This window comes from Crassostrea angulata, chromosome 1, assembly GCF_025612915.1.
Source record: "Crassostrea angulata isolate pt1a10 chromosome 1, ASM2561291v2, whole genome shotgun sequence".
In the NCBI taxonomy this organism is placed as follows: Eukaryota; Metazoa; Mollusca; class Bivalvia; order Ostreida; family Ostreidae; genus Magallana; species Magallana angulata.
This window is the reverse complement of record NC_069111.1, coordinates 30,294,293-30,360,304: the sequence shown is the minus strand read 5'-3', so window position 1 is coordinate 30,360,304 and position 66,012 is coordinate 30,294,293. Positions and strand designations below refer to the sequence as shown.

Sequence of the window (66,012 nt, the reverse complement as noted above, 5' to 3'; positions counted from 1 at the left end):
TAATCGGATTTCTTTGGTTTAGAGTAGTTCAAATAGTCAAATATCCAATTTTTTATCGTATACAAAGTACTTTCCTACATATCCCTGAATATTTTAAAGCTGCTTGGTCCGATTTTTTTGTAATTACAGTATCAAAATTTTTTCCATACAAATCATTTATCTTAGAAAGTTATGGGCTTTCTCCTATTTACACCAGCAGAATCAGTCTCCTTTCAAAGTTAGAAATATTCAAAGTAAATAAAAATCATTTCTCTTTGGGCAAACGAAAAAACAAACCAAAATGCATCACGGGAATGTTTACAAAAGGAAACCGCTTGGTTTCGTCCCCCGAATGATTGGGGTTATTCAACCCGCATGCTATGCATCGATTGTAAAGATAGCAGACTTTGGAAATATTAACGAACAAAACGTACACTTGTTTATTTGTAATTTGTCTGATCATTTCGACCTTTATTTAAAGCGATGTCAAAGTCGTAATACAACCATATCTGTCTCGTCGTCAGGGGTGAAATTTAACATGAGGCGAAATAACGCGGTACCTTTTAATGTCGTTTGTTTTGTTAGCAAACTTTGTACGTATTTTTCTTCATTGAAATTTGGCATGATTGACGGGTAAAACTACTGCAATGTCTATTATTTTACATATACTAAGCATAGCCATCGTTTAAAAGCGTGCATAAAATTTGATATAAAATCGGACGAAGCAGCTTTAATGATGTCGTGTAAGATAATTAAGACTCTTAGAACATCGTGATTGTGTAATTTGCCCTTCTTTGGTTATATTTAAACTAAATATTGTGTGATATTGAAAATGTCCGATGTTTGCAAAAGGCTATATTTGAGGCAAAATCGTATATTAAGTACGCTATACCTCTTTTAGTTACTATTGAGTCAGCTTCATGTAACATTTCAGTCACCATTAATTCATCACTATGTAACATTTCAATCACTTTGAGTCACCACTATGTAAAATTTTAGTCACCTTTGAGTCACCGCTATGTAACATTTCAGTCACCCTTTAAGTCACACGATGTATTCAATTCAGCAACCTTTGATTCACCGCTATGTAACATTTCAGTCACATTAAAGTAACCTTTCAACACCACTATGTGCCATTTTAGTCATCAATATTTATAAAAACTCTATCATTTTTTAATAAGATAATATAATTGGTATAACTAAAGTTTATAATTTGAAAGTGAAGAGTATTTAAAATATTGAAACATTAAAGGTAAAACCAAATATTGTAAACTAATAGGTAAGGTGAACGATATTGATATATTGAATAATGTGTGAAATGGAGTGTTGGAAAGCATTTTGTTACCGAAATATCGCCGTAAACACGAAAAAAAGGATATTTATGCGACAATAAAGCTGGTATACATTTATATGTATTTGTATTTTCTTAATATTAGGTAACTGGGGTAGGGCCAACGCTTGTTGTAAAAATATTCATGCATTGACAACTCATGTATTGAACTTTCATTGAGATCTCTTTATACATGTATATTGATTTATTATCATTTGATATATATATTTGAAAAGTCTATTAAATTGCACCGGAGTCATCAGATCTGAACAAAAAACTTTTTTCTTCTCTATTTTCCAAATGGTATCAAATTTCAATTTTTAATACAAAACTTCCTTGCAAAGTTGTAATTCACTATCTCGCTGACAATAGTGACAATGCCTGCAAAGAAAAAACTTACTTGTAAAGTGAAGAATATAAATAATATATGTATTGTGTTTTCTTAATATCTTATATCCTAAAATATACAAATCGATTTTGTCCAATACTTTCATCAATGGCTAATTTAATATATAATAATACAATTGTTGAATATTATATTAATATAAGTAATAAGGAATCATTCTTTAATCATTTGATCAATTATATGTTCGGTCGATCGGGGTAGATCTAATCTCCCATAAAGCCTTTCAGGCTTTATTGGTTATGATCACCCACGACCATATTTGATTACCTCATAATACTCAAAGAAAGATTTCTCATTCCGTAATAAAACAAAACAAATTATTATTGTTTTCCTTATACATGTGCATGTATATTTATTTTTGATCGTTCGTAAAGTCTGTTAGATAGCAAAATAGTCATCATATCTGAAACAAAACTTAAAAAAAAATGGTAATAAATTTTATAATAGCAATGATGTGATTTAACCAATAATGTTGATAGTGAACATGATTATAGAAGGGAAAATCTATAAAAACATTATATTTTTTATCTTAATTTTGATCACTTATAGAGATATTTTCCAAATTACTAACTCGCAACTCTGGAACTTTTTTGTTGACAATAAATGAGTGACTTTACCGACAGAAGGATTTTCAAAACAATATTTATTCAATACATTTTAGATATTTCTTCGTAAAAGAATAAATCACAATAAAATGAAACACATCCTTAATCTGCGATAGACAACATGATTAACAAATCCGCTCGTTTCTTTGAATGATACAAAAATCGTCCATATCCAGCTGATGGGAAGATACACAATATTCAATTAATAACTGTACTGCAGTACATAAACATTTGATATTGGTTTTGTCAAATACAGTTGTATTTCAATCATTTAATTTCTTATGCATTGTACAGTTGGGAGAAGTTTCAAAGTAATTATGCATCTATGTATATAGGAATACGGGATATGATGCTGTTATCAAAGAAATGCAACTTTTGTTATTTTCCTTATTAACAAATTTATTATCCCCCCCCCCTTCTGCAACTAATTAATTCCCCTTCGTGCGTATAAATCATGCGCACGCATTTCAGTCGCCCTTTTCAATAAATCCAGAAGTAGTAGGTTTGTGCATTATATGTTTAGAGAACTTTACATGCAAAACATTATTTAGTTTTTCAAATCCCAAACTCACCCTCCCCTTTTTGTTATTTAATTATGACTGTATGCAATTATTCATTGAAATACAACACTGCTAGTTTTGATTCTTTATTGCAGACTATCCACCATTAAACATATCACCTGGTACGGCTGACAACCTGGATGTGAAAAAGTGAAATACACATACATTAATGAATCAGAGGGGGGAAGTACAATAAATATGCTGACATTGTATATGAGTTGAACTGTGACCCTGAATCTTGCACCTCAAAAGGTCACATACTGTCATATGTTCAACTTACAGGTGACCGTTTTGTTGTTGTTTGACACTTTGGCCTTGACCGCTGCACATCCCAGGGTCAATGTCACATTTGCTTATATTGTATAATGATTTGAATTTTGAACAAATATTATTAATATTTGACTTCTAAATCTAAATATATAAATATATGTATATATCAGCTGTGTCCATTATCGCTAATACATCTGAGATAAATAAGAGCTTCTTGTGTGAACATATCAGTTAACTTTTGTTTCACCTCCAGTGAAACAAATCTACATTAAATTGTTCTTTACCATTACATATTTATTTATCCAAATCCTAAGTGTTAATGAACCTTTATATGAGACAAACAGACAACAACAATAAGAAGACATCTCTGTTATACATATACATGTAAATTAACACTCCTTAATATATATTGCTTATAATACAATTGTCAGTATTCTTTATTTTTGATCCGATTTTAACAGTCTATATGTTTTGGACCAATGCTGTCTCAATTCAAAATTTACCATCATAGACGTTACACTCTTCCTAACATCAAATACGTTAATTTCTTACAGAAACCTAAATGGAAACTCTTTAACTAGCTAGGTGTTGTCCCCATAGACCAATCCACACTTTACAAAAGTTATGTACCTTGGAAACCCACATATCAAAGGAATAAAATCATATTCAAAGAGGTTTCATTACAGGACGCCTAAATATTTGGTTGCATAAAGAAGAGGAAAGATGTTTTTTTCCTTGGCTTTTCGGTTGACCCCGGCGGGAAACAATTGTTGTAAAGTGTGGATTGGACTATACTTCATATCTAAAATTCATAAATGCTTGAATAAAAGGAACATATTTATATGATTTGGAAATTGATGAAAGCCAGTTCGGTTATGGAAATTTCTAGTGAGGCCATTTCCAGCGATTTGAGCTAATCAACATTTATTGCAAAAATTCAAACTTGCCCCCCCCCCCCAAAAAAAAAACCAAAAAAAAACAAAAACAAAAAATATACATTAATACCAGTAGATAAAATATGAGAAAGTAAAAGGAAGAGAAAACCAAAAAGGAACATGCTTATTCATTTTATACACAATCTTAATTAAACATTTAGAAACATTATGATTTTAGTTAACTTTGATCCCCATACTTGATGAATTTGAAGAAAGAGGAACAACTCTTTTTTCTTTTAAATGATCAGTCGCCAAAGCACATCGGGCTTAGTAAGGATTAATGTCATAGTGATAGAATAAATCACACCTGTCCTGCTCACAGATTGCTTTACACAAGGATTTACATCTCGTATTGCCTTTATTGAAATAAATTTAATATGAAATTTAATTTAAAAAAAAAACCCACCACACTCTTATTTTTTTGTTATAACATGATTCTTGAATAAATTATATTATGATACACACAAAAGATAACTATAAAAACAAAATCTTTTCCCAGGAAAATATGTCGCAATTTTGTTTGCTTGAAATTGACAAATTCATTGACGATATAGCAGAGGTTCACATGTATCTTATGGCTTTATAATGTATTTTTGAAATCGTACTATACCAAGACACGAATATACCTAAATGAACTTTTTAATATGGCCGTTTGTAGATTATTTTAACCTCCTTGAACGGAAGCTATTTGTATAAAGATATAGGAAAATATTCAACTGTTAAAACTTATATTTTTCGGGTTTTCTTTACTACATAAATTTTTTAATTATAAACCTCATATATAAGAATTCGAGGTAGAACTTTGTGTCAATTGTTGACCAACAAGCTGCGAGTAACCATTCAATATGCCCCGGCTTGCCTCTTCCTCTGACATTATGGTGCAAGCAAAAGTACATGCATTTGTACACTAATGTAGGCGTTTACATCGGGTACTGTTTTTATGAATTTAAAAAAACTAAGATACTTGTTGTTCTTGTCTTACTATTTTAAGCATTTGCTAAACCGAATCTAAACTGGTCAGCAAAACATTTTTAAAGAACTTTCTTTGAATTGTGTATTTGGGAATGTTCTACAATTACTGAACTAAACTTGGTGGTATAGTGCACGCTTCATATTGAGAACAGAAAAGTGGATTGCCAACAAATGAGTTAATTTTGTTTCTATTACAGTATCTGAATTGCGTAAAGACCTTTTGTTGCTCTAGCTTTCAGTTGTTATTGGTCCAAATATATCTGTATGCCATCGTTTCCTCTTCCAACACCGTACATTATTGGTAGATCATCATGATGGTAATTTTCCTATCGGAAAATCCTTTTTTTTTTTTTTTTAGAACTTCTGAGATGGAATAACACACCTGGAAAAAGTCACTCAAATTAACAGTAAATTATTTGATTATGAACGACTAGACTTTGACCCGTGCGTCCACGGGTTGGCATATAACATATGATATCGACATTTACGAAATAGATTCATCGGCACGCCGTATCGTTGCTATTTACATTACCAAGCGTTAAGCCTACAATAATGCTACACTCTGCTCAGTTAGAAAAATCTCGGGACGGTCCTTCACCACAGTTAAAACGCCTCCGATATGTACACCCGTAATGTAGCAAAAAATTGCAGAATCGCTCCAGAACGATTTTGGAGAAATTTGTAAATAACAGTCAAATAATTCATAAAAACTATTTTGAGGCTGTGGATATCTTTCATTTAAGAATTTAATTCATACTAATGAAGAATTCAACACTTTTCACCAACTTTTTTCCTCGCTTTGAATTTACACACCATGTTGACATTCGGTACTCTCGGGATTTTTCATATTAAATACACTGAGTTAGAGTTATCTCCCGTATTTCCTTTGCTGAATATATGACTAACTTTCAATGAAAATTTACATGTACGCGTATTTGTAATATCGTTTCTGAGTTTATTCATACAAATGTCATATTAAGGAAACATAAACTAAAGAGCCTCCCGTGATTCAGATGATTTCCGGATTTTTTAAAGGAATTTTCTTTGATTATTAATTAGCGAAGCTTAATTGAGAAAAAATAAAAACAAATTGGTAATCTTCAAATACAAATGTTGTTAAAATTATATATTACATACTTAGTAATAAATACAGGTTTTTTGCACATGTGATACAGATGACATCACAAAATCCGTATCGGCCTCCGGGGCTGATACAGGTTATCAGCCCTCCAGGGCTGATACGGATCCGTATCACACCCCTTGCGGAACTCCTCTGCCTTTTTTCGCTTCAGCATTTTTGCATGTTTACAGACGAAAAATAAAACATTTTCAGTTTCAGTCGACATTTTTAAGTGCAATTGAAAGCTTCAAATGCTAGCAAATGTTTTAAAGCAGTCAACTTTTAAAACCTGATGAAATTCCGTTCTGTAGCTTCATGTTTGTTAAAACAAGAAGAACTCATATTTTTATTAAATACATGTACATGTCCAGACTTTTTTCAATTGATATGAATAATCAATTTGTTCAAGTTGATGGGTTTTCTTTTTAAATTTATTACTAAGTATGTAATATAAATAATAATAGATACCCTTTTCCACATCACAGCTTGTATCAGCCCTCGACCAATATCAACCCTCGGGCCTTCGGCCCTCGGGCTGATATTGGAGTCTCGGGCTGATACAAGCTGTGATATGGAAAAGGGTATGTATTATTCTCTATATAAAACAAAAGACAGTACTCATCCGATTTCTCAGTATTAAAGCTAAAAAATCGAGTCTATTATTTTAATATAGTAGTATAGATACAATGATAAATTAACAGTACATATTTCAAATAAGCGAAAAATTTGAAGCTTGGGGATAAAATTGATTATCTAAATAATTCATTCCCGTGAGTTACAGCAAAAGCATCTTCGGAATACGAACTCGGAATGTCCGCATCACAAGCCCGACACTTTATCCACTCCGCTATGGAGTAAGTTACAAGTTGCCGTTAGTTCTTTCTTACCAAGGCTCATGCCACGCTTTTGTTTACATTGGTTCAATTTACCGGTAAAAGTTCTTTTTCATGCTGATTTTTCAATTCATTTGATTTAGGTCTAAACTTGGAATTTTCTTTTCATCATTCGAATTTTAATGCGATATTTCTTACATGTATATGGTGTAACTCCTAAACGATAAGTATTTAAATGACAGATGTTGCATCTCATTAAAAGGATTCTGCTTGTCATTATTATATTATTATTTTCAATTGTGTTCGATTTATTTATCAATTTCCTGAATTGGGATAAAATTCAAAGTCAATGAAAACGCAACCATATATGTAGCATGCGGTAAAGATGCAATGTCTCAACTCCTTTTGAAAAACAAATAAAAATCAGTTAGACTTAATATCCACACGTATTGGCAAAACTATTTTGCTTTTAATGTCTAACATGATCAGACAGTAGTATGCCAACCGAATGAATGTCGGGTCACTTTATTTCATTCATGACATAGTACATGCCAATCCAATGAATGTCGGGTTACTTTATTTTGCCCTTGAACTTTGACCTCAGACATGATCCCAGATCTAGAGAAGTAAATGATTAACGTAATGACACAAATTTGATACACCCTATCAAAAAAAAGTTAAAATCATTTTATTTATTATTCTAAATATATCTAAATATAAGGCGTAAAAGTAAAAGATGGCAAAGTGTGAATGATAAAAATTGGACAGAATGTTTATGCAGTGAACTGTTTCTCGATTACAGCAATAGAGTATCTGATTCAAAAATGTTAAACTCTCATGCAAGACATTAAAAGTTTTTTTTTTAATAGAGAATAACTATTTGCTACCATGAAACACAAAATAATATAAAAATTATTAAATCAGTGATTACAATTTTAATTAGAGCAAAAACCTTATATAATTGTTCGTCTGTTTACAAGAAAATACAAAATAAACGATTAAGTCGTGGAAACAGACACCATCATTTTTAAATATCAAATTGCTAACAATACTAAATAATTATCTTTATGATAAGTCAACTGCACACAGGTACATGCATCAAGTTATCCTGGCTGAGTAAACTTTGTCCAATTAGTTCCATCTGGACGACCTGGGATAGTGTTGGTGGTGTGGAAACTGTGTTGCTCTAGCTCCCGTCTCGTTGATTTGATTAGCTGTGACCCGAGGAAGACTAAACGGTCCCGTCATCCCTGTTGTATCTGAACGTTTTGCCATGCCTTTTACAGACGTGTGAATCAAGGAGTCGCCGCTATTCCCACTGTGAAGAAATGAATACTTTGAGTTACTTTATTCAAGTGAATTTAGCTTATTTAAATATACATCCTTGGTATAAAATCATATGTAAGAAATATTGTTAAATAACGAAAAAAAAAAACCCCAATTTGGATAGTTATAAGAAATTTAAACAATGGACACAGGAAACAATTGGAATAGTTGGAAACTAAATTAATTGATATTTACGGTATCAAATGAAAACAATGCCAATATATAAATTGATAAAATCTAAATTATACAATTCATTTGAAATTGTTTACTATATCAACAGGATATCCAGTTATGCCCACATCCAATTTGTACAATTATGAAAATAAGATAAGGTGTCCTTGCCTTTTAATTAATCTAAACCGTCGCCCCCCCCCCCCCCCCCCAAAAAAAATAAAACTAACTCAAAGAATTTTATGTGTTTGTTTAGGAGGCTGGATGGTCAAGAAATTAACGATCAGATTTGCCTAAAATTTTAAACTATGAATAGCTATAATTGCGTAATATAGAAAATATCTATATTTTTCCTATTAACATTGGCTATTTTCCTTTACATTTGTATTTCTATATGGATCTCTTCTTTGAAAGAAGGTAGAAACAGTCTAAAAATGGCCATGACATCGAGCCCTCTTAATATATCTAATGTCATTACAATTATGAACTGTTGGGCTATACTTCTTAAAATAAAAGAAGTTCATTTGACAAGAAAATAGCGACTAGAACTACCTATGATTTGTTAGGCTGTAAACTATTACCTAGTAATAAAAGTCTATAAATTTCAGGTTTAAACTTTGAGTATTTTTCTACATCCTTATTCAAAGTTCTTCTTTTAAAGGAGATCATTTTAGTCTCTAAATAGCCACGACCATCTAGCCCTCTTAATATTGTTACCTTGTGTCGGATTCGTTGTCGTAGTCTCGAGGAGGCTCACTCATACACGTATTTCCCCTTCTTTTCATATAAACATAAACTATTACAGCTATTACGATGGTAGCTGCGACTGAAATGCCTACCCCTAGTCCGAACGTTAACTTGTAGCTGTCTGCATAAGAAAGTGTAGAAATATATCAATAATAGAATAATAAAGGTTTAACTAGAGGTACTATGAGTAAGCGCTAAGAAAAAAATCATTATCTAGTAGTTTGCTATTGTAGAGAATGATGGATGCTATCTATTTAACCGTCCATTTTCTATCAATAACAACTGCTCTATTTTTTTAAATTGCTTATAAGTATACAAACCAATTTCTATTCTTTAAATTCCATTTTATTAAAACTTAACTGTTAATACATGAAGATGTTTATATCCTTATGATAACAAACATGACTGGAATCAAACGATAATCAATATATAAATCAGCCGTTTTTGCTGTATCGAGTCCAATTTTTTACCAATTTTTTTTCCAAACAATTTTTTTTCGAAAAAAAAGATAAAATACATCGGAGTGGGCCATTTTCAGTGGGGTGAGCGGGGATAAGAATGTTACAATTCATTTAGTTTCGCCTTACATAAGTTAGTTTTGTGTCAAATTTTATCTTTTAATCATTTCCATTCATGCAAGACATGTCACATACAAGAATTAAGCATTTTTAAAACAATGACCTTGAATTTGCCCTAATGACCTTGGGTCAAGATCATGAAACACTTTCCGGTCATAAGCAATTTTTGTGTGAAGTAAGAACTTCCAATGTCTCTCCATAAGAAAGATTTGGACTGGACACGAATTTTGCACAGACAGACAGATGGACGGAAAAACAGACGGACGGACAAGGTGATTCCTATATAACCCCCTCCCCCCAACTTCGTTTGCGGGGATATAATAAAGAGTATGTAATGTTTGTTTGGGTTATTGACATAAGTTTCATTTAAAACATATTTTGTTTTAAAATATGTATTCCTTACCAGATTGAGGTCGCGGGCTGCAAAACAAAACGTATTGGAATGAGTCATACATGTATGATACATGAATATGATAAAAACAAAATTATATTAATGACTGAACATTCAAAACAGTCTAGTTTCAATGCTTTTTCTAAATACTGAACCAATTATAATATTTGTTATTTCCAGTTTTTGAGAACAGCAATCAAAGTAAGTCGTAGGTAAATATATTGTCAATAAAAACAAACAATACTCTATTCTCATAGCTATTGGGTAAAGATAACACGCATTAGGAAAATGTCAGCGAATCTGTTGATGGAATAAATTCGATAGCAAACACGAAAGGGACAGTATAGTCCGAATAAACTGTGTATAATTTCTTAAGATATTTTTAAATTCCAATAAGACATTCTAAATTTCCATTAGAAATTAAATCAAATGTAGGATAAAAGTATTTCTGACATAAAAACGAAATTATTGCAACATACATATACTATAAAATGATAACCCGTAATTTGCAAATTTCAACTTGAAATATTGCAACATACATATACTATAATTTAATATGATAACCCGTAATTTGCAAATTTCAACTTGAAATACGTTCAGGAGTACCTGCAGGCTAGCTGACCGTCCGTTTCTGAACACTGGTGATCTTTTGGACATGGATTAACAGCTTCGTATATGGTACATACACTTGCAGAGCTAACGTTTACTGTAAAAAAAATAAATAACAATACAATAGGAATTAAATTCATCCATTAAAATACATTCTAAAAAGCTCTACAGACATTTTTACAGTGTTTGTTTCCCAAATGCTTTACTTGTGTTTGAAAATAAGAACGTTTTATGGTTAACGTGTTTTACCAAACTGTTCTGTCACAGGATCTTTCAATTCCAAGGATGTTATTTGTTGCTCTTTATTTTCATATATAATTTTGACTGATCCACCATTTAGTCGTTGCATAGTACTTGTGATGTCAGATTTTTGCTGGTCCAAATGAGTATTCCGTGTCACCAATTCATGTTCAACAATAAGACTTCCAACTCTATTGTAAGAACAAATCGACATGTTGTTACCATTTTATCTTAAACGACATCAAAATCGACCTGAACGAATGATATAAAATATTACCTTAAGTACAGAATTACTACCCGCTGGAAGTCAGTTATTGTTGCTTGGTAGAATGATGTTAGCTAGAATAATATAATCAATTACATAAGTGCAAGTTTTGATCATTTGCTTTATTCACAATGTCAAAAATCCAATTAACCCCCCCAACCTCCCGAAAAACAAAAACAAAAAACCAAAACAACTCACCGATGATTTCATATTTTGAGAAATTTGAATATATTGTTCATCAAGAGTTTGTTGATTCATTGCCATCGCAAATCTTATCTTTACTGTGTATTTTGCCTCTTCGTTGCCTGCAAAAATATTAAGCTTTGAATTATTTTTCTGAATCTTTTATAACAAGTACGTATATGATAATGTTTACTCTTATCTTTGACCGATAATGGAAATAATACTTACTAACATTACTCGGAGTCATTGGTATCGCTAAAAGTAAATATTCATTTATTAGAGAGGTCCAATTTTAAAATTTGAAATGTCAATATTACCGTAGAATTTTCATCATTGAAACTTACCTGTACAATAAGTCCCGTTCCCGGTAAAACCAGATTTACAGGAACAAGTATAATGTCCCTCAGTGTCCTTGCACTGTGCGTTTGGATGGCAGTTATGTTTGGTAGTGTTACATTCATTAATATCTGCAGCAAATTACAAAAGTGTTTATCATATCTACTACAATTATTAACATATTTTAAAAGTATACACTAAGTGTTATCTTTTTGATCTATAATTATAATAACAATTACTTTGACATTCTAGATTTGCAGACATTTGGTAGCCATCCTCGCAAAGGCATTGGTAGCTGCCTTGCACTTCGTTACAACGAGAATTCGGTCCGCATATTTGAGGAGTGTTGGTGCATTCTGGGATATCCTCGTCACATGTATTTCCTGTCCACCCGTCTTTACACATACAGGTTCCGTTCTCCCTGTTGCAAGTCCTAGTATTGCTGGTGTTGCAAAGGCACTGGTTTTTACAGTTAACGCCGTATGTCATATTTTGACATTCTGAGTATAACAAATGAAATCGGGTTTTGATATTGATGTGACATTCTTATATTAACTTTATACAAATATATCAAAAGGTTATGATATATACATTATTGGTGTAAAAGAATAAGAAAATTTCATGGTATCTGAGTAGGCATGATTGAAATCTAGAATTGTTCACCTTGGCAATGGAAACCGTTTCCAGAGAACCCAATGTCACATTCACACGAGTAGTTCCCAACCGAATTATAACACGTGGCGTTCACGTGACATTCATTGGAACCGTCTTGGCACTCATTTACATCTAAACAAAACTTATTAGTTTTAGAAAGTGCTTGGGAAAAAGTAAAACTAGATAATTTAATTGTACTAAAAACATTTATTAATTGACCAAAAAAAATATAAAATGTAATGCTTTATTACCTGTACAATTTCTACCACTTCCGAAAAATCCAGGGTAACACTCGCAGTAAAAATGACCATAAGTATTAGTACATGAGGCATTTGCATGGCAGTCGTGAGTGTTTTCAGTACATTCGTCGTTTTCTGCAATATAAATGCAATGTGTGCAATGAAATATCCAGTCTCTTAACTTGTTGACAAACGTTTCTGCGGTATTTGTTTGAAGACTTGCAATTCATTGAAATTTGAAAATACAAAGACATACCTAAACACGTTTGACCGTTGCCATAAAATCCAGGATTACAACTGCATTGATAACTACCTATTGTGTTTGTACACGTGGCTTGCGTATCGCACGGTTGTACAGGACGAGTACACTCGTTCACGTCTATAATGGGAGGAAAATGAAATAAAATTCAACTATTTAACAAGATTTATTGATAAAGTCGATTAATTTAAATGAAACAGTCGTTAATAATTGTATAGCCATTACCAGTGCAAAACGTCCCATTTCCTTGGAACCCGTCTTTGCAAGAACATACAAAGCTTCCGATAGTGTTCGTGCAAACTGCATTCTGATCACAATTTGCTTTCTGAGTTAAGCACTCGTCAACATCTGTACTCAAGATTTGTAAATATACGATAAAAATTTCAAATTTTTTTTGTATAATTGCAAATTGTTTGAATTGTGCGTTAACGTCCTAGTTAAAAATATTTCAATGAAATTAAAACGTAACCAGTGTTTTTTAAGACTATTTCCATTGTATTGCGAGTCTAGTTGGGCTTGTCATTTGATTTAGTAGACATGTGGTTGTCTGTCCCAGCAGAAATGTCCCTTAATTTTTAATTATTTCACAACCTTTATTTTTTTTTATAAAAAGAAAAACAGCATTAATATTTTACAACATTTTATAACATCCAGCATAGAAACACTCTTTACAATTCCTACCTATGTTTCTTTGTTAAAGTATATATATAAATATATATATATATATATATATATATATATATATATATATATATATATATATATATATATATATAAGCTTTTCCTGGATTTACAAACCTGTACAGCTTTTCCCGTCCCCGGTATATCCTGGGTTACATTCACAGATATAGCTGCCCATTGTGTTGTTACACATGGCTTTTGCATGACACACATTGGAGGAGGAACACTCATCTATGTCTGCAATAAACACTCTTTAAATTCTATGTTTGGCTTAAAATGAACTATAAAAATGTGATAATACATGTATGTTATAAAAATGAAATATAAAAAAAAATACCTGCACATGCATGGCCGTACCCTGATTATGTTTGTTTGTAAAATGATAAATATATATGAGCCTTTCGCTTATATATCGTGAAATTACAAACCTGTACAGCTTTTCCCGTCCCCGGTATATCCTGGGTTACATTCACAGATATAGCTGCCCACTGTGTTGTTACACATGGCATTTGGATGACACACATTGGAAGAAGAACACTCATCTATGTCTGAAATAGACATCGCAAAATTAACATAATTATGTAGCACATTTTTGCCTTTTGGGGAAAATGACCATAAAATATATAAAACAGTATACCTGAGCATGAATGGCCGTCACCCGTATACCCCAGACTACAAGAACATCTGTAACTCCCAACTGTATTCAAACATACAGCATTCCGATCGCACGTGTTTCTTCCAAGCGCACATTCATCAATGTCTGTATTATTCAAGAAAAAAAAACAATCTTTACAAGATGGGCAATACATGTAACGCTGATTTCAAGCGTAGTAGTAATGTTTAATTAATCACGATTACAAAATGAAAGTGTAGAAAGAGTGCCTCAAATATGTACAAATTCTTGAATAAACATATGTGAACAAAACAAAGATTGGTGTATTTTCTTTATGAAATTATTTGTATAAGCTATCATAAGAAATGAAAACACGAACTTGTGCAGTTTTTCCCGTCTCCAGTATACCCTGGGTTACATTTACAGATATAGCTGCCCACTGTGTTGTTACACATGGCATTTGGATGACACACATAAGAAGAGGAACACTCATCTATGTCTGAAAAAAAACCATTCCTTGATAATCATAAGTGCCCAATACATATACTTGCCTATTGGAAAAATGACGCTAAAGAAAATAATTATTAAAATATGGACTACCTGAACATGAATGGCCGTCCCCTGTATACCCCTGATTACAAGAACAGCTGTAGCTTCCGACTGTATCCACACATACAGCATTTTGGTGGCAAGTGTGTTTAGCCAATGCGCATTCATCAATATCTTTATTTTATGAAAAGAAAAAAACATGTCATAAAAATTTACTTTTGCATGTACTACCTCCATAAGATTTGATCACAAACGAAAAACTTACAATGCTAATATTTAAACATGATTCTTTAAACAATGTTTTGACAATTGGATGTTTTATTGAAAAGACAATACGAAATCATTTTTTACACCTACTAGAACAATTTCTGGATGAAGATTTTTCAAATCCTTGATTACAGAGACAGCTGAAGGATCCGATTTCCTCGACACATACAGAATTGTCACCACATATTTCTGGAGTCATTGTACACTCTTTTACATCCACGGAGCAATTGTGTCCTGTCCATCCTGTTTTACACAGACAGGAACCGTTCTTTTTGTTGCATGCAACCGTGTTTTGAACGTGACAATCGCATTGTGACTGGCAATTTAGTCCATATGTGTTTCCACGGCATTCTGTAAAACATTCAAGTGAAATGAACACAGATTGGTAACTCATCATACAAAATTCCACTCAATGCAAAAGCAAGTAAAGATGTTTTACAAGTGTGCTGTCATCAATTCAAAATCAAACTTTAAGCACGAAAATTGGATGCGGAATTTTTTATTAAGAAGTATACTGATGCTGGAGCGATTTTATAGTTCGATCAGAGTGTAAAAAAGAAAGGGTAAGGATTCTTACCAACACATTCTCCATTAGCCATCGTAGTACCGGCGTCGCATTCACAAGAGTAGGAGCCTGGTGAATTCACACACCTAGAGGATGTAGGGCATGTCGACGTTTGAGCACATTCATCCACGTCTACGTCACAATTGTTACCATACCATCCAGTTTTACAGAGACACGTGCCATTGACTTGATTGCACGAGACCGATTTTTCCTGGTCGCATGTACATTGCTGGTCACAGTTATTTCCATATGTCCAGATAGAACAGTCTGGTTAAAGAAGTTAATAAAAAAAAAACAAAATATTGAATGCATATCAGAGATAATGCTGGGAACTTTAATCAGCAAAGACGGAAAAATATAGAAAATGGTACAAGTTTTAAATAAAAGACAATACCTCTACATGTTCTCTGGTCTTCGTCTACAAATTTGCCAATCTCACAAGAGCAAGTATAACCTTCACCTGGGCCTTTTTCAGTACATGTATCACTACACGGGTTCGGAGAACAATCATCTTTGTCTACAAACGATTATAATCTTGGTTAAATGATTACCCGTGTTCTACCAATTATTTAATTTCTAATATTTAATAAATGAGCAAAAAAGATACAAAGTAATTGATGAAAAATAGTTACCTATACAGGTCTTGTTATCTTTAGACTCTAATTCATATCCTGTTCTACAGAAGCAGTACTCTGATCCGTCGCTAAGGACTCCACAGTTTTGAGAGCAGGTTGCTGTTGCGTTCAGACATTCCGTTTTTGCTAGAAAAGTGTTTAAAATCCAAAAGCCTTAGCATGTTATAGAATACCGATATTACCTAACAAGCCATATAACATTCAAATCTTCAAATATTTGCATGATGAAAATGTTTTTCTTCCGCTTAACACCTTAAAAAACCTCACCTAAGCAGTCCCTCCGAGTCGTAGTGTTCAACAGATACCCCAAGTGACAGCTACATTTGTAGCCGCCTATTGTGTTTGTACACAATTGATCGCACGGTTTCACTGGCAGGCTGCACTCATCAATGTCAATGCATCGACTGTTGTCCACAAGGGCAAATCCAGAATTACACCCACAATGGTAGCTTCCAATAGTATTATTACATAGTTGGGTGCAAGGAAGATTGGCACACTCGTCGATATCTACACAGAATGTGAAAGGATAGAAGATATATGATTGTTGTTGACTTAATAATTTGTAACACACGAAACATGCTTTTAAAAATTAAAGATTTATTATAGTAGTTAAGCCCTAAAAAGAAATAAATTGAAAAAGTTTACAAATTTACGACAGACAAAATGTGATTAGAAAAGCTCACTTAAGCTTTCAGCTCAGGTGAGCTAAAAAGTACAGACTGAAATAATTGTTTTACCTGTGCAAAACCCAGAGTTTTCTTGATATCCAGATCTGCATACACATTCATATGATCCAGGGATGTTTCGACATTCTTGATTACTTCCATTACATGGATTCTGTCTGGTACATTCGTTGATGTCAGCATCACACTTGATGCCAGCCCACCCACCCTTACATTGACATCCTAATTCAGGGTCACAGTGGGAGGCGCCAACTCCGCACTCACACGGGGTCGCGCAGTTCCACCCGTAAGAGAAACCGTCACATACTTGAAAAATATTTAATAATCTCCATTAACGTAGAAAAAGAGGTGATAGTATCATGCAAGTCAATTATCATTAAAAGACGTTTATCGGTGATATAATACAGTTCATTAAAAGATGTTTATCTTTTTTTCAATTATAACTTACCAGTGCAAGTTCTTTCGTCATTTTCTAAATACATTCCCCTTGGACAAGAACAGTTAAATGATCCTTGAGTGTTTATACACGTGTCTTTTAATGAACATTTATTTAATTCACTGTTACCACATTCGTTCACATCTACAAGATAGAAAAAACATTAATAATTATCATTAAATGATTAAAGATCGTTTTTAATCAAATATCATACTATGTCGATAACGGATTTATACCTATACAGGAAGACATATCCAACTCGTTAAGAATAAACCCTTCTGGACAGAAACAATGGCCGACCGTTTGGTTGTTTGGATCTTGCTTACAACCATAGCTACAGTTTAATCCAGGGAAAAGGAGACACACGTCCTGAACTAAAGAGTATAAATACATCATATTTATAACCTATATATTAAGAGAAATCTAGAAAGAATAATCTCAATATGTGAAAGTATCACAGAAGGTAGCTTGGCATACCCTTTGAACATGTTTTTCTATCGTCATCGAGGGAGAATCCAAAATAACAGTCACAGTCGTAGCTTCCATTGACATTTATACAAATCTGCGAGCATCCGTCAACATTAGATTCGCATTCATCAAAATCTGAAAAATAATATCCGTTTTTTGAAAAGAGAAGGACTATATTGTCTATGCAACCTTTTTGTCTCGTTTAATAGTACTCATACAGACCTTCACATTCATAGACATTTCTCTGAATATATCCAGTCCTGCACTGACAACTGAATCCGCCGTCCCTATTTTTGCATTCAGAAGTCAAAGAAGAACAGTTGTGCAATCCGGCATTTTCACACTCGTTTATGTCTACAAAAGGGTGAATATAATGGTTATCCTAAAAAAAAAAGATTACAGTGCACATATATTTCTTTACTGTCTTGTTGGTACATACAATTTCAATGACGTACTTACCTCTGCAGTCATCTTGCACTTTTTGATAACCTTGTCGACATTCACATTGAAAACTTCCTTGAGTGTTATGACATATTTTGTCTGTGCCACAGATGCTTCGATTAGCGCTACATTCGTCGATATCCTGATTGCAATTGGTCCCTGTCCAACCTGGCATGCAGACACAGCCCCTTATGGGGTCACACCTGTCCATCCCGGCCCCGCATTGACACATTCTACTACACCCCTCTCCGTAATATGGAGCAACACATTCTACAAATACAATGCACAGAAATTCACTATCTTAAATACCTAGCACTTGAAGCATTTCAATAAGTCTTTAGATTAAGATATTTTCAGTTAACAAACAAAAATTACGAGAACAAGTGGTTCGGTCCGCGTTAAGTTGGTATCCCGGGAAACACGAACATGCATAGGAGCCCTCCGTGTCGGTACATTGTTGTGAGCAAATTCTCCGTTCACACTCGTTAATGTCTGAAAATATATACTCGGTATATAAAAACTTAAAATAACGTATGTGATGATTTATTTATAACTCCGGATTTGCTGATACCCACCTTGGCAATTTTCATTGTTGGCTGCGAGTTCAAATCCAGCCGGACATATGCACTGGTAGACACCGGAAGAATTGTCGCAGGCATATTGACAGACAAGTCCAGCTCGCTTACAGAGGTCCGATTCTGGAATAAATTACCCCAAATTTTACACCATTCTACATAAATAATTATATAGAGTAAAATGTATTCAAGAAAAGATAATCTGAAAATGTTATAACTGTCATTTTTATCCAATCCCAAAATACCTGTCTGAATGCAAGAGCTGTTGTCAACCTGTAACTGAAAGCCGGAAACACAGGAACAAACGAAAGAACCATCCGAGTTGTCACAGTTCTGTTCGCACCCTGACGTTCCCTCGGAACATTCGTTAATATCTGTAAATTGGAAATCATCAAAAGTATCCAACATTTTCTATCGAAACCAATCAAAACACATTTAAATATTTCATACCATAAAACAATCTTTTCTTTACCTTGACAAACTCCCCCGGTTTCTCTGTAGCCATGGAAACAGTGACAGACGTAACTTCCCTCCGTATTTTCGCACGTTTGTTGACATACGGTGACAGTGGTGTCATTACATTCATTGACGTCTAATGAAGAACAAATTCGTTTCATAAGAGCAAAAATATATTCATAGCAATATTCCTCTCTATTAAGTTTACTTGTGTCACTTCGGAAGTGCATTGCCGTGCATATTGGAAAAAGGCCAATTTCTGTTCATTTCTAGATATATCAGCCCTTCGTTTCAATATCAAATAACTCAGGGAGATAAATTTAGGCGTCGAATATCAGTTGACAAAAAATCATAAATGTCAAAGACTTTGTCATGAAATTTTAAAAGTAATAATTATTGGAGAAAATACTTTATATGAAAAAATATGATTAGATACCTTGGCATTTGTTATCAATGTCTGCATAACCAGTTGGGCAATCCGAGCAATTGTAACCTCTGCCTAATCGAAGTTCTTCAGTGGCAGTTAAATCTATACAAGTACGTCCATGAACACAAGGACTCTCGGCGCATGCGTCTTCATCGAGTTCACAATCGTCTCCTATGTGAACGAAATAGCAATGTGTAAATATTTTTATATTAAAAACATTTAAAATAATATTTAAAGTTGCATGTCAGAAGGAAATACTACATCATTTATTAGCTTCATTCCAAGAAGCTAAATTCTTAGTGTCTTTAAAAAGTATTTTTTTTTATGTGTTAACCTGTGTATCCTTGATCACAGATACATCTGGCTAACCGGAACGTGCTGTTTGAGGCATCACGTGTTCTGTTATAATTGCACACTCCGTGATGACTACACGAACTACACATAATCATGATAATGTCCATGGCTGGAGCAGAAACCCCATCACTATCCACCACTGTCACACTGAAAAAGAAAAACATGTTAATTCAGTATTGCAAGTGGATGAAGAAGGACGCGTCTTTAAGTGGTTTATTAAAAAGCCAATAACAAAAACCCAGTCATTTTTCCAAGGTAGATAATTAACTGCAACAATAACCTTTAGAATGAAAAGAAATATTCAGATATAATTTTTATTAAATCTGAAGAATTGTTCAAAGTATGAAAAATTTTGAACTAATGTTTTTGTCAGTAAAAAAAAAGACTAAAAGTAATTTCTACACACAAGTGACGAAGCAAGGTACCTGATGCTTGTTGCAATGGTATCGACTGGGGTCCACAATGCAACCCCCGTCTCGTTGTTAAATGTAAACCCAACATTCGGTTGCTCTAGAATTCGGTACGTGAATCCTTTGTCATCGGAAGCGTTAAACCGGATTCTGGCCGTCTTATTGACCTCAACATGTATTACCTCGTCGCCGTCAATAAATGGAGGCTCATTTTCTACGATAAAAAAACAACCCCATAAGAATTCATACAATGATGCTTGTTTTACAAAAAAAAATTAAAATTATGAGATGAGGTTTACAATGACATATATATATATAATACCGATGTTAACGAGATCTTCTCTGTTGGAGGTATCGGTATTTCCTGAAGAGAGAGCAAGTTGTTTATCTCCTGTTGCTAGGTAGTCGAATATACAGGCCTGTGACGCAGAGTCCCCACCACAAGCCGCACGCGAGGCGTTCCTCTGTTCCTCTGGGTACTCATCCACAAAGAAAGGAACAAAGTCTGGATGGGAATGGTCTCTGTGGGAGAGCCCAGACACATAGTGGAAGATTGATGTTTCCTCGTTTACAGCCCCTGTGATAAAACATGTATTCAAGAATGAAAACATTCTGAATTTTTATCAGTCAGAACATGAACGAGGTAAATGCAGATTGGCATATTGACAAATTTTGCAGAAATTGAGGATTGGAAAAGAGACGAAAGTCATTACACATTTGTCCAAAGTTGTTGTAAATCTTCCTTTCAGAAATAACATCCTTTGCTTGCAGAATTGTTCCATTTGGAAGAACAAAATCGTTATTTGAATCACCATCGAAATTTCCCATTAATCCGGTCACTGTGCCATTATATTTAGAATCAACCACAGCCTCAATGGTAAGAAAACGCACTCCCAACGTTACCTTAAGCGTGATAGCTGTTAAAAAACCAATATAAAGCTCCCAATGTAAAAACTTTTATAGGCATGTAATTTATAAAATTAAGTCTTTGCTAAATGTAAAAATTTCAGTTATGAAAACGTTTGATAAATCATTTACATGTTCTCAAAAAGGTAGCAATATATGTCTGATTATCCCTTGTGATTGACAGATTTCTGTTTGAGAATCTGTAGGAATTGTCGGCCTCAAAATGATTGGTTAAATCCTGGTCATTTCCTCTTATATACATTCCTAGATAAGAGAAGGAAGTTTTAATGGAATATATTTCTTTAATAGTTAAACTAATTCATGATTTTTGCTCTTCAAAAATTAATTTTAATTGTATACTTACTGTCTTTGTGACGCGAAAGTTCTACTTGAACAAAGGCCCCCGTGTCATCTCTTGCAGCAAATGCACTAAATATAGTAGCATTTATCGTGGTCCCATTTGCTCTTTCTGCTAAGTCAGTTCTTGCTTGTAACTCGAACTGTTTATCAGTTGTATTGATTCTCAAAAGGACATATTCGTCATATCCATTAAATGTGTATTGATGTCCATCCAGAGTGTTAATATGAGGATCACCAAAGAGCCATGCTGAATCATTTATGGAACTTATTTTAAAAATTTCCCTCTTAAAAGGGCATACAAAGTTTCTAACATGAAAATTACATGTAATTGCAATATAAAGATTAAAAAAAAAACTAATATTATTTAAGTTTCAATGGCTAATTTTGGACTTTATTCAATCAAATAAAAGTATTCTATATCCTTTTGCAAATTCCCTAAAGTTTACTCAGTTTGAAAAATAACATTTGTCTTTACTCACATATCCAAAACCTGGAAACTCTATAACACCAAGTCCTTGGGCGGACTTCGTAATACCAATCACAATGTCCAGTGCTACAGCATTGATCCTTAGGCTGGAGATCCTCGTTGTAATACAGGGATGTGTCGAAAAACGGGCTGTACTCTAACAGAGTGCCGGCTGCTGGTCTTGTCCAGGTGCGTGTAGTGGACCCGAACCTCCAGCTCGACCACCAGGACCAGCCAAACCACCCAAACCACGTGTTTCTTATTGAATAGCAGCATTCCTTTTTAACAAAATACATAGTATATGATATGTTTTATTTTCATTTTTACGTTGTTTTAAAGATGTTGCCAACTATAATAATTTCTGCGAATATTGCTCTCAATTTCTTTTTAGATAATTTTTATGCGTATATTAAAACCTTTTAGGTTGGTTAACATCCTAAAACACATAGAGCTAACTAACTCGGGGTCAGCAATCTAGTTTCTAAATTGCATGTTCTTGAAGTCAAATTTTTATACACAGAAGAAGAGGGACGTAGAATAAAAACAAAAAAAACCCCGTTAATGCGGTTGTAACTTACTGCACTCCCTATGAACGACACCATAGATGCATAACAGATCACGCCATTAGTATAATCAGTCCGTGAATATTGAAATCCCCCGTCGAACTGCAGCCAGTCAAGCTGGCAGGGGCATATATTTGACCACCATTGTCTTCGATTGCGTAGTACTACATCCATTTGTTGGACTTTATTCCTTATATACCAATTAAAGCAGGACAATTCGTTTCCAACATATCTTATCTCTGTAGTGAGTTTGTAAATCCAAAATCCCGGACTTCCTACAATCGTTACAAGAGTTTAATATTTAATTTTTTATGGTGATTTGTGTTAATCAAAGCATATTTTGATAAGTTAAAAGAAAAAAAGAATAAAAGAAAAATCACTAAAAGCAGTGTACAGTGCTGCTATCGTGAAAGTTGACAAAACTATCCTATCCTATCCTATATCCTGTATCCTGCATCCTATCCTGCAAATCAGCTCTATCCTATCCTATCCTATCCTATCCTATCCCATACCTTCAAAATATAGGAATGCAAGTTAAATGAAACGAAATTTAAGAATTAAATGATTTTATCAATTAATGTAGTTCTCAAAATGAATAATTAAATCTTAAAACCGAATATTCTTCGAGCAGGATAACTTACTTACCTGTGCTACGGTAAAATTAAATCGTACGCGGGATGGACACAATCACGTAAACAAACAGGTAAGCGATTCGATTTTTTGATTTTATTATATTTATGCACAAAAAACAGATAAATAATTTCGATGCACTTATTGAGGAACTGTTGAGTCACATATTTTTATCAAATTATTTTCTTATCACATATAACTGAGCGTAATTATCATTATTCGAGCGATCTGGAAATGAATAATTCCTTTGAGAAGTTTATATCGTTTATAGTTAAAACACTCTGAATTATTTTTAATGTATAAATTCTTGACGAGAGCCAAGTTAAATACAACCGCCATGGCCCATGTCACGTGACCTCTTTTTGACAATTTTGTGAAGTTCTAGGCTAGAATGCGACTTTCTCTGACCGGAATTTCCACCCCCAACAATCAGCAACACTCAGTAAGTGTGATTCTTGAGGTATTTTGTGATTTTTCGTAATTTGTAAATATACCTGTATACCTGTATACTTCTGTGAATACCTGCTCAAGTACCGTCACGGTGAGTGACCACTCTTCAGTTATCAACTTGACAAGGTACCGTTAGCTTTTGTACGTGTATATAGATACTCTGTAAATAACTGTACATAATGGCCACTGGTATGCTAAAACCAGTCTATTTGAGAAACTCTGATATTGTTCAAGGTTCAAACCCTGTTACAGACTATGAACTTCTTGAATCCGTCTTAATCTGTACTAGTGAAATCAAGTGTATTCAAAGAGACCGAGGTCTCTGGAGAATTTATGTGAACACTACCCAAAGTAGGGATAAACTACTAACCGAAGGTTTTGACTTTCGAAATACACATATCAATGTCTTTGAAACAAATCCTTTCTCTGCGGGAACAAACTCGCCCTTAGAGGAAGTTCTGCGAATCACAATCAAGGGAGTACCATTGTCCTTAGACGATGGTGAAATTATCAAAATGCTGGATAGCTACAAAGTTAGCCTTACAAGTCCAATTAAATATGAAAATATTAGACATCCCACTACTCATAAAATGACAAGTATCCTAAATGGGAACCGTTTTGTGTATGCCAAACCTCTACAAAATGGCCAATCACTCCCACGATCAGCTTTTTGTGCAGGCATTAAATGTCTCATTTACCATAAAGGCCAGCCATCTAAAAAACGAGTACCCAAATGTACAAACTGTTGGGGAGAACACTGGCGTACCCAATGCAGCGACAAAAAGCGTTGTCGCATTTGCCTTAAAACAGATCATGAACCAGGATCAGAGAAGTGTGAGGCTTTTGTCGAAAACCAGAAGAACGTCATATCCTTTGCCGGTGCCGATAACCCATTATCGAATTTCTTTCCGTGTACCATACATGTTTTTGGAATCCATCATCGCTCCGCAGAACACGCTTTTCAATATGTTAAAGCCATTCGCTGCGGAGATCTCTCAAAGGCTACAGCTATACAGGCAGCAGAAACGGCTCTAGACGCAAAAATGATTAGTAAAACAATCCAGATTAATGATGAATTCATTGATAAACAGGAAAAACTAATGGAAGAAATTGTGAATGCAAAGTATGATCAGGTTGAAGCTTTCCGGGAAATTCTGGACAAACAAGAACAATCAACACTCTTTGCTGAGAGTGTTTTTGACGATTTCTGGGGAACAGGTCTAAACAAAACCGGAACAGAACATACCGATCACAGAAAATGGCCTGGACAGAATGTGCTGGGACAGATCTTTCGTAAGATCGTCAGTACGCGAAGGCCGGCGCCACCACGGAGATCTGAGTCTGTTCCTAGGAATCTACAGGCAGCCTCACAGCGTCATATCTCAGACATGTTGAGTTCGATTCGGAAATCCGACAAAAGAGCTGATAAGCAAGCGTCTACTATGCAAGACCACTCTCGGTCTCCGCGTAAATCTATGCGGACCAACAGGCGCAAAAATGCGGGCTACAAAAACACCGATGTCAACTCTCTCGGAGAAAAACCACTGGGTACGGACTATGATAGTGGTTAGTGCGCGCTCTTAAACACTGTAGTCTGATGATCGACCCGGACATGATTTTAAGGACTGCGTATTGTAGACTGTATATTGTTAAACATGCTTCAATCTGTACTGTTTTTTCATTTAGAACGATAGCTTATTTCATACATGTAAAATTTTTAAATGGATAAGTTTGAAATTTTAACAGTTAATGCCCGAGGCCTGAACTCGGACGAAAAAAGAACTAAATTATATGCATGGTTACATGATATTCAAACAGATATAATTTTTGTGCAAGAAACCCACTATATAGAAAAAGATGTATTAAAATATGATGCTAGATGGTTAGGAAAATCGTATCATTGTTTTAGCGATTCAAAATTTAGTAGGGGTGTATCAATTCTTTTTAAAAAAGAATTAGATGTAGAATTAATAGAAAAACATGGGTCTATAGATGGTAGACGACTGTTTTTGAAAGTAAAAATTAACGGCATTGAACTAACTCTTGTAAATGTATATGCACCAAACTCTGCTAAATATAGAAATGATTTTTTTATTAAGTTAAACAGTTTTTTACACAAAAGATGCGTAGTTGATCTTGATAATATAATAATGTGTGGTGATTTTAACTGTAAAACTAATAATCCACAAGATCAAAGTTCAAATAAACTAAATAAAATTGTTTCTTCACTAGAAATGTATGATATTTGGCATACAGAATATCCCGATTTGGATGGTTATACTTGGTGTAACGCAGATAATGTTCCTAGTAGCAGAATTGACTATATATTTGTGAGCAGAAATTTTATTTATGATTTTGAAAAAATTACATTACGGAAAATTCCCGGAACAATTAATGGGAAGAGAATGTCTGATCATAGACTTCTGAAAACTTCTTTTAAAACAAATATTAACAAAAGGGGAAACGGTTATTGGAAGCTTAACAATTCATACTTATCTGACGAAAATTATCAAAAAGGTATTCAAACTTTGATTAACGAAATAAAATATGAAGAAAACACCAATCCTATGGTAAAGTGGGAATCTTTCAAAGCAAGAGCTCGTGAATTTTCTATTAACTTTGCAAAAAACTCAAAAGAAAGTATTAAACAAAGAATATTATCATTGGAAAAGGAAATAGACGACATTGAAAAATTGGAATTTCATCATATTGATATGACTAAAAAACGCAATCTTGAGGCTGAATTGGATAAAATTTACGATATAAAATGTAAAGGAGCATTTGTAAGGTCAAGGTCTAAATGGATGTTAGAGGGAGAAAAATCTTCAAAATATTTTTTTAACTTAGAAAAAAGTAGACAAAAACAAAGTATAATTAAAGAACTAAAAACTGACAACGATACATTTAATAAAACAAATGACATTATGGGCGTAATGTGCGATTTCTATGAAAAATTATACTCCTCGAACAAAGTTTCCGACAATTGCATTGATGAATATTTATCATCTGTAGAAATTGATAATAAACTTAGCGAGCATGATGCTAATTTTTGCGAGCAATTCCCGTCTTGTGAAGAATGTACTGAGGCTGTCATGAGTTTAAAACTTAACAAATCTCCAGGTTTAGATGGTCTAACTAATGAATTTTATCAATGCTTTTGGAAAGATTTAAAGCAACTATTTCAAGATACACTAAAATGCATTTTTGAAAATGATCAAATGAGTTATTCACAGAGACTGGCAGTTATTTCCCTTATTTTTAAAAAAGGCGATCAAACCAACATTAAAAATTACAGACCAATTAGTTTGACTAATACAGATTATAAAATTATAGCTTTTGTATTTGCAAGAAGACTTCAAAAAGTGATTGATAACTTAATAAACGAAAATCAATCGGCGTACATTAAAGGGAGGTATATTGGAGAAAACGCAAGAATAATTTTAGATTTATTCGATTATTGCGAGGAAACAAATAATGAGGGAATTTTTCTTTTCCTAGATTTTGAAAAGGCTTTTGATTCGATAGAATGGAACTTCTTATTAAAAACACTAGAGAAATACAAATTCAAAAATAATTTTATAAAGTGGATGAAGATTCTGTACAATAGTCCGATGTTTCGAATAAAAAATAATGGATGGATTTCTAAAACATGCTATATGTCCAGAGGAATACGACAAGGATGTCCAATTTCGGCAATATTATATTTATTTGTAGCCGATATTCTAGCTTTAAAAGTGAAAAACAATGATCAAATTCTAGGAATAAAACCAAGTAATTATAGTAAAGAGTTTAAACATATACAACATGCAGATGATCTGACTTTGTTTTTAAGAAATAGGGAATCCCTAAAAGAGGCCATAAAGACTATAAAAGAATTTTCTAAACATGCAGGGTCTAAACTAAACATTGACAAAACAGAATGTATATTGACAGGTCGTTTAAAAAGTTGTAAAAATGATATTTTTGGAATAAAAATAAACACGTCATCCATTAAATGTTTAGGTATATATATTGGACATAATAAAGATGAGTGCTATAAGAAAAATTGGATAGACAAATGTGAAAACATGAAAAAGCTATATGAATCTTGGAAAAGGAGAAAACTCACAATTTTTGGTAAAACTGAAATTGTCAACACACTAGGTATAAGTAAATTTATATACGTAGCATCAATCTTACCATTACCAAATGAAGATGTAATTAAAAAATTGTATAGCCATATTTTTAATTTCATATGGAATAATAAAGATAGAATTAAACGAAAAACAATAATTGGAAAAATAGAAGAAGGAGGGACAGGTATTGTTGATGTACTTATAAAATTCCAAGCATTAAAAGCAGCTTGGATTCCAAGATTTTTGAGAAATAAAGGTAGAAGTATTCTGGGTGAACACCTGGATCATCTATTAAAAAGTAACAATATAGATTTTGAATATATGTTGAAATTAAACTGTGTTAAGTTGGCTAACTTTGAAATGTTTAAAAACCTACCTTTGTTTTATAAAGAAATTTTTATGTATTTTAATCAATGTAAAAAAATTACAGAAATATCAAGTATGAATATAAACGATGTTTTACAAGAGCCTATATGGAATAATAGGCATTTTGTATTTGATGGAAAACCTTTGTTTTTTAAGAATTGGATTAAAAGTAACATTCTGTATGTTAAAGACCTATTCACTGACAATGGGTTTAAATCATTGTATGAAATTGGTGATGAAGTTTGCAGTAAAGCAAATCTACTTTGTGAATATAAGATTATAAGTTCTGCCTTTAAGAATATTAGAAATATTGACGGAGTTCAAGCAAAATTTATTAATATAAAAAACAAGAGAATGTTTTTGTTTTTTAAACAGTATTGTACAATTGAAAACAAGAAATGTAATTTTTTCTATGATATATTATTATACAGAAAATTTGAACCTCCAAAGTATAATCGTATTTACAAAGAAATGTATAATATACTCCCTGAAAATTGGAGATCTATATATCTTCAAAAAATCAAATTCGCTTTAGATAGAAATATTGCTGAATTCAATTATAATTTGTTACATAACATGTTGTGCTGTAAGAAAATCATGTTTAAGTGGAAAAAAGACACATGTAACAAATGCACTTTATGCTCTGAAATTGAAGATATTCAACATCTTGTATTCACGTGCGAGAATGTACGAAGCATTTGGAACATATTATCTTTTGTAATCAATGTGAGAATTCAATGGAAAGATGTTATTTTTGGCTTTTATTTTGAATGTAACAAAAAGACACGCTTATTAAATAACCTCATTTCTTTTGTTGCTTTAAAAATCTACAAATACAAGATGTTTTGCAGACTAGAAAGTCTCGATGAAACAGAATATAATCTAAGAAATCATGTTAAAAAGTGTACTATTTTTTGGATAAATGTATTGAAATTTAGTCAATGTGACTTAAGAATTGATGTGATTGAAAATGTAACACAATTGTTATAAGATTGTGAGACACATGGTTTTTTTGTGTGTGTTTTTTTTTTCAATTTATTTTGTATGATTTAGATATATATATATAACTACATGTACGAAATTGAATAAAATGACTTAAAAAAAAAAAAAAAATAATGTATAAATTCTTAAGCATTTATAGCTAGCTAACATTTATTAATTCGATATGTTCAGGATAATATCGGACAGAAATATGCGTCCCTGTTATTGGGCATCGAAGAAATTATATGAAACGTGAAGCAATGTATGTTTCTTGTATACATGTTTATCTTTTAAAATGCCGAATTGGTCGTTTATAAATTCAAGCTTTTATTACTTTGCAGACTTTAAATGAAGTAAATACAGAAATCTATTTCTGACGTTGTCAGATGTTGCATCGAATTCTCGCAGTAACCCCGTACTTGCGTACGAATTGACAAGATGTAGCGCCGACATCTTAGCGTGCATCAATGTTATGCACCGCATTCTTGATATAATAATTATTCTTAAATGGTTTAACTTGTAAAACGTATTAAATTGACATTGAAAATACATTGTTAAGCCAATTTTCGTTTCGCAAAATAACTCTGAAATTTATACTCGAATCTGATTGGCTACAGGATGCAGGATAGGATAGGATAGGATAGAACTTAACTTTTATATTTCTATCATGTATCGTGCATCCTGCATCCTATCCTATCATATCCTTGTCAACTTTCAGGATAGCAGCACTGTATATGTTGTATATTATCATGTTGATATTTTTACGCTTAACGATAAAATTCAGAATAAATGATGATGAGATTGTTTATTTTTTATCAAGGGCGATCATCATCAATATATCGTATATAAAATGGCAATGATTATATTGATAATGAAAGTTTAAAAAATGTTTAGCAATTTAAATTCTGAGTATTAAAGCTAATGTATAACATAGTTTTATACATTTTATAGCATAGTTGAGTCTTTTGTTGACCTACCCCTGTTTCCGGGTATCTGACTGAGAGTGAATGCTCCACTTTGACATGAATATGGGTTACTGGTATAAAAACTCCTGAATCTGTACCCAATTGAAATATCCAAGCCAGCGATGGTATTCAAGTTCACGTCGATGTAGTAAAAGATTGTGAACGTGTTGAATCCATCCGTTATCAAAATAGCTTGCACTGTCACAGTCTTCAAAATTGTGTACACGTAAAAATAATTTTAGCTTGTTTTAAAATACAACTACATGTATACATTTATAATTTTTGACGTTTACAAATAAAAAAATACCTGTCTTCTATCTGAGTAAAGAGCCATGTCTTTCCAGGTAACTTTAAGCATCCACGTGGCTTCAAAGAAGGGAAAGTCATCTCCATAGTATGATCTAATGATTCTGTTTCCTTTTTCTAATGTTGTACTGTCGCCCCATGTTCCCCTAGTAATATATGTGTCAAAGTCAAAAAGCAATTCTGTTTATAAGAGTAGAGATTAATACATATGGAGTTTTCAAATTAAAAAAAACAAAACAAATACAACTGTACCTGGTGTACGTATTGTAGTATATTCTGTTCCCAGAGGTTAGGTCCGTCCAGAAGGGACAGATTATTTTCCTTTCGGACACCGCGGAGGACGACATGTCAGAGATCGATAGGCTGTTGTACCTTTCTACAAGACTGATTATACCGTTGCTGCCAACCTACAGAAAAAGCCTTATTCACAATCAACAAATCTTACCGAATGAAAAACCCCCTTAAAACCATCTAAAAAAAAATTAAACACATCCTCCCCCGAAAAACCCCACAAAACATACATCAACCAAAAAAAAAAACCTCAGCAAAACAAAAAAAGGAAAAAAAAAGAAAAATATAAACAAGCAAAGCTCTAAACACAATCAATAAAATTCCAATGTGCTTACATTATCAATTTTTATATACGATTATTTAATTTTAACATCAAATTTCCATGCTCTTGGCATTTTTAAAATCTTAATATATAAAACAAAATATAGACAAAAACTCACATAAACGGTGTCAACAGTTCCTTCCGTCCCGTCTCCTATGTAAAACTGCGTGGGTGGATAAAGTGCTTGACTTGTTACGTCATCGCCAGAGAACGAATAATCGCTCGCTTCTGATCCATAGTTAAATGTATCTACCAAAGTTATTTGTAAATGAAGCATCGAGTTCATTCATGGCATGTTCTAGATTGTAAATATCAATGATGATTTTAAAAAACAAAATCTTTGAATAAATGAAATAAGTTTACCGCGAATAATATATGGCGTTGTTGGAACTGTTGTGGTTGTAGTTGGAGCAGGTGTTGATAAGGTTGTACTGATTGCTACTCAATTATTAACAAAGTTTGTTTTAATATATTTAGGAAAAAATGTATGATAATTTGATAGCTTAAATATTTCACTGAAATATAGTGATATTGCACAAATGTTATAAACCATTCACTTTTACTACACAATTTCCTGTCAAATCCAATACATGAATAACAATCCATTTTTTTAAATATTTCCTGTCAAATGAAATATATTGTTTGTTGAAGTAACAACTTTTATCTGGATGGATCCATACCTAGTTGTTATAAAACCTTTTTTTTTTTAGAATTATCAAACTTTTTTTTTAGAAAATTTTAAGGCTTAAGGACAAAGTTTGCAAACCATTGGACGGTAAGCAGTTGATGGATATATCCTCATGATGACCACAATTGTGTGATCCCCAGCCATTATGTCTACAGTCTTCAATTCTTGATTCAGATCCATCACAGTAAACATTGTCCATCCATATCTGACCTGTCCCTCCTCCATTTCTTGCACAACAATATGCTTCAGACGTGTTCCTAAACAGTTGTCCATAACAATTGATTCATCAATCAATTTCAAACTATAAACATCTTTCATTTCTAGAGCGAAACGTACTTGAATTAATATTGATCATAGTGAGTTTAAACGCTCATTGAATTTGAAAATATTTTGATGACCAAACAACAATATGGATAAAATCAATTTTGGACGACTTCAAATACGTTCATTTTTTTTAGCAAGCAATGTTGAAATGACCAAACATACAAAACTTTCACCTCGAAACCACGATCTCAAAAGATACAAAAGATCCCTTACCAAGGTAGCCCTAAGGTTCGACAAACAACTGAAGCGATTCTACCATTAAAACCATCATCACACACTGTTCCCCATTCTCCGTTGTGGAACACTTCTAGTCGACCTTCATATTCAGTCGCTCCTCCCACAAGCCGCACTGTAGAATCTTAAATAGAGTATCAACTTTTAATTAGTGCTTGCTTTATTTTTCAGAATGTCACTCCAGCTACCTATGTGGTTTTAACTAAACCCTCTTTTTACGACTGATTTGAAGCAAAGCAGGACTATTACGAGGTACATACAATGTATGGGTAAATGTATCATTATATTGTGATAAATTTTATAAATAAAATTTTCTTACTAATGGGCGGTAAGCATTTGATTGATAAATCTTCGGAATGGCCACAATTGTGCAACCCCCATCCGTTATGGTTACACTCTTCAATTCTTGCTTCAGATCCAACACATCGAACATTGTCCATCCAGATACGACCTGATCCTTGTCCATTTCTTGCACAACAATAGGCTTCAGATGCATTCCTATATAAATTTTTTTGAAAACCGTTTCTGAATTATTTCTTTATTCCATAACGATTCTGAGATACATGTAAATGAACCAATGGTTACATTAATCGTTTATGATATGTTTTGAATCATTATTTAATTTAGTATATCAAAAACAACTGCTAGTAGTTATAGAATATCCCCTAAAAGCAATATATAATCCAAAAAAGGAAATCTTTGAGACATTTACTGTTTTACAGATTTTTCTTACTTTCTTTTCATTTTTTGAAATCTGAAAATGAATATAATCTAATATATTTGTGTAAATGAACAAATCTGAAATAGTTAAAACAAAGTTCATAGCAAGAACCATACGAAGGCAGACCCAAGGAACGGCACACAACAGCAGCAATTCCATCAACACCCCCGTCATCACAAACGGTTCCCCATTCCCCATTGTAAAATACTTCTAATCGCCCCTCATATTCGTTTGATCCTCCAACAAGTCGGACGGTATTACCTGAATAGAGAGCAAATTGTTTCATGTGATGAAATTTACAGCACCAAAGTAATATATTTCCTATTCGGAATGATCATTGATATCTAACTACAAAGTATAATACTTTGATGTAATACATGCATGATGGCAATATACATCCGTCTATTTGTATGATCAGTGTATATATGATAAATAATGTGTGCTCATTTTGCTTCTATAAATGATAAGGTTCCAATCATCATATTTATCACGTACAACTTGTAACCAAACATTTGACATCAGAATATATTTACGCTAATAAAATTGGTAAAGTAGACAGACAAATAAACTCGAACTTATAGTCTGTCCCAAGTTATTGCTTTTGTAACTTTTTGATGATTTTTAATCAAAATACACATACCTATGAAGGATATACAGTTGAAATTGATAAAGGGAAAATATCCAAGATATCTTCATTGACACATGATAATTTTTCACTCATAAAAGTTAAAAGGGTAAACCCCATAGGCTTTCTATTTTGGGGTTGTGTATTGACGCCTGAGGCGGTAGAGGGGGCATTTCAAAACAGATAATCTTGACATTTTTTATGTCAGTGGATGAATAATTTTCTGCACAAAGGTATTTATGATTATCGAATTATCACTCAATGGTACAGGCAAAAACTCGGGACGGAGTAGAGAAACCCGGAATAAATTTTCGGTTAAGGTTATATGTATATTTTATGTAAGATTATATGTAAGATATCTGTATGTACAGCTGCTTCTTGTTATCGATCGATATCAAAAGTGAATTCTGAAGGTCATACGAGTTAATCTTAAAATAGAATTAATCTTATCATAGAAGACAAGTCTGAATCAAGAACTGGTTTGGCTCAATATGCAACGCAGTGGTCTTAAACTAAACAACGTGATCGTTAACAATCTGAAGGAGAACAAAAATCTAGAACAGTAAGAATTACTTGTCGTTCCCAAAGTAGTAGGAGCACTTTGAGAAACTGTTGTTGTAGTCGTAGTTGGAGCTCTTGTTGTTGTGGTTGTAGTTGGAGCCTCCGTTGTTGTGGTTGTAGTTGAAGCTTCTGTTGTTGTGGTCGTAATTGGAGCTTCTGTTGTTGTGGTTGTAGTTGGAGCTCTTGTTGTTGTGGATGTAGTTGGAGGACTTGATGTTGTGGTCGTAGTTGGAGCTCTTGTTGTTATGGTTGTTGTTGGAGCCTCCGTTGTTGTGGTTGTAGTTGGAGCTTCTGTTGTTGTGGTCGTAGTTTGAGCTTCTGTTGTTGTGGTTGTAGTTGGAGCTTCTGTTGTTGTGGTCGTAGTTGGAGCTCTTGTTGTTGTGGTTGTAGTTGGAGCCTCCGTTGTTGTGGTTGAAGTTGGAGCTTTTGTTGTTGTGGTTGTAGTTGGAGCTTCTGTTGTTGTGGTCGTAGTTGGAGCTCTTGTTGTTGTGGATGTAGTTGGAGGGCTTGATGTTGTGGACGTAGTTGGAGCTTCTGTTGTTGTGGTTGTAGTTGGAGCTTCTGTTTGTGAGGTCGTGGTTGGAGCTCTTGTTGTTGTGGTTGTAGTAGGAGCTTCTGTTGTTGTGGTCGTAGTTGGAGCGTCTGTTGTTGTGGTTGTAGTTGGAGCTTCTGTTGTTGTGGTTGTAGTTGGAGCTTCTGTTGTTGTGGTTGTTGTTGGAGCTCTTGTTGTTGTGGTCGTAGTTGGAGCTCTTGTTGTTGTGGTTGTAGTTGGAGCCTCCGTTGTTGTGGTTGTAGTTTGAGCTTTTGTTGTTGTGGTCGTAGTTGGAGCTTCTGTTGTTGTGGTCGTTGTTGGAGCTCTTGTTGTTGTGGTCGTAGTTGGAGCTTCTGTTGTTGTGGTCGTTGTTGGAGCTCTTGTTGTTGTGGTCGTCATTGGAGCTCTTGCTGTTGTGGATGTATTTTGAGCTGTTGTTGATAATATTGTACTGGTTGCTACTCAATTATTTACAAAGTTTGTTTTAATATATATAAGAAAAAAAATGTTTGATTACTTAAGTATTTCACTGAAATTTAGTGATATTAAACAAATGTTATAAACCATTCACTTTTAATACACAAATACAGGATGAATTATAGCGCTTGCTTCGTTATTTCAGAATGTCACTCCAGCTACTAATTGGTTTTAAACCCCTTTTTACGATTGATTTGACGCAACGCAGGATTTTTACGAGGTACCCACAATGAACGGGTAAATGAATCATTAGATTGTGATAAATCTTATAAATAAAATTTTCTTACTAAAGGACGGTAAACATTGTATTGATAAATCTTCAAAATGGCCACAATTGTGCAATCCCCAGCCCATATGGTGACACTCTTCAATTCTTGCTTCAGATCCAACACATTGAACATTGTCCATCCAGATACGACCTGATCCTTGTCCATATCTTGCACAACAATAGGCTTCAGATGTATTCCTGAATATTTTGAAAACCGTTTCTGAATTATTTCTTTATTCCTTAACGATTCTCAGATACATGTAAATGAACCAATATTAACATTAATCGTATATGATATGTTTTGAATATTCTTTAATCTAGTATATCAATTAAAAACAACTGCTAGTAGTTATAGAAAATCCCCCAAAACAATACATAATCCAAAAAAGGAAATCTGATAGACAGCAACTGTTTTACAGATTATTCATATTTTCTTTTCATTTTTTCAAATTTGAAAATGAATTTGATCTAATTAATAATCAAATCTCAAAAAATTAAAACAAAGTTTATAACAAGAACCCTACCAAGGCAGACCTAAGGAACGGCACACAACAGCAGCAATTCCATCAACACCCCCGTCATCACAAACGGTTCCCCATTCCCCATTGTAAAATACTTCTAATCGCCCCTCATATTCGTTTGATCCTCCAACAAGTCGGACGGTATTACCTGAATAGAGAGCAAATTGTTTCATGTGATGAATTTTACAGCACCAAAGTAATTCATTTCCAATTCGGAATGATTATTGATATCTAATTACAAAATATAATGCCTTGATGTAATACATGCATGATGGCAATATACATCCGTCTATTTGTATGATCAGTGTATATATGATAAATAATGTGTGCTCATTTTGCTTCTATAAATGATAAGGTTCCAATCATCATATTTATCACGTACAACTTGTAACCAAACATTTGACATCAGAATACATTTACGCTAATAAAATTGGTAAAGTAGACAGACAAATAAACTCGAACCTATAGTCTGTCTCATGTTATTACTTTTATAACTTTTTGATGATTTTTAATTCAAATACACATACCTATGAAGGAAATACAGTTGAAATTAATAAAGGGAAAATATCTAAGATATCTTCTTGACAAATGATAATTTTTCACTCATAAAAGTTAACAGGTTAAACCCCATAGACTTTCTATTCTTGGATTGTATATTGATGCTTGGGGTGGAAGAGGGGGCATTTCAAAACAGATAATCTTGAAATTTTTTATATTAGTAGATGAATGAAGTTTTGCACAAAGGTATTTTTGTTTATCAAAATATCAATCAATGGTAGAGGCAAAAATTCGGGACGGAGTATGGAAACCCGAAATAAAAATTTTCAGTTAAGGTGATATGTTTATTATTTGTAAGATTATATGTAAGATATCTGTATGTACAGCTGCTTCTTGTTATCGATCGATATCAAAAGTGAATTATGAAAGTCATACGAGTTAACCTTAGCATAGAATTTATCTTATCATAGCAAGACAAGTCTGAATCAAGACCTGGTTTGGCTCAATATGCCAGGCAGAGGTCTAAAACTTAACAACGTGATCGTTAACAATCTGAAGGAGAACACAAATCTAGAACAGTTAAAATTACTTGTCGTTCCCAAAGTGGTAGGAACATTTTGTGATACTGTTGTTGTAGACGTAGTTGGTGCTCTTGCTATAGTGGTCGTAGTTAGAGCTCTTGTTGTCATGGTCGTAGTTGGAGCTCTTGTTGTTATGGTCGTAGTTGGAGCTCTTGTTGTCGTGGTCGTAGTTGGAGCCCTTGTTGTTATGGTCGTAGTTGGAACTTCTGTTGTTGTTGTTGTAGTTGGAACCTCCGTTGTTGTGGTTGTAGTTGGAGCTCTTGTTGTTTTGATTGTAGTTGGACCGTCTGTTGTTGTCGTCTTAGTTGGAGCTTCTGTTGTTGTTGTTGTAGTTGGAGCTCTTGTTGTTGTGGTTGGTGTTGTAGCTTTTGTTGTTGTGGTTGTAGTTGGAGCTTCCGTTGTTGTTGTTGTAGTTGGAGCTTCCGTTGTTGTGGTTGTAGTTGGAGCTCTTGTTGTTTTGATTGTAGTTGGACCGTCTGTTGTTGTAGTCGTAGTTGGAGCTTCTGTTGTTGTTGTTGTAGTTGGAGATTTCGTTGTTGTGGTTGGTGATGTAGCTTCCGTTATTGTGGTCGTAGTTGGAGCTCTTGTTGTTGTGGTTGTAGTTGGAGATTCCGTTGTTGTGGTTGTAGTTGGAGCTTCTGTTATTGTGGTCATAGTTGGTGCTTCCGATGTAATGGTTGTAGTTGGAGCTTCTGTTGTTGTGGTTGTAGTTTGAGGTCTTGTTGTTGTGGTTGTAGTTGGAGCTCTTGTTGTTGTGGTTGTAGTTGGAGCTTCTGTTGTGGTGGTTATAATTTGAGCTTCAGTTGTTGTGGTCATAGTTGTAGCTTCCGTTATTGTGGTTGTAGTTGGAGCTCTTGTTGTTATGGTTGCAGTTTGAGCTTCCGTTGTTGTGGTTGTAGTTGGTGCTTCCGTTGTGATGGTCGTAGTTGGAGCTTCAGTTGTTGTGGTCGTAGTTGGAGCTCTTGTTGTGATGGTTGTAGTTGGAGCTTCTGTTGTTGTAGTTGTAGTTGGAGCTGATGTTGTGGTTGTAGTTGGAGCCGTTGTTGTAGTTGTAGTTGGAGCACTTGTCGTTTTAGTTGTAGTTGGAGCTCTTGTTGTTGTGGTCGTAGTTGGAGTTCTTGTTGTTGTGGTCGTAGTTGGAGCTTCTGTTGTTGTTATAATCGAAGTTGGAGCTTTTGTCGTTGTGGTCGTAGTTTGAGCGCTTTTTGTTGTGGTTGTAGTTGGAACTCTTGTTGGTGAGGTCGTAGTTGGAGCTTCCGTTGTTGTAGTTGTAGTTTTAGTTGGAGTTTCCGTTGTTGCTTGCTGTTCTGTTGTTGATTTTGTGGTTAAGTGTTTTGTAGTTAATTGCTCAGTTGTTAATAGTTTAGTTGTTGTAGTTGTTGAAAGTCGCTCAGGTGTTTGAGTTGATGCTAGAATTGCAGTTGTTGTTTGTTGTTCTTTTGGTAATGTTGTGGTTGGTTCTTCAGTGGGTAAAATAGTAATCTGCTGTTCAGTCGTTGGCGAATCAGCTGATGGGATTTTGTTTGATTGTTCAGTTGTTTTGATTGTTGATGGTTGTTCAGTCATTGAAGTTGCTGGATTTTCAGTGGTATCATATTCATTATATTTAGTGTTATATGCGGAAGTTGTTGTTAATTGTTCGTTTGCTGTTTGATCAGTGACTAAATCTGTTTGTGACTGTTCACTGCTGTTTGTAATGCTGTGTACTGTAGTTGAGCTTTGGATATGTTGTCCATTTGCTGTTCGCGGCGTCGTAGAATTTTTAGGACAAGGGGTTGTTGTAGTTTCTACACTCACTTTAGATTAAAGAAATAATACAATGCATTTATTACAATATAGTTTTTGTTATTTTCTTCAATATTTTTAAAATCAGACATTTTGAAAAAAGTGTTCAGAAAATAGTATTAAAATTTAAGTGATAAATTTTACCTCAAATGTATTTTAAGCAGATTGAACATAAATTTTATAAACCGTATAATAAAGAAATAAATTAAGATGAGTGATTTTTACCTTCTGGTGGCGAACATCTGACCGCCACATCCTCTACATGATTACAATTATGAATGGTCCATCCCCGATGCTTGCAAACTCCTATATCGGTTTCTGTTCCTAAACAATCAACATCGTCCAACAAGATTGGTCCATTTCCAAAACCGAACGTAGAACAGCTCATAGAAATTGCGTTACGCCTACCACAAAAATAAAAGATTATCTTTTTAAAACAATTATTGAAATTAAAGCTAGCATATATGATACAGTTATTGCTGTTTTTGGGGTCAATACGATGATTTAGATACCCGAGAAGTACAATATTTACCGTACCGAGCCGGAGGTGAGGTGAATATGTAATGTACTTCTAGGGTAGCTAAATCATCGTATTGATCGAAAAAAAACCTAGCAATAATATCTTACTTATGATTCAGCGATGAATTGATACAGACATATATTAAATTGAGTGTTATAAAGCAACGTTTTAGTTTGAAGCCATAGCCGAACCTATTGAACTCGTCACTGGACGGTCTATTTTTTAAGTCCAATGTAGAGAAAATTAAATGTTATATTAACCTCATAGGTCACGTGCAGGTGAATATAACGTTCTGTTTTTCAAGATAGTTGGATATGAGCCAATCAGAGAACTAGAAATTAATCATATAATAATACTGATTGCTTGGTCTGTGGCAGTCTTATGCTTCTTTAATATCATTCATACCACTGCACATAAATAAGCTTAATTTTTTTTTCTATTACTAAAGGAAAAAAATAAAGTTAAAAAATAGCCAGGACCTTCCAGTCCTTTTCTATGTTAATATTAAATGCCTAACTCACGCTGAAAAGCCCAGAGAATTGCAGACGACAGTTGTATCCTTGTCGTCCCAGTAATCGTCACAAATGGTTCCCCAGACACCATTGTAAAACACCTCAACTCTCCCCTCCAACGGCGTCTGTCCTCCCACAAGTCTTACAGGTGTTCCTGTCAACCGGGTTAAAAAGAAAATGAAACTACAGTTTAAAAAATAACTGCCATACCCATAGTTTATTTAGTTTGGTTGCACTAATACACGCATCGTATAGTTTATTTTGTTTAATATAATTAATTGAAGATTGTCAAAGCACATTTCTTTGGTGTAAATAATTGTTGACGCTGTGTCTGTAAAGAATTTTTTAATTGTTTTGTTGTTGTTGTACCGGTTCCGCTAGGATAACACTGCACTGCTGCATCTTCGTGATTATCACAGTTATGGTTTCCCCAACCAATGTGTTGACAGTGAAAGATATCGCTTTCGGTCCCAAAACACTCAACATTGTCCAGCCATATCTGTGGACCGCCTTTGCCGTAGACTTCACAGCACAAGCCTTTGGCATTTTTTCTGAAAATTACAAAAAGTTCAAAGATAAACAATTAAACCATCCAAAAGTGTCCCAAAAGACAACTCGCACATTTTCACCTAAATTAAGATATATATATCTTTTGACGATTGGTTATAACTGTATACGACATATGTTCAAAAATAGTCAGTTGCAAATTTATTATCAACGTCGGTGATTTTTTTTACCTTAGGTAGCATTCTTATTTTTAACAAGACAGTTTCTTTTCTTTAAGACAATTTTTACATTTATAATATTGAAAAAAAGTGGGTTTGTTTCATTATAAAATCTAAAAATTGCCAATAAATATCAGAAAAACCTGTTTTGAATATATGAGTATATACTTAATGAAAGACAGGTGTTGTTTAGTAAATAATATTCTCTGTGTCTTTTACCTTGAATATCCCAGCATCCCGCAGACCACCGCTGCGTCACGGTCATCCCAGAAGTCATCACATACCGTCCCCCACACCCCCTTATTGTAGATCTCTACCCTACCCTCATGGGGCGTGGCACCATCCACAAGCCGTACTAAGTTCTCTTTTAAAAGAAGCAGAAGATATTACTGTGATAAATGCCTAAAAGAGATAGGATCAAATCGTTTCCAAAGCATTGACACATTTCTGCTAATTGTCATCAATTTTGATTAATAAATTACGAAACACACATTTCTTAAAGGGTACCTGCAGCCCAGCCGATGTGAAACATATGTTAAAGAGTTTATTTACCAAAATTTAATGCAAAAAACCGCATCGAAATCGGTGCAAAAATAACGGAGTTACGCCTCTTCAAAGTGGCTATTTTTACCTGCTTTGGGAAATCTAATCAAGAGGAAACAGAATTAGGCGATAACGAGGCTTCAGCGGAAGTGACGTCACGAGGTCAACGGGAGGGAAATTTCCTTACAAAGTTATACAAATTAAATTCGATTTTTCAGCCAAAATGATCGATATAGGTCTGATGTTTTGACGTATCTTGTTATTTTAAGTATTGTAGATCTAGAAATTTGTATCCGTTATTATTTAATTACAATCAGATTTCTTTTTTAAGGATTTTAAAAGTTGTTATTCTCGTCGCCTTTTTACCGATGAATACGATATCTTAAAACGCTTACATGGGCTGATTTATGTTCATTATTCATTTTTTGATTACATAATATCTTTCACACACGAGTGATCCGAGACAATGACACAGGTAAACAGGTAAACTAACGAAGCCACTGCTCCAGACACACGTGTATCTGGGGTATGTATACACAAGGTACACGAGTCTGGTGAACAAAGAGAGAGTTTCACACCTCTAGACTGGTAAATTGATTTGTGTATAATTAGCTTCTCAATTGTTAAAAGATAAAACAGAAAAATAAATAAGACTGTGTAAAATCAAGCATTCGTCAGTTAAAACGTGTATAGTCCGTCAATCAGTGATTAAAGAATCATGCATGATACTATTAAATAGTAAAACTAATGTTCGAAGTAAATGCCTTTATTGTTACTTATCTAATCACTTTAATAATGACCAAAGTTACAATTCATCAAAGGATGTAAATAAATGTAAAATTAAATTCCATTATCGTATTTTTAAAAGAATATGAGACAGACTTAATCATGCAGCCATCTTGGACTTTCGCCTTGATCCGTTAATAATCCCGTGTGTGTTTGTTAAAGAATGCACACTATTTTGATTTTTATTGATCCGATATCAATATTATTGAATAATCAGGAGACATCATTTGTAATTTTATGCCTTATACGAGGAATAGACCCCGAGTTACCTTTTACGAAATATCATTATGTATTATCAATATTATTAATCAGTTAATAATGTCACTGAGAAATCATTCGAAAGAATGACAATATTAACAAAATATGTTTCTTATAACAATAATGCTTTGAATAATTGTCATTTTGCTACATATGGTGTGCATTTATATGTAAAATGTGTTACACATTTGACGAAATTCATGAAGCAAACAATTATCCGAATTCGGCATTTTTGTTCGATAAAATACAGGTTAAACTCAAACAACAGTATAATTAGTCATCCAGGGTTGATAAGGAAATAAAACAACAGAAAAAATTGTTCATATATTGATATAACAATGCAAGAAAACGAACAGTTTTCATACGATATTCCTGTTTCTCATACAGCGGCGTTGACCCCGTGACGTCACCGTTCATCTCGCGCCAAATCGGCTTGATTCAAAACTCGTTCAGGTGTGAAATTGGGGTTTCCCCAAATATCTCGAAAACTACTTAAGCGATCGCTGTAAAATTTTCAGGATGATGTTTTCACACATAGATCTCCATTATATCAAAAATTGACCGGCATTGCAGGTACCCTTTAAATAAAATGTCCGGATAGGGCCGAATAGCACGTTAATAATGAGTTTCGTCATACAACTCGCCGTTCTACCGACTCAATTAAACGCACAACACACCGTCTCGCCAACATATCTTCTCTGTCACTCTGTAACCCAACTTTCTGCCGCGCTGTCATAAATTCAGAGTGTTATCGCACTGGCGTGTTGTGTGACAGCGCAACGGCGAGTTCTGCAAAGTTACGTTAGCAAGTCGGGGTGTTGGGTGATAGCACAAACGCAACTTGTGTGTAATTGCTATTATAGCACTTGTGTTGCGCGATATTTTGTTGGCGCGACGGTGTGTTTTGCAAACATGTTCAAAAGTTCAAAATTATTGATACCGTAAGTTTTTGTGATGTGGCAGCGTGGTAGTTTTTCTCTACATTTTGTTTGACCTTTTGCAAATTGCCTTATAATTGAATAATTAATATCGAATTTATTAAGCTTTAGGTCTATTGAAGTAAAGTTAAAATCTAGATAACTTTTTTCACAAACAATTGTTACATAATGATATATTAGAATGTGGTCCTTACTTTCAGTGCAGTTATCACCGTAGTATCCTGGAGAACACTGACAGGAGAACTCATCGATACCATCTATACATGTAGCGTTGTTTTTACATGGAACAGACTCACAATCGTCAATATCTAAAATAAGGGGAAAAACTATTACGTTGGTTAAGCAGTGAATATAGTCAGCACATTGTTAATATGACGCAAAGTCGACAAAACAGGGATATCAAAAGACTAGAGACTTTTAATTGAGAAAAACATTCTAAATCAAAATATCACTTCATTTTAAAACCATAAAATAAAACGCTCAGTTTTTATTCAACATTGCACCACTGTCATTTTGTCTGTAACATTTACTTAGATACCAACCAGTAGAACAGTTGACGTCAGTATATCCTCTAGGACAATGACAAATGTATCCGCTGATGACGTCAGAACAGGTGGCGTTATTTTCACAGGGATCGTCCCTGCATCGTATGTAGCCTTCAAAAGAGTGAACAGTAAAGTAAAGATTAACTGTAGAAAACATGATTTATTTATTTTCAATATTACATGTAGCTTTGCATATTACTGACGTAAAAATTGCATAACTGAAACAAATCTGTGATCAAAGGGCTGCATATCTACATACGGTTTTCACAACGGGGTCCATAATGGTCTATATCACACAGACACGAGAAGGAGCTGATGCCGTCTGTGCAGGTCCCAGAATTTAGACACGGATCGGAAGCGCATTCATCAATGTCTGAGAAAAACGATATACATGTATACATGTGTATATTTTCTAACTGAATATGTATAGGCATTTAAAACTATCAGATCAGTGGATAAAGATATTTTCTTTAAATGGATTGTATCATAATATGAAGATGAAAACGGATGGAAATATTTTTGGTTTGTGTCAAATAGAAAAAAAATTAAGACAGTCGAAACTATCAATCAACCTGAGCCGATCACCGATACTTAAATATTGATTGTAAGGTTTTTATGTTTTACTAGTATAGCAATTTGTATCGTTTTTGTTATTCTTTTTTTTTTTGTCATTGTTGTTTTTTGAGTTGTGACAAATTGTTAATTCTTTATCTACGTATGTACCAACTTTTTGAGTACATACCAGTGGAACAGTTGACGTCACTATATCCCATAGGACAGAGACACCGGTATCCACCTATGACGTCAGAACACGTGGCGTTGTTTTCGCATGGAGCATCTCTACATCTTGTGTAGCCTGGAAAACCACAACAGAATTATCAGGGTCATTCTCTCGAATTTTGGCTCCTAACGTCCTGGTTATGATGAATTGCTTTAAACAGTTTTTATTTACCGTAAGACAGTTAACATAGGCTTTTCTACGTACGGTTTTTGCATAGAGGTCCAAAATGGTCCATGTCACACAAACAAGAGAATGAGTTGATGCCATCAATGCAGGTCCCGGAATTTTGGCAAGGATTGGAAATGCATTCATTTATATCTATAAAGAAATAAACTATATTTTTCGTGGCGTGGGATAATATATAGGAAAACTTTAATAGAAGTAGCTTACGTCAAGATTGTGAAAGATTACATTTACACAACTACAAGAGATACGTCTGTTGCAAATTGCGCACTTGGAACAAAAATGAAGGAACTTGATCCCAATTATTCCATTAAAATAAATTTAAAAACTGTAGAAAACTTTTTCTAATATAAACATGATTTAATTAGGATGCCATTCTATTTAACACGAAGTTACGTGTTATCACCACAATCTTTTGACGATGACGATTACGATGGATCGTAGTATATAAAGAACGTGTGTTGGGTCATGTTTAAAGGTGGTTTATAACAAGATTAGGATGCTTAAGTAATAAAAGACTAATAATGCGATCAATAATTTTTTAACATAATGCTTTACTGGTCTAAAACTAATGTAAGGGTCGATAAGATTTTTAAAATAAAAAGTCCAAGAATTTAGACATGGATCGGAAGTGCATTCATCAATGTCTGAGAAAAACGATGTACATGTGTATATTTGCATATCCATTGTTCTTTACCACTGTAAGCCCATACGGAGGAGCTGCAATTATTTCTCTATAATCGCAATTGCTCTGTCAGTATACTATGACGTCATAAAGGTGTAACGTTATATATACTTTTCCATGACGTTATAGATTTAAACCACTATACGATACATCATGTGTTTTTCTCCAACTCCATTAAAATTGACGTATTTACATGTAATATTAAAACATGTTTTTGATAACATTTTAAAGGAATTTCTGTTATAACATATCACTGATTCTATGTAAATTAAAAAGATACATTACAGTCTGAATGTTTACTTTTGATAATAGCTAAATGTCAAGGTCTAGGCTAATACAAGGTATTTGCGAGTGGTAAAATGCAAATATAAGTAATAAACAACGATTATTTAGTGAACATGGCGTTATGAATAGCAACTGCTCTGCTGGCATATTTTCCATGATGCGCTAGCGCGCATCATGGAATATGCCAACAGAGCAATTGCTTTTCATAACGCCATGTTCACATAATAACGTTGTTTATTTCTTAAATATTTTCTAACTGAAGATGTAAAGACACTTAACACTATCAGATCGGTGGATAAAGAAATTAAAAAAATAAACGGATGGTATTATAATGAAGATGAATATGGATGGAAATATTTTTGGATTGTCTCAAATAGAAAAATTTAAGACAGCCGAAACTATCAATCAACCTGAGCCGACCGCTAAGACTTCTATCGTTTATAAGGTTTTTTAAAATGTTTTACTGGTATAGCAATTTGTTTTCGTTATTTTTTTTCTTGTCGCAGTTGTTTTTTGAGTTGTGACAAATTGTAAATTCTTTCTTTAAGTATGTACCAATATTTTGAGTACATACCAGTAGAACAGTTGACGTCACTATATCCCATAGGACAGAGACACCAGTATCCACCTATGACGTCAGAACACGTGGCATTGTTTTTGCACGGAGCATCTCTACATCTTGTGTAACCTGGAAAACCACAACAAAATTATCAGGGTCACTCTTTTAACTATATGCTCCCCACTACCTGGTTGTGATGAATTGCTTTAAACAGTTGTTATTAACCGTAAGACAGTAAAACATAGGCTTCTCTACGTACGGTTTTCACATTGAGGTCCATAATGGTCCATATCACACAAACAAGAGAATGAGTTGATGCCATCTACACATGTCCCGGAATTTTGGCATGGATTGGAAATGCATTCATTTATATCTATAAAGAAATAAATTACTTTTTTTTGGGCATATCTAGCTTTTATTTCATAGAAGTCAAGATAAAATTGACTCCAACTTTTGCCTAAAAGTAGAATATTTAATGTCACATCTCAATTTTTTTTGATGTAATTCCTACTTATTTTTACTTTTATATAGGACATCAGATGTATGTCTATTTGTGTGCAGTTTATCATTATCAAATTCCCCATATTTTCAAAAAATGCCATGTAACATAGGTCATAAATAAAATTATTTAAATTTATTTCTGACATTGATTGTTGATATAGTATTTGTCATTTATTTAAACTAGACACCCACCTGTAGAACAGTTGACGTCACTATATCCCATAGGACAGAAACACCGGTATCCACCTATGATGTCAGAACATGTGGCACCATTTTGACAGGGAGCGTCCCTACATCTGGTGTAACCTAGAAAAACAATTGAAAATTTTATAACATTTGACTTTTTGTTTCTTTTGTATGATTTTTTTGGTTTAAAAACAAAATCGTTTTCCTGTTCTGAAATATACCACGAAACATAGGGTATTATACATACGGTTTTCGCATCGAGTTCCATAGTGGTCCACGTCACACGTACAAGAGAATGAATTTATGCCGTCTGTGCAGTTCCCAGAATTTTGACATGGATTGGAAGCGCATTCATTAATATCTATTGAAAGGAAAATTATTTTATTATTTCTTTTATAAAAGACAGTTATTAAACCAAGATATATATATATTACATGCATCAATTAAAAAACTGGACACTTCTTCACCAAAGCAAAACCTAATTAGTTTAATTAACAACAAAAACAAAAGGCCTTAGCTTAAGGGCGACATCGTTCATCTGAGTAACATAAGCTATGAATTTGATCAAATCAACTTCATGGTTCAAATTCAAATTATCTTGACAATAAAAAAGAGTACATTTATGTCTTGTTCTAAAAGATTATTCAAATTTTTCTGCACATATTTATATTTGGTAAACATCTAACCCTTGGTTGTTCTATCTGAAACAAACTTTCACTCAGGTTTCAGCGTTTCTGACCCAAGGTTGATAAGAAGCAGATCAAATTTTTTTTTTCAGTTATTCATAAGTCAAAACTCAAACCCTAGTTGAATCCTCAACCAACCATGGGTATTATGATTTGCCTACACTACCTGAGGATGCTTCCATCCAGCTCAAGTGAATACCAAAACCCTTTTAAAAAGGGGAATAATAGTGAATGTGTCTAAAATATGTTTTTCTCAAGAACTACTACAGCAAGAAGCCAAAAATTTACACCAAAGCTTGTATATATAGTGAAAATTTAAATTGTTAAAATCGTGACCCCCGGACTGAGAGTGGGGCCAAACGAGGGTTTCAAAGTTTGACAAAGAAATATATATGGGAAAAAAATTGAAAATCTCCTCAAGAACTACAATGTTACGATATGTGAAATTACTATGCAAGCAATTACAAATAATTTATTCATCGATTTCAAATTGTGAAATGCGTGACCTCCGATCTTAAACTAGGGCCTAAAGAGGGATTCAAATTTTAACATAGAAATATCGGGAACATTTTAAAAAATCTTCTTCTCAAGAACTACAACGATTAGATTTTTAAGATAACTAAGCAAGCATCTCCAAAAAACTTAGATTCTAAATTGTTAAAACCGTGACTACCGAACTAATACTGGGGCCCAGAGAGGTGTTCAAAGTTTAACACGGATATAAAAGGAGAATATATTTGAAAATCTTTTTCCTAAGAGGTTCAGTGCTACAATATTTTGAGAATACTATGCAAGCGACTTTACATAATGTTGATTCTGAAATCGTGACCCCCGAAATAATACTGGGGTCCCAAAAGGGGTTTAAAGTTTAGGATAGAAGTATATGAGGGAAAATGTTTAAATATCGTCTCATTAACTCGATGCTAAAATTACAGAGAAAACTAAGCAAGCATCTTCCAAAAACGTAGATTCTAAATTGTTAAATCATGAACCCCAAATTAATCCTGAGTCCAAAAAGAGGGGTCCAAAATAAAAATTGAAATATATGGGGAAAATCTTCTTCTCAATAACTACAATTCTACAACTAGTGAGATTATTATGCAAGAAATCTAAGAAAAAGTAGATTAGATTCTAAATTGTTTGAATTGTGACGATATACTATTACGGGGGCCCACAGGGGGTTCAAAGTTTAATTCAAAGTTATATTGGGAAATATTTAAAATCTGCAATAAAATGAGACAAGAAACTTTTGTTCAGGTAAGCGTGATGTGGTCCATGGGTCTCTTGTTTAAAAGAAGTTGTATTTTTACGTAAAAATTTACCTGTACCCCTATCGTGGCCCAACCCTAACCCCGTTTATATGATATAAACAAACTTAAATTTACAATGCCTGGGGATGCTTCCACAAAAAAGCTTTTCTTGCCAAATGTTTTTGTGAGGAAAATTTTCAAAGATTTTCCACTTTTTATTTCTATGTAAAATTAACCTACCTTTATGGCTCCATCCTTCCTCCAGAGATAACTATTTGAACTTTCTTGAGTCTACACTTACTCAGGGTGCTTTCCCGCTATAAGCTTTTAAGGCCGAATGTATATGGTTTTTGATAATATGATTTTGAAGAAAATGAAAAAAAAAATCAATAACACAAAATTATTTCCCCAGCAAACAACCATGGTCCATCGTTTTAACAAATTTGAATTCCTTTTACTTTTGAATGCTTTATGCCAAGATGAGTTAAAATTAACCAGGTGGTTAGTTAGAAGAAGTTAAAAATGTGTTTACAGACGTAAGGAGAGACCCCCAGACAGACGAACGCCGGACAAAAAGTAATCAGAAAACCTAACTTGAACTTGTATTTATTAAACAAAGAAGTTTTCAGTTCATTTGATATCAAATTTTGTAAACCCAAAATTATCTATAGATTCAATTCATACGTGTGCATGTTAATAAATACATATTTCTATCCACATGTTAGCTTTGAAGACGTAGGAATTGAGTTTACTTCAATAACAGAAACTATGATAATCGATCAACCTAAGCTGATCACCTAGAATTCAAACTGTTACTGTATTAGACATTTTTTGGTTTTGTTTCTTTTCTTTTTTAATTTGTTTTCGTCTTAATATCAAAATTCTTCTTTTTGTGAGCTTTTTTTTTTTTGCAACATTTAATTGTAGATGTCGTTGCCTTTCTCTACGAAATATATTGTTACCAGTAGAACAATTGAAGTCACTATATCCAAGGGGACATTGACACCGGTATCCACCTATGACGTCAGAACACGTGGCTCCATTTTGACAAGGAGTGTCGCTACATCTGGTGTAACCTAGAAAACAAATTTAGATTCTAAAATATTTGACTTTCAATTTGTCAATGTGATTCGTTTGTTTCAAAAGCAGTTATTCAGTAAATAGTATTCCAGAAAACAATTGAAAATTTTATAACATTTGACTTTTTGTTTCTTTTGTATGATTTTTTTGGTTAAAAACGAAATCTTTTTTGCCAAGAAACATAGGGTATTTTACATACGGTTTTCGCATAGAGGTCCATAATGGTCCAAGTCACACCTACAAGAGAATGAGTTGATTCCGTCTAAGCAGGTCCCAGAATTTTGACATGGATTAGAAGCGCATTCATTGATATCTAAAATAAAAAAAAAATCAGGTGATTTTTCCAAGTGTAGAGCGAAACAATTTGTTAAGCAGTCTTACTTGCAATTGCTGGTGTCGTGCAATATTGTTACAAATGATATATGGTTGGGCAGTCTATTGACATGCAGGTTTTTTTTAGGAACATTGGTCTTACATGCACTTTATGTATAAAATACCTTAATCTAGAAATACACTAAATCCAATCAACGCTCACTTATTGAATTATCATCACAATCAATATCATTAAAATACTGTACAGAATATAATAAATTAAAAACGTTAACAGCAATTATTCCATGTTTTTCACCTTTTCGCTTAACCGGATTTACATGTATCCAAACAGGGAGACGCGTTTAAATCTTAACCTATGTCACTTATCAAAATTGTAAATACCTATTTTCAGAAAGCTTAATTGTCTCTACTATTTTCAAAATATTCTTGAATAGAATATCTTTGCACACAGATAAAGGAAAAAAAATCATCTAAATAGATAAGATTTTTCCCTACACTGAGAAAAATCTATCTAAAGTTGAAGGTATATTTGATAAGTATTCTAACCACCAAGCCATTTTAAACACATAGAATGTTTGCTTATATATCTGTGCAATGTATTCGATTTCATTTACCGGTATATCAAATACAAATATAATGCATATTAATACGGTTTTCTGTCATTAAGACGAAACTTATAAACATTTTCATTTCTGTCATACAGATTGTGGTTTTTTTAAGAATTTACAATTATAAAATGTGTAATACAGGCACATACTTACTTGAAGAAAGTTTTTGTTTTAAATTTTAGACTCGGTAAATAATTTCATACTAAAACAAGGAACTTTTGAGGGGAAAAACATTGAACAACTCACTAGTGCTGCAGTTCTTGTCAGTGAACCCTTGCTGACAATAACAGAAGTAATCTCCTACCAAATCAGTGCACGATGTACTGTTTATACACGGATGATCACTGCAGCGAACAAAGTCTGCAAAAGTATTATAGAGGAAATAACACTCTAAAAAAACATGTGAACAAACAACATTTGTTTGTGTTTTTTTTTTTGTTCTATCGAAACAGCTTATATTTGAGTAAAAACATACGAAATTGCAGTTAAGGTTGTCTTGATAAAACATAAATTTTCGCTATTTAAAATCCGATACATAATCTTTGGCAGCGAAAATAAACTCGTTTTTTTCACGCGTCAAATCTGAAATTTTGTACTCTTGTAATCTAGTGTATTCAAAACAACGTCTAGTTAACAAAATTTTAAAATAAGTAATTTGGTTCGCTAGAAAATACATTTTGGAAACAGCTGTATTTACAATTAGGTTTGTATCTCGTAATCAGTTTTAATCGCTTGAAACACATATTGCATCTTACATATCGAGAACGTCCAAAATGTTGTACTGGTAATTGCTGGCGACTTCACGCTACAGCCAAGTTCTTTATTGGCTATACCTAAAAGAATTGTTAAAAACAAAAGATAACATCTATTTCATCATATGGTTTTTTTTGGTATCAAAATTACAAAATGTGTTAAAATTCAAAAATGTCACACTATGAAGAATTTAAGAAGTGTTCATGTAGATTTTGGGCAATATCAGATTGATGTAAATCAGATTGAAACAGAAAATAAAAAGTGAACGAGAGTTTTGTTATACTCAAATACTTGTTTTTGGTTATACCTTCATCGAACCGTATATTATAAGTAATGCCTCTTTGATAGTTGTAGGAAGTCGTAAAGGACAATTGTCTTCCGCTTGTGGATTGTGGGTAAACAACAGCTGATGACATAGCGTCAATGGACTCCATGAGAACACCATTGGATTGGTAAACTCGAATATAAGTTGATGTTGAGGGACGCACAAACTGACCAAAAAAATTTAAATTCTTTACTCTGTATTGAGTTAGAAACTTGACAGTATGGACAAAGTTATGTACTGTGAATGATAACCACAGTATTGTTCAAAAACACAATCAGTATTGGAAAACTTTGATATGTAGGCATATTTTGATATCTTTTTCAAGTACATGAATGGTGTATAAAAATTGTAATTTATTTATTTAAATATATCACAATAAATAATGTACATATTTAGTATCTTTGTTAACTCATTCACACAATTAAAGTCGGACTCATTGCATTGATAAAAAAATATGTTTTACAAACAGTATTGGGATAACGAAAAAAATTAATATAATACTAAAGCAATATTCCATCTGAGACATTATGTTCCATAGGGGCTATCATAACCTATTTCAGCAACTGGTTCAAACTATTTATAACTTGTTAAAGGTTTGTGTGTAATAATTACCAGGAAGCTAAAACATATATAACGTACGGGTATAACAATTACATATCATAATAGAATGTTTAAGTTTCAATTAAATTTTTAGAACACTTACGTAATTTGAATACTGAACAGACCAATTTCTATTGTCCCCGTACACAAGACCTGTTGGATGCTGAGTACCTGATACGATTGTCGGGAGTGTACTCGAACCTGGTATTTACAGGCAAACATTTAGTAACCATTCATGAAACACAAAATAGGATTAAAGGAATAAAAATGTCATTTTGTCATTGTATAAGACTACTTACGGACGGCATTCCACGTGATGCATCTGGACTCTGTGGTTAATCTGAAATTGGATGTCATACCTAAAATAGTTATCTCTGTTTGTGGCTAAAAGAGGACACAAAATACAATAGAACGGTGGGTGTACAGTAACTGCACAATACCGTATATCTGTTGTGGAAAATGTTAAAAGTTTACCCCAAATTGTCCTCTGCGGTAAAACAGATAATATAAGATCCCTGCTGAGTGCTTGCTGGTGTCCAGCTCAGGATGACGTAATAATCGGTCGATGAAATTGATTGGATACTGGACTTTGTGACGCCGACTGGAGTTTGCGTGGTGACTTCTTCGATTCTGAAAATCAATTTGATTTATTCATTCTCTCTTCCTTTCTCTTTTTTTTCCGTAGAAGAAAACGGCAATAAAGTTTTCAGTCAAAAACTTAGCATAAAGGAATGTAAAGTAATTAATGGAACGTCTCAAACTCTGTACGTCAAATTGATACTAACACAGAAGCAAATTATGAATACATCCTGTAATGTTTATCTTACCGTTGACTGGTAGTTCCCGTTCTGATGCGAATCTCGATAGTGAGAGCCACTCCTTGGACTGCCTCATAACAACCTCCATTGGGCGGCGTTGGTGAAATGAATGTAGGTGCCGAGGCACACCCACTATTTGAATCAAATATTTCGACCAGGAACTGGAGAGGGATGCTGCTCAATGGGGTAGAAGAAGAGGAGGAGGCAAAATCTTCAATCTGAATGGCTACAGCGTAATATCCCGAGGTACTTGTTGAAGCGGAGTAGTTCAGAGTACATGTACTCTGGTTTATAAAATAAGAAATTATCATATAGGTGGATTTAAAATTTGTCTGCTGTTTCCATTTTTTGTGCAGCATTGTACTTTAAGTGATATTAATATGCAACATGTCATGTCACTGAAGCTACCTGTTTCATCCTATATGTCACAGAAGTGAGCGTTTCTTTATAAACAATTATGAAAGGATGGAATTGTGTTGTAAATAGAATGCCACTACCTATATAACTATTTTACCTATTAAAATTAACTAAAAAATATTTCAATTTCAGTACAACTCAAGTACATTTGTAAGTAAATTAAGCAATACACGTCTTTGTGTTGGCTTATTGTGTTGTTAGGTACACATATCAAAGCAAGTAAAAACCGAGCGCAAGAAAGAAAGTCTATACTCTGTTACAAAAAAAGAAATATCGTCCACCAAATAACATTGTTTCTATTCTCACAAATAATATTTAGCATTGTATCTATAGGTAGTGTACTTGTGCTCAGGACAAATTATAGTAAAACACAAAACCATACCTGATGCAAAACAGCCCCGAAGAGAGAACCACAAATCCCATCACACTCGTCGGTGGGTGAACTAACTGCCCATCTACATCTTATGTCGTCACCATCATCATCAGCAACTAAATAAAACAAAGATGTTTCTCAATAAAACAGAATCATCGTGTTTGAAAAAATCGACAATAAAACAGAATCATCGTGTTTGAAAAAATCATCAATTAATTCGGTGTTGCAAAGTAGTGTTTAAGCTTTAGTTACTGTGTTCTTCATGGTATAAAATTTAAAGTTATTGAATAACACAAATAATTAATCAGCCATTTTCCTTTTAAGAATAAATTTTTAAAAAATAAGTTTTTACAATAAGATATCAACCTTCAATTTAAGTCAAATTCATAATTAGTTTTCGGGTTGCTCATCGTTATCTACCTGGAATTTTGATGCTATGGCTGCATCCGCGCTGTAGTCGAACAATAGGCTGCATGGCAGTGACGGGCGATGTGTTGACACGGCCAATATCCTGTCTGTAAGCAAGATCTATTCGCGTTCCTATAGTCCAACTAGAGTCAGAATTCAACAGAAGGGTACTTATCCAACAACACGAAGAATACCTAAAATTAATATATACAACAATTATATTAGACACTACAAAAAACTGTGGATAATGAATAGGTATTTGTTTCATCATCTGTTCCTGTAATTGCTCACTCGGTTAAGTAAAATAACTGCATTTGAAAATGTTGACATGTCGTGTTGCAATATACACACCCAATGAAGTACGAGGTCGAACTAGATGGTAGAGTGACGTTAAATTCTCCCTCATATGTTGCCCAATCTTCCGATGTGCTGTAGTCTGTGCATATTGATTTTATTGAAGGACTGCTCCAACTGTATAAACTACAACCTTCAAAACAACTGACAGTGCCAAACGTTCTCTGTGTTCTGTTGGTTTTGTAACTATCATCACACACCGGGGAATAATAAGTATTTCTCCAGGACATGCGGTGGGTAACTTGTACCTAAAGTAAACGAAAGTTCAAAATCACTTTACAGTGAGGGTGTAACATGTATATCTGGCTTTTTGAAAAATAAAACACTATATTATTTTAGGAAAAGGTTTTATTGTACATGGTCTAATGTCATCAACATGTCGGTTAAGAGGCATGAGTTATTCCATGTCCACAACTCTGATATTCGGATATTTCTTTAAATGACTTCAAACCCAGAGTAGTTAACCATTGTATATTTTTTATTGTTTAATTAATATCATCTGGTTTTGCACTGTTATCTAATTTTGTTATATCATTTTAGTTCACCAAAAGTTTTATTCCTAGCAATTCAAAGTTTGTACCGTTTCAATCAATTCTCCATCTTGATTGGTTTAAAGATTTTTTGAGATTTTTTGTACTTCTTATTCACACCATCTTGGTTTTAGAATGAGAATTTTGTATTATGTTCTAATATATCAGCAAAAAATTAGGTATCTAAGAATATTGTGTTTCTGGTCATGATCCATTTGAAAATTAAGATTTCTCATCTGCGTTTTGGTAAATTTCTCAAATTGTAATGCCTTTTTTAAAATTCTTTATCATTTTTATGTATTGTCCCTAAATTTTGAACAGAGCAAACAAAGGGAGGGTGATGTTAGATTACCCTCTGCACCCTCTTTGTGGGTAAAAATAATGTGATATTATTGTACCATTTTGAACAATACATATTTTATGTCATAGTATTAGGTTTGTATCTGATCTTTTATGGAATTTCGAAAAATGAAATAGGTAAATAAATCATTAAGTGCTTATATTTACATTCCCTTACTTCTGAAAACAATTATTTACCTAGATAAATCGATACACATTGCAGATCACAGAGGGAGTAAATTAGTAAAAGCAAGAACAGCTGTTTTACAAAACCGGTTTAAAATGGTTATCAAGTTGAGATCGATTAGCATGAAAATATAATCCATGAAAATAGCTCTTAAAATTTTGCTTATAACAATAAAATCAACTTTTTTGTTGAATTATTTTAAAACATGTATGAAATATGTTTTAACTGATAACACAGAAATCACTGTTTGGGAACTACTTATGTAGATTACATGTAAAATCATACGCAGTGGTTAGTTGTTTCATTTAGAGGAATTTAAATATCACAGAATTTAATGGAAAAACAGAGTAGAATGTAAATATTTAGCTTTAATGTGAAATATCAAGGAAGATATGATCAGTAATTGTAAACTGGGTAATCTCATTGTTAATTCTGGTGAACATTTTTCTCTTATATATGGGGTATGCATAGTGAGGCTTCACTTTGTTAGCTTCTTCCTTGATTAAAGTAACATATTCCTAATCTGTTGATAGAGACTTTTTAAATTTCCAGAGAACTTTGCCTTTTTTTAATTTCACTCGTTTATCAAGATAGTATGACCGTTGAATAATCTTAACAGTCGTGGCTGTGTTCAGACTTGACTGGTAATATCATTGGCAGCAATAAGTCTAATATTTATTGTTTTATAAATCTAGCCTTTTTAATCGTGTCTCTCCTCCCAGTAAACATTTCTAAAATCTGGATATTTTTTTCTAAAAACATCCTGTAATTTAATGTATTCAATTAAATGTTACAAATGTAACTCTTTGTGTAGATTCATTATGGTGCAAATGATGAGGGGTAAATTTTAGTGTATTTGTTAATAGTGATTTATATAGAGTTACAGATTTGAGAATACGCTGTTCAGACAGATCAAGCTGTGTTTGGGTAATTAAGAATGGATTAATGTCTAGAGTGGTCAAGTTTTATGGGCTTTTAATTATTGGAGCTATGGGAGCTATTGTTTGTAGATTTGGGAGCCAAGGTCAAGTTGTAGTTCAGACAAGATGATTAGAATTTTATAGAGATAGATGTAGAAATGGAGCTAATTGATTAATAGATTGGAGCTAATGATTAAAGATAATCATCAATTGGAGCCGAATAGTATATATATTATGAGCTTTAAGGATTAGGGAGATGGGTGTAGAATAGAGTAAGGAATAGAGTTGGAGATTCAGAGGTGCACATGGATTAAACATAATATGTAATGTGACTTTTCTTTAGTGATGTGAATAAACTTGTAAATAGTTTCAAGCCGACTTTCAAATATGTTTAGTTAAAAAGAATTGCCGTAATTCACATAGTCTGCATTTGATATTTGTTAAGAAAATGTACTATACCAAGTGTTCCCCAGTGATGACGGCAATTGCTTGTTTTAAAGATAAAAAATACAGAGGTTTACAGACTTAAAATATTTGCAAATATCTATGTAAGGACATGTTTTTAGTGTGAAACAAAACATTTAAAGCCCAGTTTCGGTAACCTTTTGAAATATTCATTCAAAAGATGAATTATACCTAGATATTTTTAGAAACCAAAAATTATGAAATTATAGAAAGAATGACAAATGAGTCCTATGCTTGGTAACAAAACAATATATAATTATGATATTCAATACTGTACCTATCATATTACCGCAGTTTTCAGTGTTTAACATACATTTACATCTTATAAGAGTATATTGTTCTTCTTTTTCTATAGCAAAAACAGGTTGCATTGAATTTTATTTTTAGAGTCCTTTTTTGGTTTACATCGATTCATACTTTTATTTTCATTTTTCTTTGATTACTCTGTTTATACATTTACATGCAATTAAACATCCCAAAACTTTGAACAATGAACACATATTTATTTTAGCAGCAAACCTTTTTCTCTTTAATCACTGAGGAAATGAATTGTCTCCAAAAGTATTTTGGTAGTCTTATTATTATCAAGAATTCGAAACTTAACTGAATAATTTTTAAAGTCATTCAGTTGGTTGTTTTGCAATTTGTTGTGCAAGAAAATATGCCGAATGTGCATGTCGTGTTGTTAATCTCTCATCTTCATTCGAACAAAAGACTGAAGAACTTTAAATATTTGATACATTCAGCATTTTTTAAACTTTGGGCTTATAATCTTATGTCATCTTTAAGCTAGACGCAAGGTTAAAGATGTATATCTTTATAAGACCAAATCACTATTCAGAATTGAATTAAGTTTGATTGTGTATGGTATGAGTTAACGTAATTTAGATTTCTTCAGTACCCCAATCCTCAACTTATTCGTTGATAGTTAATGATTTATAATCGTTGTCTGATAATTAATTTATTGTTTTATCCACAATAGCTAAGAAAAAATATCCAATGGCACTGATGATATCTATATAGTATATTTTATTAAAACTTCCACAGATAGACTCGGTTATGGTGGACCACTAGAAGCTATCCAAAATTTGGCCCCTGTTTTTTTTCTATCCTGCAGATTTAATACACCCTTCTCTTTGCAAATGCAAATGAATAATCTCTTCAAAGATCCCTTTAAACAGCGGTTTCGAAAAACAACTTTAAAACAACTTGTTCTTAAAAACAGGAGGTTTTCTTTTGAATTTCATAATCATTCAGAGCGGTGCTATAAAAATGAAAATGACAAACCGCCAACCATCTCAAAAATTAATAAAACAAAAAACAAATTCAAAGCAGAGCAACATGGACATCTTAAAATATAGAGATGGGTTCGGGTGATCTAACAAGTATAAAAGACGTCAGTCAGCATGTCTCAGTGAAACATTATACTTTCTGACAAGGACATTGTATCGACCATAGAACTTGCGTAAAGATCAAAATTGCAATGCAAGCGTGTAGAAAGTTACCATTAGAAGTTCAGACCAAAGATTGTCAACATGTAAAGAACTGTTGCAAGAACTGATGTAAAAATATTCAAGAACAATGACAATGAAACTTGTTTTATGTAATTTGAACCTCTCATTTTTTTTTTATCTGAGAGAGGGGTGATTGTATAAGCCTTTTGGCTTGTTTTCCAATCTTATTGTACATTATGTCAAATACATGTACTTGCTAGTGTAAAATATCAATACATATTGTTGAAACTAAACTTGTTTTAGTTATATATCGAATAGAATAAAAATTCTACTAGTACATATCTAAATCACCTGTCTTGTTTTTTAGAACAATCAACGTGTATTTCAGGTTTAAACATTATATTTGGGCAGCTTGATTGTCTTCTGTTCATACAGTGCCTTAATCTATATCATAATGCCAACCTAGCTGTCGACATATCTGATCGTTATACCCCACATCGATCATCATTAAATCTTGAAAGAATTTTATTAGTTGTATCTTCTTAGTACAGTAATCTACTGAGTACAACTAAAGGTCGAATTCCTCTTTCAATTTACAAAAACAAGGAAGTGAATTAATTGGTTTCGCTTTCGAAATAGAATTTTGCAGAACTCTATAGAACTAATTGTCGAACAGAATAGATTGTTATTTATATCATTTAATAGCTAGACATTGTTTTAATTTCTGAAAGCTTTAAATAATTACAAGAAAAACATACGTTCCTATTTTTTTTTCTCTCAGTATTGATATATTAATTTGAAAACTTCATGATCAGCCAAAATTCAATCTATTTCACATTATCTTCGATGCCCCTAACTCATTTATTTCAAAAATCATCATTAGAGCCGAAATATTGTTGAAGGGTATGGTGGTTTTGCCGTTTCCGATATCTGAGAAACTTTATTATGAAAGTCATAGTTCGATTTAACCATTTTGAAACCTTAAGCTAATTATTCATATTTAAGAAACCTTATAAGGCTCAAAATTTCTAAACCCTTTTGTGGTATAGTTCTGGTTTTTGTCCACGTTTTTCAAACTTTAAGAGGAGGAAAATAACAGTCAAGTCAGTATTTTTTAAAAAGAAAGTCTGTTAACAGAAAAAGGTCTGACAAATTTATTCGGTCGACGTATAAAACAGCTTATCAAAATTAACATACTTCTTATTTAAGACGCCAAATTTCTGTAGGAACTTACCGTAGGATATACATGTATACATAACAAAGATTTTTTTTATGAAGGCAACAAATCAATATTAATCATCTATGAATTCAAAATTGTTACTAGGTTCATAGAGTTAATATTTCATAAAAGATTCCGTAATGTTTCAACAAAGTTGCTTGGATCCCATTGGGGACATACATGTAAGTGTAAATGTTTAAAATATCATTCATTACAAAGGCATTAAGGTAGAATGCATGCAAAATCTAAAAATGAATGTATAAGGTTTGTTTGCCACATGCTAAGTTGTTACAAATTCATAAAGAGCTAGACCTTGATTTGCATTAATGATCTATAAATATTTATCTTAACTTAAATAAATTTATCGGTGGTTTTGTCTTGACTTTTTGTATATTATAGCGAGAAAATAATGCAATGATATTTATAAACGGCCGAATAATAATCATTGTAATTTTTGTAAAAAATTGTATGGTCAGTGAGTAACGCTTCGTTTATTTATATATATTATTTATGTATTTTATCCGTGAATAATTTTATCCAGATTTTTTTAATTTAAAGGTGATATGCGTAACATAATTTGTGGTTTGTTTTAACCAGGCTTCAGTTTAAGAAGGCAACGGTTCTTTTACATGCTTACAATGCGATAATTGGTTTACTTTCAGCCAAAGTCTCAAACCGGAAGGCACGCGTAGAACACATGAATTGAGTCTACGCGTAAGAAAATAGAGCAGAAAGTTTTCATGCCTTTCAGTAAATATGTATTATAAAAACACGCATTAAATCTTTTTAAGTCATCTGTGTATAAACAAAAGTCTATTTAGAAAATAAACAAAGCGTTTTATTGATGAAAATATTCTTGCTCGGGTTGAAATGTGAAATGAGTTACTAAACTGAATCCACAGCATCGTTGACGATTCAGTGGGTGTACGAGCTCATTAATCAATAGAAGAGGTTGATGGTTGAATCGAAATTAAAGTTCCCAAACGCAATGTGCCATTTTTGAAAAGTTGTGAATTTTATTTTGACAATCTTTTACCTTAATACTACCAAACTTCATGCGCAAGCAAGTTAAAATCGGAACAGATGTTTTACAAATTAAAGAGGTGTTTCATTGGCTTCCAGTCTACATGCGGTATGACTGCTGTTCGTCTCTAAAGGAATTTTGTACAAAGAAAATAAAAACAAGTCTGAATTTGCCTTATCGTTCGTTGGCTCTTTAGTTGATTAAACTGAATTTAAATTCTAAACAATACATTGTAGGCAAAATCTATAATAGATTATACATTTTGGAAGACTTATACATCATATAATATATACAATCTTATCGATTGAAGAACCAAGTTAGATATTAATGTTCATGTTTTCCGGCTTAATTGGAATCAGGCTTGGGGTGAATTACATTGTAAAATAATGCATTACAATACCATTACTTCATGAATTAGGGCATTAAATTACCATTACTCAATTTTCTTGAAGTAATGCAATACATTACCATTACATGAGTAAAGTAATGCATTACCATTACTCTCTGAAAAGTCATTAAGTTTTTAAAAAGTAATTTAAAAACTAAACAAAGAGTTTTTGTAAATATTTCATAAATAAAACATGCTTAAAATATTTACAGGTTCATGTTCAAGTTCACTATCAGGTCCAAATTTAATGACTTATACAAGATTGCTGTTGCACGTGTAGTTCTCAAAGTAAGGTTGGTCCCGTAACATTTACACGCTAATGGCGGAGTTGACAATCTCTGTTATATATGTCTCTGATTTTCGGAGTATGATTTTTAATGAAATGAACGGTTGTATCGTAATTCGTGTAGGTGATGCACGAGTTTACACAAAAAAGTAGTAAGTGGCGAACGGATTTATTTTTATCTATTAATTTTGCATGAATCGCAAATGAAGAAAATCGTGTCAGATAAGTCGGTCTTAAAAATCAAAATTGCGACCGTGACAAAATCTTTTTATTGTCAAAGTTCTTGGAATCTTATTGTAAAAAAAAATATTTCTAACGTCAGGTGCCTGTGTTTGTTATCGGTATACAAATGTTCACTTTGTTTGTTATTCAGCAGTTTTAGAGTTTTCGGTGTTTTCATAAAACTTTCATTACGGATACCGTCCGACTTGTGGATTTTCCCTTGGATCACAAAATTGAATAAATCTAATGATTAAAATTATCTACCTTGATATAGTTGTTTGATTTTCCCGGTTAGTAGTAATTTGTAAAATATTTCCATGGGGTCTTATTTTACCTAATATACCGATGTGTCAATTTTCTACAATTATGAAGGCCGGGATTGAGTAAAATTTAGACACAGTATCAGACAATTGCATAAAAGCCGAATTAACATAGATTGTAACAACTAATTCAAACTCATAAATTTTGGAAGCATATTCGAGAAAATCCAGGACAATTACAAATTCACTCTTTCAAAACCTCGTCTTTCATTTCTTTGATTTTACATGTTATTTTGTAATTATGGTTAGCTTATTGTTGGCGAGGAAACACGAAAACACAAAAACCCTCTCCGCTCTAAATCTGTTTAACCTAATATATGTTGCTTACTAGCCTTTTTTTGAAAAGGTTTATCATAGATTTGATATACCTTAAAACAGCAAAAAAATAAAAATTGGCAAAGGTACAATTATGGCTCACCATAATGATAGAAAATCTAGAAGTCGGTGGGGAAGAATAAATTAGCAGACTTGTATAAATATATCTTTTATATTTCTTGGTAATGCGCTTTTTGAGCAGTCTAGAATATCACTTTTTGGTCTTATAATTGTGAAACCGAAACGTTTTAATCAGGATTGAACGTATTACATAATATGCTAATAAAAATGCCTGAATGATATGACACTCCATGAATGCAATAGGATACTTGGATTTAAACAAAAGATTTGATTTTCCGGAATACATCGTGTATCTTCTATTTAAAGTAGAAATGTTATCATTTAGGCAGTTTGGTAAAGGTGTAAGGTGCACTTAGGCGTGCTTGAGAAATATGACTCTTTTGCTTTGACTAAAATTCCTTGTCACTAAAATTCTAAACACTATACTTTGACCCTTGCGTGCACGGGTTGACATTGCATATTATATCGGTTATTTACGAAATATATACATCGACACACTGTATTGTTGACATTTGCATAACCAAGCTTAAGCCTACAATAATGCTATTAATTTCACTATATTCTGCTCAGTTGGAATAATCTGTGTCTCGAGACAGGCCTTCACCACAATGCCTCCCATATCCCGTATTGTAGCAAAATATTTCAGAGTCGCTCCGAAACGATTTTGGAGAAAATTAATGAAGCTGCATTGAAAATAACAGTTAAATTATTCATAACAAACCATTTTGAGGCAGTAAATACCTTTCATCTAAAAGTTTAATTCACATTAATGAAAAATTCAACACTTTTTTACCAACTTTTTATTTCTCGCTTCGAATTTACACACCATGTTGACATTTGGAACTCTCGAATTTTTCATATAAAAAAATCTGTATTAATTATGTAAAAGTCATCTCCCGTATTTCCTTTGATAAACAGAATATATGACAAATTTGCAAGGAAAATTTACACCTATTTGTGATTTCGTTTCTGAGTTTATCCATGCAAATGTGATATTGTGGAAATATAAACTACAGAGCCTCCTGTGATATGTAAATAAATGTGCAAGCGCAAGATTGTAAAATACGGATGATTTCCGGATTCTTTACAAGAATTTTCGTTAATTATTGATTAGCGAAGCTTGATTGAGAAAAAATAAAAACAAATTGGTAATTTTCAAGTGCCACTGATGTTTAAAATATATAAAACAAAAGACAGTACTCTTCCAATTTCTCGGTATAAAAGCCCCAAAAAATCGAATCTATTATTCTAATATAGTAGTATAGATTTCTACAAAGAAACTGATTAATATCTACGTCAAAGAAATTTTAAGTTCTCAAAAACATTATCCTAACGTAAACGTTCATAAGTCTCTTATTAATAACGATTCTGTAGTAAAATCAGATGTTCGGGAATAAAACTTTGTATTTTTATTCACAATTTGGATATTCACGAACAAAAACACATTAAAACTACATTATGATAGATTTTTTAAGGAAGGGGGGGGGGGGGGCGTGCAATGAGAACATATTGATGAACGAAGACTAGAAACAATCTCAAATTATGAACAGAGATCCTAGTTTTAAAAGTTAACCTTATCTTGAAACAACAAAAAAAACTAAAGTAACCAAGATTCTCAGCAGAATACATACTTTCGTCAAAGGAAAGACGATTTTTTTTTTTTTTTTTTTTGGTTAAATTGATATGCTTAATACACCTAGACGTATACACCTAGGTTATTTTTATTATATTAATTCAATTATTAATAAACACGTTTTTAAATCATTTATGCTAACTTGAGACCTATATCAAAAATGATATAGGTCTGTTTAAAAACTTCATTTGCAGATTTCTACCTTGTTTTGCAAAACACTCGAGCGTTTCCTGTGTCAATTCAGAGTGTTAAGTTAACAATGATTGCATTTCTGAGTTAGCTATGAAATTTAAAAGATTGACTTTCGGTTGTTAAATGAAGATTTCAGTTTCGGTTAATGTTTTTCTTTGGAATTATGCCATGCAAATAAAAAAATGCATGTTCTTTTTTACTTCAGAGGAAAGCTATATAAGTCATTATTTATTTATTAAAAAAACTTGATTTTGAGACTTTCACGGGTTACAAAGTCACACAAAAGAAAATATGTTTCTACGCATATTCTGTTGCGTCAGAAACTTTTGCAAAGGATTTTTTTTTTACACAACCTCTATTATAAAAGTTAAATATATTTATAGGTACTATGTTGTGTTGGTTTATTTATATTCATATCTTTAAATTTAACCAGTCAGTTCATTTTAAATACATTTGTTTATTGAGAAATAGTCAACATGAAAAAAATATGGATTTCTTCTTAATTTAATCATTATTGTGTTTTTCCCTATCCCTGTTGGGCCCCTGTAAGGTTTCTTTTAGCCGAAAGCAAAATCAATTGCATATAAGAATCTATCACTCCCTTTTACAGTTTGCTAACAAAATTAATATCAACATAAATTCTTAACATGCTGAAGATATTTGTGAGAATAGTTGTTAAACCTCAAATACCTGATTTCCAGAAAGGTTCTTCCATGTAAAGATACCTCCTCGGAAATGGGACCCCAAAGCTGTACCAAAAAAGAGTAGCGAAAACAAAAGAAGCCTCATCCTTTATTGACCAGAACTCCGCTAATTGAATTGAATGGCATTGCACGTTTACATGCGACTTCTGCAAAGTGTTTAAAAGATTTCCTTGTTGTATTTAAATACCCTGCACTGAATTATATATACTAAGCATGCGTATTTCATTGGTATCTAGTATCTTTTTAAAAATCGGGGGTTCTTTTTATTCCATTAATGCTTGATATGTAATTGTTCTTTTGTAAATGGATATCCGGCTTGGTTTAAAACAAATGGGGCATGGAATGCATGATTTATCGCCTTTTTCTTGATAATCTAAACTTTTAACATTTAATTGGAATTCGAAAAAAAATGAGTTGTCAAGGTGATAATGTTTGTCATATAAATGCACTTCTTAGACATCAATTTCCATCGCTTTTATACACAGATAAGACATATTATAACGTGCTAAACGCAAGCAGGTTTAAAAAAACCCAATACCTTCATTTACGATCTATAATAGTAGTTTACATGTGTATTGAATTATGTGTAACACAAACCTTTATTACGCAACCTTACT

The 66,012-nt window shown here is 33.1% G+C and overlaps 1 protein-coding gene across 8 annotated transcripts; it reads right to left on the bottom strand.

The window, feature by feature from the left end:
* Positions 1–6,827: 6,827 nt before the first annotated feature.
* On the bottom strand, positions 6,828–65,565 carry LOC128175386 (uncharacterized). 8 transcript variants are annotated; one of them, XM_052840991.1, is made up of 83 exons: positions 65,382–65,565; positions 55,114–55,364; positions 54,775–54,956; positions 54,364–54,470; positions 53,574–53,848; positions 53,221–53,376; positions 53,046–53,086; positions 52,850–52,947; positions 52,129–52,312; positions 51,824–51,901; positions 51,315–51,428; positions 50,327–50,440; positions 50,010–50,123; positions 47,359–47,472; positions 47,118–47,231; positions 46,684–46,797; positions 46,440–46,553; positions 44,917–45,030; positions 44,674–44,787; positions 44,191–44,304; positions 43,929–44,042; positions 43,581–43,694; positions 41,081–41,225; positions 40,506–40,687; positions 40,146–40,290; positions 39,330–39,508; positions 37,328–39,115; positions 36,244–36,388; positions 35,739–35,917; positions 35,385–35,432; positions 34,455–35,303; positions 33,373–33,517; positions 32,855–33,033; positions 32,515–32,659; positions 32,056–32,234; positions 31,653–31,727; positions 31,408–31,538; positions 30,929–31,083; positions 30,678–30,822; positions 30,383–30,578; positions 22,879–23,138; positions 22,314–22,578; positions 21,839–22,081; positions 21,607–21,738; positions 21,282–21,485; positions 20,891–21,145; positions 20,584–20,782; positions 20,139–20,305; positions 19,814–19,975; positions 19,394–19,513; positions 19,167–19,295; positions 18,922–19,044; positions 18,722–18,838; positions 18,365–18,616; positions 18,128–18,259; positions 17,915–18,040; positions 17,674–17,811; positions 17,450–17,581; positions 17,056–17,307; positions 16,586–16,825; positions 16,316–16,444; positions 16,078–16,200; positions 15,696–15,950; positions 15,209–15,469; positions 14,903–15,025; positions 14,682–14,801; positions 14,327–14,449; positions 14,118–14,237; positions 13,807–13,926; positions 13,234–13,356; positions 13,006–13,128; positions 12,762–12,884; positions 12,520–12,642; positions 12,096–12,356; positions 11,865–11,987; positions 11,749–11,775; positions 11,536–11,642; positions 11,350–11,411; positions 11,082–11,263; positions 10,830–10,929; positions 10,236–10,252; positions 9,225–9,375; positions 6,828–8,328 (listed from the first exon to the last, which is right to left on the bottom strand). In XM_052840991.1, the coding sequence occupies exons 1-83, from the start codon at positions 65,478–65,480 to the stop codon at positions 8,142–8,144; spliced, it is 14,580 nt and encodes a 4,859-aa protein (XP_052696951.1). In that variant the 5' UTR covers positions 65,481–65,565; the 3' UTR covers positions 6,828–8,141. The 8 variants fall into 8 exon arrangements, 7 of the variants coding, with proteins under 7 accessions (XP_052696951.1, XP_052696961.1, XP_052696920.1 ...); XM_052841001.1 differs by having other exon boundaries at positions 35,385–35,405; XM_052840960.1 differs by having other exon boundaries at positions 34,455–35,432.
* Between the last annotated feature and the right edge of the window lie 447 nt (positions 65,566–66,012).

Coding starts and splice junctions, on each gene's coding strand:
- LOC128175386 (XM_052840960.1), bottom strand. CDS start 65,480: ATGAGGCTTCTTTTGTTTTCGCTACTCTTTTTTGGTACAGCTTTGGGG. Junction 39,116..39,329: donor CAGATGTTCGCCACCAGAAG/GTAAAAATCACT, acceptor TTTAATCTAAAG/TGAGTGTAGAAACTACAACA. Junction 19,045..19,166: donor CAGCTCTTGCATTCAGACAG/GTATTTTGGGAT, acceptor AATTTATTCCAG/AATCGGACCTCTGTAAGCGA.